The sequence below is a fragment of the Spea bombifrons genome, chromosome 1, assembly GCF_027358695.1.
Source record: "Spea bombifrons isolate aSpeBom1 chromosome 1, aSpeBom1.2.pri, whole genome shotgun sequence".
In the NCBI taxonomy this organism is placed as follows: Eukaryota; Metazoa; Chordata; class Amphibia; order Anura; family Pelobatidae; genus Spea; species Spea bombifrons.
In genome coordinates, this window is record NC_071087.1 from 140,434,031 (window position 1) to 140,506,119 (window position 72,089).

Sequence of the window (72,089 nt, forward strand, 5' to 3'; positions counted from 1 at the left end):
CACCACTGCCAGGGGAAGTGCCAGCACGGGAGGTTGTCTAAGCACATCACGCAGATGTTCACCGGCTGCGGCGATGCAAGCATTAACAACCTCAAACAAATCAAAACCAATGTGGCTTACCTGGAAAGTAAAACAGGAAATAAAGAATAAACAATTGGCATTTAAGCATTATAAAAGCGAGGGGTCGGTAGTATCATTTATGGCATACAAAGATGCCAACAAAGCCTGCAAAAAGGAGATTAAAATGGCTAAACTAGAAAATGAGAAATTTATTGCTAAGGAAATTAAAACCAATCCCAAGAAATGTTTCAAGTGAATGGAAAAAAGTAAAAGGTAGAGAATGTTGGTACGTTATTATATGAAACTGGAAATTTGGTTAGTGAGGACAGAGAGAAAGCCGACATCTTAAATGCTTTTTTTTTCCTTCTGTTTATACCAAGGAAGAACCAATGACGGAGCCCCTGCTGGCTAATTCTAAGGAACCGTTGCAACAAACATGGGATTGGCTGACACAAGAAAAAGTGCTCAAGCAATTAAATACTGTTAAGGTAGACAAGGCCCCTGGACCGGATGGTAGACACCCAATGGTACTGAAGGAACTAAGCGTAATTCTGGACCAGCCACTATTGCTAATCTTTAGGGATTCTTTCAGCTCGGGCATAGTTCCATTAGATTGGCGCAAGGCAGATGTTGTGCCCATATTTAAAAAGGGATCAAAATCTCAACCGGGTAATTACAGGCCAGTAAGCTTAACATCGGTAGTGGGGAAATTATTTGAAGGGTTGCTAAAGGTATACATTCAAGATCATATCTTGATCCATAATCCAATTAGTAGAAGTCAACATGGATTTGTGAAAGACCGGTCTTGTCAAACCAACCTAGTAGCATTCTATGAAGAAGTTAGTAAAAATATAGACCTGGGGTTGGCTGTAGATGTGATTTATCTGGACTTTGCCAAGGCGTTTGATACGGTTCCGCATAAAAGGCTTAAATTAACAGAAATAGGCTTAGGGGCAAATGTCTGTATGTGGATCAGAAATTGGCTAAAAGATAGAATGCAGAGGGTTGTTGTGAATGGATGTTTCTCAGCATGTACGCAGGTATTAAGTGGAGTGCCTCAGGGGTCTGTCCTCGGTCCTCTTCTTTTTAATTTATTTATAAATGATCTCCCAAGCTGCATTAAGAGCCATGTCACAGTTTTTGCTGATGACACAAAATTAGGCCGGGTAATTCAGACTAATCTTGATGTTTCTTTATTGCAGGAAGATTTAGACAGAGCTGGGGACTAGGCGTGCAAGTGGCAGATGAGGTTCAATATAGAGAAATGCAAAGTTATGCATTATGGTAAAAATAATAAAAATGCAACCTATTCTTTAAATGGAATATCCTTGGGGGAAACTACCAATGAGAAGGATTTAGGAATAACGGTTGACAACAGACTTGACCACAGTGTCCAATGCCAGCAAGCAGCTGCGAGGGCCAATGAGGTTTTGGCATGCAAAAAAAGAGGTATTGATTCAAGGGAGGGGGATATCATCTTGCCTCTTTACAGGTCATTGGTAAGACCTCACCTTGAAAATGCGGTACAATTCTGGGCACCGGTCCTTAAAAAGGACATTATGGAATTAGAAAAAGTGCAAAGGAGGGCTACGAAATGAATAAGGGGATTGGGAGATAATAGTTATGAAGAGAGACTAAAAAAGTTAAAATTACCGTATTTGCTAGATTATAAGACGAGGTTTTTTCCAGAGCAAATGCTCTGAAAAATCCCCCTCGTCTTATAATCGAGGTCGTCTTCTAATCAGACCTCATTCTGCTGGGGCCGTGCTGCTTACCGGGCTTTGGTCGCGTCCGGGAGAACAGGAAGCTAGCACAGTCCTCACATAACACTACCTCCCCCCCTCCTTTCTCTGGGGGCGGGGCCAGAGAAGTTGCTCGCACAGCCGGACCCCTGCAGAAGTCTGCGAGTGGGAGATCTGCAGTTCAGGTAAGGGGGTGGGGGAGGGTTTTTGCACAAGTATGGAATGAATGAGTATTTAAATGTTTGTGAATGAGCGTGTGTGTGATAGCATGGATGTGTAAGGGGGGTGGGGGTGGTAGCATGGCATAGGGAGGCTGTAATCACACTACTATCATCCACAGGTTCCAGCATGTACTGGCTGCCTTGGCTTGATAGGAGTGTGATTGCTGTTAGCAGATTATATATATATATATATATATATATATATATATATATATATATATATATATACACACACCTCCAGAAATGCATTTTAACCCCCTATATGCCACTCAGCCCCATGATAGTGGGGGTCCCCCGCAGTAGCACTGCGGGGGATCTGCATCCTAACCCTGCTGCCTGCCTGGAACTGCATGTCCCGGGCGTCGGGTGATACGTATTGCGCATTCCTGCACTAAACCCCGAATATAGGCCGCACCCCCACTTTAAAGACTTAAAGTGGGGGAAAAAAGTGCGGCCTATATAAGGGCAAATACGGTACATCTGCTATCATTAAAAAGCATTCTAAACTTAAGTGTAGCTGATGGCATAGAGACAAACGAGATATATGGTCACTCTCACAACGTGTTATACCACCCTATACCCCGATCCGCGCACCTAAATGACAACTTCCTTAATACGTTTAAACCATTACTTAATTGGAAACCTTTTTTTAAATTGGCACAAATTGACATACAAGGAAATACTTTACAAAATGGTTTTAATGCATGCACATCGGATACAACAATCAATAAATTTAATGAATTCAAATTATTTACTGATGTAAACATTTTACAAAAGCTTTTTCATTTTTTTCTTTGAATATATGGACTTGATGGAAAACTTCTACCATAATCAGTGGCACATAAAAAAAATGTTTTCCCCCCATGAACTCAAGATGATTCCAGAAAGACAGAACACACAATAAAAAGTAGCACTTGTTTCCTTGTCAGTTTCAAAATTAAACTATAAATCAGGTTGTGAACAGTCGTGAGCAATATTAACAGAAACCAGTCAGAAATAACAGTATAAAAATAGCCTGCAATCCAGTTATAAATGACTATCCAAAAGCAGAACATTTCTATCAGTTTAACAGGTTTTGGGTGTGTAGACTTTGGTACGATGCATGGAAATGTGCTATAGTTCATTTCACCACCTCTTCTAGTGAAGACGATCAGTAGACAAAGGCTCAGAGTTTTGTGGATGTCAGTTCAAAATGCGAAAAAAGTGCAATTAATATGCACGGATAGCTTTTAAAAAAAAAAAAACTAAATCTGCTCGTTTAAACTCGTATCGGCAGAACATCGTTGCTGCATAGTCCCACACATCTCAAGATGTGGCCAAGATGTGCTATTTTATTTTTGGAAAGAGCAAAAGTGATATTGTGAAATAATTTCCAAGTGTATGCATGCTAAATCCACGCAGGACAGGAGCAGGCTGCTACCTGGTGTTGTTCGTTACACAATACTGATTTTGCTTCTGTTGAAGGAGCTCTGTGATGGCCAGGAGTTTCTTCAGAACGTGCTGTTAAAAGAACAAAAAAAAACATGTTTTATATACACATGTAAACAAACTAAATCCCGTCAACACTGGACAACACTGGTACGCGTATACCCCACCAGACAAGAGAGAGACATCAGACGAAGAAAGAAAGCCAGCAGGATTTCAAACTGGGACACTTGAAAGGTAAGCTCTACTACTGGAGTTAATGACTCCGTTTACATTGCTCTTGATTCTTATTTTTCTTTATTTTAAATCAAAATTATGTCACCGAGAGGCTCAAACCTTATAAAAGAATTCTGAACAATATGTAACATACTTTGCAGAATTTCCTCACGTGCTTCAGAAATATCATATTTGCTCAATTATAAGACGACCCCTCAAACTTTGAATTCATTTTTAAAAAGCCTCCTACATACATGATTTTAAAAAAAAGCTCTTTGTCCCCTTCTAAAAAAAATAGCATGGGCACACTGACTGAGGAAGGGGCAAATAACAGTTGAAGAAACACAAAAATATGAAGACCACTGTAGTCTTATACCATAAGGAACTGGTCTAAGGGGTTAAATTTCAATTTCAACTGTAGCAGAGTAACTCCATTACATAAAGGATATAAATGCTGCCTGCATTGGATCGTTTTTATTGTAGAATCTAGGCACTAAGGGCTCAAAATATTTCCTAACACCCCAAATGTAGTTACTGTATAAGTTAGAATGTGTCCATATATCCAAGACATGAGATACAATATTTGGCATCAAACATATACCTGCTGTGCTCCCCGCTCATTGCTGATGGTGCGGAGTTCATCAGAATGCGCAACACACATCTCATGCAAAGCTGCCAAATTGCGGGACAGGTCCGTCCGACAGGGCTCAGTAGTATCTGGAAGTTCAGGTACGTTCTAAAAATCAGAAAAATGAGTTAAAAAAGGACAACCCCCAACAGTTTGCATCAAAAATGAAAGGACATTTATAATGAAAAGTTGATCCTTAGCGCTGAGAGAGATATCTGGATTATCTTACCCCAAGTTCATCCAAGAACATTATCATGCGATGCTTGTTACTTTTAATGAATGGATTTACACCCTCCATATAGGGTTCCTAAAACAAAGAAAAAAAATAAAGATTTGAAAGCATTTTATAATTGAAACATTGCTTTCCTGCTTCGCATGATGAGTTATGTTGGCATTGGGTACAATCACAGCATTGCTAATCTCACAACAGAATTGATTCCACATTAATGCTGTAGAACAATGGATTCGAGCATCTATTTATCTATAATCAAAATGTATAAAAAAAAAAAAAGGATGCAAACACTTTCTCGTTTCATCGACTGGTAAAAACACAGACAACAGATAGCTCAGCTATAGAAGACGCGGTAGTGAAGCGGAGAACGTGAAGTTGTACCAGACTGTCTGACCACTGAACGTACACTTTCCAAAAAAAAAGAAAATCAAACTACAATAAAACTCTACAGATACAGCAAAAGTCCATCAATGTTTCAAGCCACAGAGATGCTTTAAAGTTTGTACAATGCACCAAACAGACTTTGGCAGGTGAGCTATAAAGAACTAAAATCTAATTTTTATTTTTTTTGCATATTAACACATTAATTGCCACTATTCCACGACTCCACGGTGATAAACAGAGCTAGGACATCTATGGAGCAAGAACGTGTCCTTCCATAACTAAAATGCATTTCTGTAACGGATGATAAGATCCTGTGACTAGAGTCAACTAGAATATAAGTAAAAGCCAATTAGAGGCAAATAAAAACAATAGATATATATAAGTTGTGTTTGTAGTTATTGTGTATAGAAAGAAGGGCACGGTAAGAGCTGACATCTGATGTAAGGATATTTTTGGGGTAATGATGCTTTTTAGACATTACACATCCTGCTAACTGCATGCATGAACTTGGACATTAGTGAGGTGATCTGCAAAGTTAACACCGACTACTAAAGTGACAGATATAATTCATTAAATATATTAATACAGAATTTCCAGGTGGTGGGATACCCTCTCTCACAGTAGATTTCCGCAACGTCTGCTATGAATAACGTACAAATTACAGATTTTTAAAAGGTGCCGTTGTCTATTACTCAAGATATTTACCCAAATAGAATTTAATAGTGTTTGTTTCCCCCCCAAAGACTCCAGGGCTACAGTGAGAGTGGCAAAATAACATGAAAAATGGACTACACTTACAATGAAATGGATATCATGCAATGGCGAGTGCAGAAGCGGTTACCAATTAAAAGGTTAAGAGGAAAAAAAAGCTTTTTTTCTTACAGCTCCGGAGGAAAAAACGCAGCTTTGTGGCACAGCATCAGCATGACCCTCCCGTGCCAACCAGAATAAAAGGAATTGTTGTTAGAGCGTATTATGGACTTTAATGCATGTAAGAGTCTCACAGAATCCCAACTGTTCCTGGTACATCCGGGAAGCCAAATAAAGCCCCTCGTATGTTCGTTAATATACAGAGGACATACATTTCTACTATCTGGACAAAATCTGCTGTCCTGGCTGATCCAGCACAAAAAAACGAAATTATATTGTGATTGCTCAGTACATTCAGTTACAAGGCCTGCAGAAACAGAACAAATCTATATTTTCCTTTACATCATGATTACATAAACAATGCATTTAAATAAATATAACAAATTGATCTTAGCACATTTTGGATGATAATGTTCCCGAATACCACCTGGAATACATTAACCAAATGATCACAGGCAAGAGAAACAGAAAAAGGAATAAATACAAAATCTACTTTATTATGCATTTTTTTATGATTTTCTTCCCTCCAGTATGTAAAAAAGTCATATAAGTAGTAAGGTAATATTTACAGGCAATGGAGACCTAACGGATCACCGAGGTATACGTCACAGTAAATATCCTGCTATGACAGTTATATAAAGTGAGAGGTTAACACATTTGTGCATGGCTCACCTCTTTTTTACGTTGGTGCTAAGGTACCCGTTCTATTGGAAGTATATAATCTATATACTAGATTTAAATGTAACAATTCATTTTAAAACAAGGCTAGATGTCCTATTGTTATATTTCTTTCCCCTCCCAGTTTTAAAAACATTTTGGTTTAATATTTTGTGACTGTAATACACAGAAAACCAACACGTGCATTTATGTGTTTTTGTGCTGAGGATCTATGTAGTATAAACTAATGAACATAGATCAACCTTGGCTGATTGTTGAGCAATTTGAATATTACCTCAAACCCAACAGGTCAGTCTTTAGCTGTTGTCAAAAAAACGTGTCTCATGATGCTCAGCGCAGCAGCCTAAACGTAAAGCATGTCTACCTAAATGACTGTTACTGGGAACTTTAACACATCTGGACACGGCAGTAAATGCCTTAGAAACACCATTAATGCTACAAGACCCGTTACAGATTCCCTGCCTCTAACCAAGCAGCAGAATGGGACTAGCATTCAGACGAAACTTAAGTTTATAATCAACGCTGTGCCTTCCTCTGGCCCCCAGCGTTGACATAATATAAGAGATAAGCAGATGGGGTCTATGGTGCGACAGCGATATCAATGTTTTATTGCTAAACATTTTAAACTTAGTCATATGACTATTTTTAATCATCCTGAAATGGATATCTGGTTATTGGGACTCCCAATAGTAAGGCTTGTAAGGTCTTTGTTTTCAAAGGATCCCACAATAAGGTATTCTAGCCAAGATTAATTTTATTGGGTTTTTGTCTTCATCATTTTTGCTGTGACATGCAAATATTTCACATACGTGACCAATACCAAAGCCATTCAGATACTTTATTCTGTCGACTTACTTTGGCTCCAAATTCAACCAAATTTGCTAAGTTTTGCAGAGACTTGGCGACCAGCGTCAAAGTTCTTGCAGCAGTTGGAGATGGAGAATCTGGCAAAATATTAACTTAAGTAAGTTGACATAAGATCCACACACTACTATTTACAATGAAAGACTATTAGTCTCAAAACATATTCCCCAGTCTTCCCAACTACAATGTCAATCCACAAATAAAACAATAAGACAGACTTCAATAAGTTTACCTGAGATGATATTAAACATCCTTGGATTAAGAATTGCAGGACAGATTAATCGCAGAAAAACAAAGCCACTAGAAAAGGAAAAATATGAAAACAATAAATAATCCTTTTTCTCCATTAATTTTATATGAATCACACTTGAAGCAGACCAATTCATACAAATTAATCATTATTGCCACATCTTTTCCAGCCAACTTACCTAACAACTCTTGTCCTCATGGTGTTATTTGAAGGCCACTTTTGTTGAACAGATTTTTGTAAGCACCCATAAATATACCTCAAAGTCCTGTTCAAAGGAAAAGAAAGAATCAGTATAAAAAGCAAATTTCGTGAACACAGTCTATGTCTATCAGTGTGGTGCCTTACATTTTAATGCACTCAGAACTTGAAGGTATCGCACCGATACAAATTATAGTTAGGGGATGTTCAGTGCCTATACTTTGTATCAGATGCTGTGCAATTCCAAGAGAATGGGTTTAAATAAATGACTTGAGTTTTGTTGCTCCAATAAATTAGACAGACTTCGTCAATCTTAGAGCAAACGATAACAATACTAATTTGTAGTTTACATTTAACACCATGTTACTTACGGGGGAAGTATCTCTGCTGCCATAAAAATTTTCTCTACTAATTCCGACAGGATAGTTAGTAGATGTGCCAAGTTAGCATTTACATCTTCGTTCTTCTCCAGCTTTGATGGATTTAACTTTAAAGCAAAACAAAAACAGAATAAACAGCTTTTAGCGCTAATGGTAAACTGCAGTCTTGTCTTGTTTTTTTTATTATGTCTGACTTTGTGGCAGGCTATTGGGTATTTCTTATTAACAATGTTGAAATGTTGCTCGTTTTATACAGCACCATAACAAGAATGCATGAAGTAGAGTAGTAGCTAAAGGGCAATGCCTATTTACCGTCTGTTCCAAGTGTGAGCTCTTCGCTTAATTGCTTTGTGGTAGGGAATGTGAACAGGACACAACTGGCAGCCTAATTCATTTTGATACAGACCTATCTGTATTTGTGGACCACCTGTGAATGGCCATGAGAAGACACGACTTATTTACTTGGCCAACTAATGGCTCTTGGGACATAAAGTGCTGCCCTGCAGTATGTGGGATGTATAAACTTAACTCAGGGAATCATTCACTTTTACATGCAACACATTTGCAGGGAAGCACTTTACAAGGGCTAACAAGTTACCAGTTTAAATGTTTAAAAGGAGGCCAGCTGATTTAGGAAACTCCAGGTATGAATATTCGCTTACCCGCTCGGTGCCCCTCTCTCTCCTCTGCGAGCACTCTAGCTCGGTCTCGGTGCCGGCTTGTAATGCTGAGCACCGGAAGTGACGGAGACTTGCTGCAGGACTGTTTAAAGGTAAGTACTGGGGGGGGGCTTTGGGGTAGATAATGGCATCGCAAAGTTTAAAATGCTGCCCCCCCCAGCCGTCGGCAGGGGGGGGATGGGCGTCATTTTAAACTTCGCCCCAGGCGGCATTAAGTCTTGGGCCGGCCCTGTTTGTGGGGCAGAATCTACACAACTCACCTCACAAGACTGCTTGCTTTCCAATATTTTTAAAATGGTGTCTTTAAGAGCATGATGGACAAATGGAGTTGCGGTTGCTTTCATGTATTGCTCCATAAGCGTACTGGCCAGCGTGGTCGCACGAAATAGAGTTGTTGCTTCATCTAGATTTTGCAGAATTCAAAAATATACTTATTTGACAGTGAAACAACATTGCTAAGGAGCACTTGTTTGTTACATAAATGACAATAAGTGTATATATGCGTGTGTGTGGTGGGGCAATAAAGTCACTGACATTTCTTTTGGACCACAGCATCACTAAAGAAATCTGTTTCTATAGCACCAAGAGTTACTTGAAATACATTGGTTATTTAAATGGGTTACTACCAAGAAAAGGTTTGGCCTTGTATTTATTATGCAGAGGGGATGAGAGGTATATTCATTAACAAAGGGATTGGAAGGACAGGTTGACATGTCAACTCACTATTTTACTATGTATTTGAAAAAGGCAACCCCACAATGCTTGTGAACGCTGCAGGAATATGACTTCAAAGCAATCTCACTACTTCTTTGTAATGAGGAACATTAATATAGATATAAAGTTCAAGAGAAGATGGGGTCTTTAATCAGATTACTGGGCCAACAATCCCATCATCTTTCATGATCTAAGAGGTCTCAGTTTGTACCTTGCTTTGGAGAAGATACCCCTGAGGTCCTGAAAGCATATGAGCGTTTACACCCTTTTCAGCGTTACCCAAATTAACACTACCTTCAACTAATGACTCCATAATGCAAAGGGAGCTCGAGTTTATGCATTCAAAAAGGTGTTGACAGGAGAGTTTTCACGAGAATTGTGATTCCAACTCCCCGTATTCACTATAAATTATAAAAGCCATCCCCAACACACTTCTTTGCAAAAAGGTCTAAGTCAGCCCTATTCAATGCATAGTTCAATATAAATGCAGTAGGAGAAACGCCAGCTCTACTGCAAGCTTTTGTGAATAACCTCAATGCGTTAAAATGTCTGAATCTCCTACAAACTCCTAAATTTTATACCTCTATAAAGTCAAAATAAGCAACATAAATAAAAAAAAAACAGCTATATGCATACCTTCCACACTAATCTCTCTGTCATTTAGTGTTCTCAAAAGTAAGGATTCCATCTTTTCATGTAGAAAAATTCGTAATAGTATGCTAGCTAGTAGTGTTCGATCCTGTCCACACACGTGTGACAACGCATTGACCACATGCAGCTCCTTCTGTAGTATGAGCTGGTGGGGAAAACAAACAATGTAAGCAAAACACAGTTACACATTACAACACACAATAACAGTATTGGATAATCCGCGCAGCACCTCTTTGAATTCATTATATGCTTCCTCAGGCATTATCTTCTCCATGGAGTACCGTACCCGGACACGCAGGGACCCTGGCTCTATACCTTTCAACGGTACGTGGGAACTGAGCTGAAACCACTCATCTGTTGCGTGCCCTCTCTGTAGGCGATTTAACTGACACCGCATAAACACTAATTAAAGCAGAAGTAGAAAAACATTAGAAAATGTATAAGCTAGCAATCGCAAAAATACACAGTACGTAGTAATGCATTTTTTTGGGCTAACATGGAGAATCAACCTCCCTTTTTCAAGTAAAAAAGCAACTGGTTTTGAGTTGGAAAAACACTCAACACAAAATACAACTGGCCATTCACTCAATAAGGCGCACATCTTGCCCTGCTGCGTTGTACACGTGTAAGCAAAAGGGGGGGGAAAAGCCATTTAAATAAACTACACATTGATACTCACGTATGTCAGGGTCTTTGCTTTTCTTTGTTTTGTTACTTAGACTAATCTCAAATCTGTTGATATCAGGAGATAAGTCACTGGAGAAAAAAAAAATTGAATCAACACTTCAACAACATTCGTACTAAATTTATTAACAGATCATTAAAGAGAAAAGGTTTCTTTGGAGGAAATGTCACACGTGTGTATATACAGTCATGTGTAAATGAGGTGCTGAACTCTATGCCCAAGCTTGGTACAATAAGTGATCTCTGGCTTGCATGAGATGATCCAAACTGAGCTTCCATTAACTCCGGAAACATTAACGGTAATGCTAAAAATTCAAAGCCAGTTGAGCTCATATTTGGGGAAACTTACGGCATTCAAGTTGCTTTGAGATTCCTACACATTAAAAGTTGGAAATGCATTTGTATAGGGGCCCATCTGGCCCTCGTTTCCCGGTGATTGTCATTTCAATGTCTTAGAAATACCCCAAAATGAAAATGATAGTGACTGGACTTTTCTCGCACCCTCCCTAAACAAACCTCTGTTTTCTTGCTAATGGTCTTATTTTCTTGTTTTCTGCCTTTCCTTTAACATATTGAGATGAACTTCTAAACATCAGCTTTCATCTATGAAAGGATTATATCTACATCGCTGGTACTTACCTCCTTTTATCATTATTTAAAGCAATTTCCTGTTCAAGAAACACTTGAAAGCCTCATTACACACGCTAGAGATTTAACTAGACACAGATACATTTGTAGAAACTTACTCAAAGAAAAACTCTTCTGACCAAACTGGATTCTGACCTTCCCGAGCATGCGTCTTCGCTACCTGCACGCTATTCAGGTAGATATTACAATACGGACTAGTAAAGTGTTTCACTGGGAGCTTGTGGGCTTCTTCAACATGCAAGTTTAGACTACTGACCTACGGAAAAGAATACGTATGTTATTATTTTTATTATCATCTTTTATTTATATAGCGCCAACATTTTACGCAGCGCTAATACAATACATATATTCAAGGTGTATGACAAGACGAGAATTGACAGACTAAGACAAACCGATACATTAGGTGGAGAGAGCCCTGCAAGCTTACAATCTAGAGGGAAATGGGGTGACAAACATAAGGCACAGAGAAAGGGTGAGAGGTAGTGTGGTGGTTGTATCAGTGACAAGGAAGTTCTAGCAGCTAAGATGGAGCGGCTTCTCTGAAGAAGTGGGTTTTTAGATGTTAGGATTTGATTTCCCTTCCATCACACATAGAATATATACGGGTTTCGATGTTCTATAAACAGAATTCTACTGCTGTTGCTGGTTCTCGTTTTTTTTTTTTTTTGCGGCAATCAAATACCTTGTGGAGAAAAAGCAGCACCCAAAAAACGTTAAGAATAGTGAAGGAACTAATGATGACACATTCATTCTACTTTACAAATAAAAAGGCACAAGGAGGCTGTTTTGAAATGGCGTTTAAAGAAGAAGACTTTATAGTACGTATGAGATTTATAGAGTTGGCAAATATTTTTTGATAAGGCAGCTCGGCCAGTCAAGCGACGCAGTTGCAAAACACACTTTTAAAACCAACAAGGCAAATGCAACCAATCCTGACATGCGCAGCAGTACACGGGGCAAGAAAACAGATCGCACAGACCACAGCGACTGCAAATCCAGGCAATCAGTAACATCACGGGTCAGATGAGAAAGAGAAAAACAAAGAATGGTTTGACAGTACGACTGCCATCGATATTTTATGTAACTAATTGATTAATACATTTAGGTCAATTTTAATGTTGAATTCTATTTTTTATATTTTATGCAGACTGAAATTTTTTTTTTTTTAGCAAACCTAGCAGTCAGGGAGGAAAAAAACATTTCTTTGTATTTAGAGTGTATTGCTCTGTAAATTGCTTTCAACTCACAGACATACCGTATTTGCTCGATTATAAGACGACCCCCGAAAACTTGAATATTAATTTAGGAAAAAAAGAAAAAGCCTGAATATAAGACCACCCTATAAGAAAAAAGTTTTACTAGTAAATATTAATTACCATGTAAACTATTTTTTCATATTTAATCAAAACTGAGAATTTTATTTTTTTTATTTCCCTTTATCAACCTGCCCCCCAGATATGCTGTTTACGCCCTTATATGCCACTCTGACCCCCAGATATGCATTCTACACCCCTATATACAACTCAGCCTCCCTGATAAGCCTTTTAACACCTTATATGACACTCTGCCTCCAGAAAACCCTTATACCCCTCCCCCATATGCCACTCTATTACCCTCCCGACTTACATGCATCCCTAGACTTGTCCCCTGTGCTTTAGATTCCCTGCTGTCTAGTGGGGGCAGCCGGTGAAGGTCTACGCGATGCGCACAGACAACCGCCGCTGCCAGCACTTCCGCCGGGGCTTCTATGAATGAGCACCGGAAGGTCATGTGATGCCAGCGCTCCGCCTTAGAAGCCCTGGCAGAAGAGCCAACAGAAGCAGAGGTTGTCTGCACGGAGCGCTGCAGGGGATCTGGATGTTAGTCTTGTAGTGAGACCTCTACTTGAGGTCTGATTATAAGATGAGGGGTATTTTTCAGAGCATTTGCTTTCATGCTAGGACAAAACAACACCACACAAACTGTGCAGGAAATCAATAGAATGCCTGATTGGAAATGGATGTTCATGACCTTGTTTAGCAATAAGTTGACAAAATATAATCGTGTCCTATCCGTTTCGCTTTTCTGCTTAAACTTTAACGTGGGGTTTTTTTGTCATTACAAAAACAACAATTCTTTTTTATTTTTCTATCACACAACGCTTGTTAGTTTGCATCATGTAAAATCTGCTATGTATCAGTAATAAGTCTCGCTGTCAGGGACATAAAATCGTATTACCGAAGGGTTCTGAAGATAAGTGCTTAGCAAACACTTTACGGATCAACAATTACAATCTGCATTAATAATACAACAGTACTCGGCGCCACCATATATCCGCGGCAAGTGAACATCAGCAACACTAACCTGCCGGAGGCGCTTATTAGACGTAGATTGTGCGGTTTTTCGTAAACTGCAAAACGCTTGGAGACTTTTCATCCAGTCCTGAAACAAGTGAGATCATTTGATTACATTCCAAGGAACATAAAGCACATACATTAAATAAGCACGACATATGTGCAAATTATTGAATAACAGAAAAGAAAAATCCAGAAAACACAACAGTTTATAGGGTAATTTAAGCAGATTTAGTTTTTTAGGGAACCTTAAAAATACTTTAAAGAGGGACCATTGCCATCACTGGTTTTAGCGTACATAAATGCACGTAATGAACCTGTATATTCCTTTGCTAGGCTATGACATGCCAACTGAAATAAATTTAACATGGATATACATCTATATGGCTTCGTTCTAGAGCATTTGTGAAAAAGTAACCCACCGGCCGAGGTAGACAAGTGAAAAAATGCAAACATTTGAACGCATGTGAAGAAGTAAAGTTGGCAGGCATTTTAAGTTCCTATGGCTTCTTTCATAGTTTTATCCAGATAAGGAAGTGGAATCAATTCCTTCAAAAGCTTTTGCCATTTTACCATATGTTGATAAAACCACGACTCCCCTTTTCCATGAACAGTGTACCCACAAAGTATATATTGCTTTCATATTGCACCGACATTTTTTCTTTTCCCTGTTCATTCATTTTTCTATTGTTGATGCCATCTTGTGAATGTTGGCATCGTCATTTACATGATGGCGCTTCTGGTTGCTCTTCGGAGCAATCACAAGGCTATCGGGGTAGGGCGGTTGTGTTGCTACATGCCTTGATATCCAGGCATGTCAGCTACACCGTTTATGCTTAGGGAGAGATTCCGATCGCTTCCTAAGCTGTTTGTGGGGAGGGCTTTCCTCCCCAGATCCACGGTCAGCCTCACTTGCGAGGCTTCCATGGATGCTGCAAAGCCGCATTTACGGGCTTTGGCATTATCACATTGCACTTCAAACATGGGCGTAGGAACCCCTAAAAATCTGGGGGGGGACAGCATTTTCTCCCTATCTCTCACACTATCTACCCCCTCTCCCCCCTTTCTTACTATCTACCCCCTCCCTACCGTCCCTTCTCACACTGTCTACCCTCTTCCTAGCCCCCTTCTCACTAGCTACCCTACCCTCCCTTCTCACCAGCTACCCTCTCCCTATTGTCCCCTTCTCACTAGCTACCCTCTCCCTACCGCCCCTTCTCACCAGCTACCCCCCTTCTCACTAGCTACCCTCTCCCTATCGTCCCCTTCTCACTAACCACCCTCTCCGTACCGCCCCCTTCTCACTGTCTACCCCAGGGGTGACCAAGTTTTTTCTGCAGTGGGCCACTTCATCAGAATTGTATACGTGTGCGGGCCGCACTCATTTTTCACTGTGAGAAAATATGGCCTTTAATAAAATATGCAGATTAAAATAAAGTAAATGACACAAAACCTTTACTTTTCCTCTCACTGATTTCTGGGCCTACAAAGTTGTGTGACTACAAATTCAGGACTCAGGATAATTAAAAATGAAATAGTTCTATTTATTCTAGGGATGCACCAAAATGAAAATTCTGGACCAAAACATTCACGGTTCACTTAGCCAAAACCGAAAATGACCCCCCACCTTTAAAAATAATAAAAACTCACATTTTTTATAGAAGTAGGTAACACACCACAATTGGACAAAAAAAAATAGCAATATGACTTGGCATAATAGGAGTGTGATTGCTAACAGCAATCACACTCCTATCATACCCAGGCAACCAGTACAGGGTGGCTGTAAGTGATGTGCAGACCCCATATTGCTGGCAGCATCAACACACAAGGGGGGCAGCTAGCTAAGTTTCAGCATGTACTGGCTGACTTGGCATGATAGGAGTGTGATTGCTAACAGCAATCACAGTCCCATCATGCCTAGGTTCCAGCACTTACACATCCAACCAGTAAATGCTGGAACCTAGGCATGATGGGACTGTGATTGCTGTTAGCAATCACACTCCTATCATGCCAAGTCAGCCAGTACAGGGTGGCTGTAAGTGATGTGCAGACCCCATACTGCAATATGACAATCACAGTCCCATCATGCCTAGGTTCCAGCACTTACACATCCATGCTATCACACACACACTCATTCATATACTTATTCATTCAGATTCACTCCCTCAACCACGCATACTCATTCAAACACCCTCCCCACCCCCTTACCTGCACTGCAGCTCCTCGATGCCGCTCACAGACTTCAGCAGGGGGCGCGGCCTCCCTCTGCGTTCTCTGGTACTGCACAGAGGAAGCAGGATGTGATGTCACGTGAACTCTGTTGGGTTCAGCTTCCTCTGTGCAGTACAGAAGACCCTCCCACAGGTAAGTAGCAGGGCTCGAGGTGCGGTCCGCGTAAGATCGGTTGCCCTGGCTGCCGATCTTACACGGGCCGCACCTCGAGGTCTTGCGGGCCGCATTTGCGGCGTTTCTAATGGGGGGGTGTTCCTACGGTCCTGGGGGGGATTTCTTCATCACCGGTCCCCCCCGCATGAGTTAGTGTGGGGGGGATCTGCCCCCCCCCGGTTCCTACGCCCATGACTTCAAAGTTGTTAAGGGGTTAAACGAACGCATTGAAGCCTGCTGCAGCATTTTGTTCAGGACATAGCGCTTCGTCCTAAGAAGTGTGAACGGGTTATTTATTAATTCTGCCCTATTGCAACAAACTTAAAATGGCAAAGTCGTTCCCATGGAAATGTTTTCAAAATAAGGTTGCCTATACAAAAACAACAAAAACAAGATGCCCTTGAAATTGCTACGTACGTTTATGCACCCTGTTCATTTCTGTGCTGCTGGATGATTGATGAGGACAGGCTGTGCTTGTATGGCAGCAAAACATCCGTTTTCAGATAGCATACATGCGATTGAGTACTGCCATTGATTTCAAAGGGCGTTTAGTCCCCATTTGCTAGAATGGGAGTTCTATGGATCATTTTCCAACTACATTAACTAAAGAATACCTGTGCCGTTTTGCACCCATACAAAATAGACTCCAACACGCACTTGACACGAAAATAGGTCTGAAGTGCTCCTTTAACCCCTTAAGGACAATGGGTTATCCTTAAACCCACTGTGAGTCTGTACATTTACAGGCTTTGTCGTGAAGGGGTTAATTGAAGACAAAAAACGTGAATGCGGTACTATTTATTTACTTGCACTAGAATAGAAAGCGTTACATGCACTTACTTCAGCTTGTTCTGGGGTCTCTCCAGCAAAGTGAAATATGTAATGCTCTTCACTAAAGTGCTGAACTACAATCTGGAAACAGTTTGGCCTGAAAGGAAAATAGAAAATGTGTCCTATTACACAGATAATGTGTAAACACCGGAAACACATCATGCAGGAAATAATGGGGAAAACAAGTGTTTTGATTGAGATGAACCTTTAAGTGTATGTAATTCTTCTAAACACAAAAAAATATATACGTTATACATTTTTGATAAATCCTCCATAGGCTTGTTGTATACACGACAAATTGTATTTTTAATCATATTCTATTTCCAAAAACATTTTGTTTCTGTTTATTAACAGATATAAACATGTTGTAGCAGCATAAGCCCAGAGTTCTTTTGCTAGAAAACAGAGGGCCGAACTCCTGAAATCCCTAAAACGATTTATTTAAGCTGCAAGGTTTCTAAACATTTCAGACAGGCTATACAAATGAATAAAGCCATTAATAAATTAATAAAAACACTAACTATGAAACATCATTTGTATCAGCAACAATATATTTAGCCCAATCTTTAGGCCTCACATGTTCTTACATTATTTTGTGTTATTAGCATGTACTTTGGGATGGCGAAAAATGAAAAGTCGCTGACATCAGAACGAGGAGAAATATATTGTGTAAACATAAAATTACGTTTGGTATTTGCTAGTCCCCGGAAAATTACATAAACTAATGTGTATAAATACAAAAATTAAAAAACATGAAACAACAAACAGCTTTGATCCCCACCCCCATCCGGTTCATTGTTTTTGAGGTTATAATACTGCAAAATGTTCTCAATATGGTAACAGAGGATTTGGAACCTCTCACCTGCCAAACAGACTGTCATGGACTACATAGACAGAACACACACTCAAATCAATTAATCCTTTGGGCTTTGTGGCACGCTTTTCACTTTCAAAATAAATAAGTTGGGCATCATTACCCTCTAAGATAAAATACAAGTTCTTCCATCGTTTGCCTTTACCTGCAAATACAAAAACATAATAATGGTGTAACACTGCGTTATAACGTTCACCTCCGCATTATAATGCTAACCCCACTGGAAGGGGTATTTAAATGAGAAATCATATGCATATTATTTAATTAAATACTTTTCTTGAAGCCAGAAACAAATACATTGGGGCAAACATATAAAGAAACAACATATAACTTGCATGATTGAAAAGGAATAAATACATAAAGGACAATAGATTGCATTTTATTGGGCAACACGTTATCTTAGATGCTTTTGTCCGTTGACTCTTAATCTGTGGCACGCGGATTATGTTTTACCGAAGACTTTTTATACAATAACTGCTGAGCTTTTACTTGCTCTGATCTCCCCTGATATTTTTGCTAATGCTCTAACGTGCGCCTCAGTTTCATATAAAAAATTAATTATGATTAATTCACCATTGAAAAGAAAAGGTATAAAACATTCAAAAAAGGACTATAGTGTGTCACAAGCTGTCTGGGACGGACTTATCGAAATCAATAAAGACTAGGGGTACACACCATACTAATATGTATTTTAATAAGGGACGAATCAACAATCTTTAGGATGTATAAGGAGACAATGCGCAGTAAATAAAAGTTACTGCCATGTACAGCTGCCATAAAAGCGTCATAATGAAGACATGAAAATATATGGAAAATTAAAACGAATCTTACTCTTCTTCAGAAGATATCCTTTTTTGACAATGTTTTTGTAAAAAGCATCCTTTGTTTTACGCCTGATTGTATTGTAGATTTCTTTGCCATCCAAATCATTCAATACTTGTTCTTGATGCTGATAAGTAAATCACAAACAATATTACTGTCAGTATTTCAATACAGCTGCTTGCAAGTAAAGGATCTTTCATTTAATATTATATCCATACCATCTTTAATTAGGGTCATATATATATATATATATATGGATCTTACCTGAACAGGGACGGGATCCTTTAGATTATAGCCTTCCACAATTTGTTCTTTTCTATAATGCTCAATGATGTCATCAATTCTGTTGGAAAGCAGGACGTTTTCAGGGTCCAAAATACTTTTATATAATACAATATTTATAAAATAGATGCATATATTTATTTACACCCATATATAGTACAAAGCTGTTCCTGTTTTAGGATAAAACCCGCAAGCACACACATCGCATTATAAGAGAGCTTGGTCTTCAAAATGCATATGCAATTTTGGAACAGAATATAGGAAGATATTAAATGTTTTGTAATTCGATTTTGGTATAATAAACTATTGATTCACTCTCACATATCTACTTTACTGTTGAAACACTATTTGAAATCACGTTACATCCACAAAGATGATCCAGATATTCTACAATATCTGTAAGATATTATACCAACTACAAGGCAATGCTCATTAGGAGAGGAGACATGCAAGCTTGCACTGAAATGCCTCTTCACTTGTCTGGGTTCGGATTTCAGGCTATTCCCTATTGTATGGACTTTAACTACCCTCTTCCAGGACAGTAATGGCCGATTAAAGTGGTTTTTACAGATGTTGCCCTCGCTTAGTTCATATTATCGAGAAACCAAGTAACAATATACTGAGATGTTACCTGTTATAGTACCGACCTCCCATCACAAATTGATTGTTTGGCGTTGGACTGATCTTAAACCGCTGGATGTTTTCATTGGTACGAAAATAAAGCGAATAATCACCAGGAGTGTTGTCAGACGGTCTCACCAGAAAGCTGCTAATTTGTCCAACTACAAAAATATGCATTACATGAATTATATTTCAAACAATTGTAACAGGCAATTTGAGAGAGAGAGGAAAAAAAAAACAAAAAAAAAATATTTTCATTTGCCTCTTTTCTTAATGATTAACACAACATTACAGAATATAAATAAAAAATAAGAATTTAACATGTATTGCCCCCCTGCCAGCTTCTATTGAAATAGCCATGTGCTATTCCACGTTTAGCTATAGGAGGCACAATTATTTTGTGTTACATGTATGATGCAGTTTGGAGCACACAAGATTTAAAAAAAAAACCCACACAATTGTGTGATTAATGGGGAGGGACAACTGTATCGCTTAAATTGTATGTGCATGAATGAGAATTTGCAGAATTGATTAATCAACTAAACAGAAAATGTATTATTAGACACTGCTAAACAAAATAACAGGATTTCAGAATTCCCTTAATATAAACGTATCAATGTGTGATATACTGGCCACAAATAATAACATGCACATTAAACTATTGATTCCCCAGAAAATAACTTGCAGATTACTACTACTGAGCAGACGAGGATCCTAAAACACAATCAAAAGAATGCCATGGTTTTAATCTGCAACCTATTTTAATACAAGCATTTACAAGCAAGGAAATCCCATTTCCATAACATTTAAAGTCTTCATTACGTGTATTGAGATGTCACAGAATAATGTTTAGAACTGAACAATTTCTTGCACAACACAAACTAGAAACCCAGAAAGAAGATATCACGCTTTACCCGTCATCAGAAGATTATAGGCTTCCTGCTTAGAGATCTTCCCGTGGAACCATCTAGGCACAGATACAGAAAAAAAAAGAAAAAAAAGATTTAGAAAACCAGAAGCAGCAGAAACTTTAATTAAGTAACGCAATGATAATAAAATAAAACCCTGACTGTTCATCAGAAATTCTTGAATGGAGATATGTGGGTTACACGCCAGGGTGAACAGGGTCTCACAGATCCCATTGTGCATTTTATCTTGAAACGGGTGTTTATTCACTGTGAGTTGTGTCAATAAGACTCACTATGCAGTATAATGAGCCAGTCCTGGGAAGATGACCCCACACAATGCATTGTTAAAAACGTGAGATTGAACACAGGACACCTCACCAACTATGTTAAGACATCTACAATTTGAGGCGCGCTCCTCGATTTAACTGAAAAACCACACAATTGCACATTTTAGTCCCACAGGAGAAAAGGCTCTGTACAAATTTCTCATTTTTATTATTAATTGCTTAAGGAGCCAGGTCAGGTATTGAAAATAAGCCTGTGTATGTACAAGGAGGAAAACATTAAACAGTGGACGATTTCCTAGATCTCCTTTCACCTGACCCAGACTACCACGCGCATGTGGCCAAAGCCAATTTGAATTGTTGGAGCATTCATTATCTGATCGATTACATTTATATGAGACAAACCCTGGCATGATTATGATCCTTGAAAGCACTCTTGTATGAGGACAGATACAGAGCTGTATACTAATAAAAAGTCTTTCTGCGCAACTCACATTTTGCCTTCATGTGGATCTTCTTCTCTACCCTATTAATACAAAAAAGACATGTGAGATTAAAAACATTTTTACAGATTGGAAAGGATATTAAGCCTCCTTTCAAACAAATCCAAATATTTTTTAAATAAAAACCGCAGAACACATGTAATCAACAAGTAACTCTCAACGACATCTACAGATCTACATGTAGCTTATTCTTAATGTAGAAGACATAATTTAATCCATAGATCTTTAATGCTGATATCTGTTTAGTCAAGCCAAATATGTCTCTACATTTCAAAAAAGGACAACTTTATTGTTAAGAACTCTCATTAACATTTACTAGATGAAGACTGGCAACTTAGAAATAAAACTGTTAAATAAGGCGTTCCTAGCCAATACTACGTATCCCTAAACAACACAGAAAAATGGCTGATACAGTCCTTAGAACATACTACAAAATGTTTGAGGAAGCTTGCTGTTGGAAAACAAATGTGAGATGCTTCAATGCTTCGTTATGTATAAATCATCACGTTTCACCAATCACCAACATTTCAGGTAACATTTCTCGGCTATTTTTCTTCTTCTTCAACATCTACGGAGCAGTTTTGTTTCAGAGTGAGATGCCAAAATGTTTACTAACCACTTCCTTCACCAAGTCTTCAACTATAAGTCCCTGTTCATTGGTACGGAGATTAGTGACCCACATCCAGCCATCCTCTAACTCGTTATGGACGATAAACATGTCTCCCTTCAGGAAACTGCAAGAAAAAAAATTGAACATTTTATACAAAGTGCATTTTAAGAAAATATAAGGCGCCTTTTAAAGTTATACTTATTTTTTGCTTCCAGTTACGAAAACATAATAGTTTCTAGTAATAAGGAAGAGGTGGCAGGCTAGGAAGGTAATATTTAACAAATTAATCTAAAGTAATTATACGATCCTGTAGACTGTAAACTCAACATGCTCGCTGCATCACCCTCCACACTTTTTGTCACATGATAAAACGTATGAAGAATGAAGCATGTTAGAGGTAACAATATAAAATGACAACTACCTTATTTCATCTGTATCTGGCACTTTAGTATACGGAAGAATGGCCCGTACTCTTCGTCTGTCTTCCACAGGCTGAAACGTAACGGTCATGATAAATATCGGTTATATGTGCAGCTTATACAGGATGCCTGCAATTATATTGTAATCACGTAAAACAAAGTTCCCTTAATTCCTACAGTCTATTTCAAGTTCCAGGCGTTAGGATTTCATTACCAATATTACAATGTCAATAGCTGAAAACCGAACAAGGCGGCTTGGTTACCTCAGAGTTTCTGAAGTAAAACAAATCCTTAATGAACAAATGCCAGTGGCATTTTGTTGCCACCTAACTTTGGGAGTTACCTTTTATTGATCAATATGGCTGCATCTCTGTCCTAAAACAGCCAAGATGGTTGCTATTTTTTTTTTACTCCAATATGCATTCAAGACTTGGTTAAAAAAAAGAGGCAACTTTTGAAGCCGCTGTAGCACCAGAGCTTCATTTTGTGCCAATAGGAGGGCTTTCTGTAGATGCACCTTAGGGGGTTCCATTAGGGTTCCATTAGTTCCCACAGACATTTTCTTACAGGTCAGCGCTGGAGCTGAAGGCAGGAGATACGTTTTGGCCAAATGCTTCTCTACTATGTTCAGCATACAATCAGAATGACATTTTCTCAAATCCCAAGAAATATCTGGCATAGAACTACTAGTGAGGGCTATCACAACACTCATACTGTCACTAAACAATTCAGTGGAAGTTCCGGATGACTTCCATCACTGCCTATAGTACCAGAGGGTTACCAAAATATATATCCCCATTTAAAGTAACAATCCAAACATCTCCTCAATTACTTGGCACCGAAACACTAAATTTCTAAAATAATACTGGTGTGAAAATGTGTACGTTTACAATTATATATGCACAGACATACATTCATTTAAAAACGTACCTCTGGAGGTGCAACAGGAAAAAGAAGCCTTTCCTCTTTAAGCAAACAAGACACATGACTATAGTATCCTATGAGATCTGACAGGGATGAAAACCTTCGCCCTCCGATATAGAAGTCCCCACACATTGCTATTATCCTACAAGGGGAAAAAAACGATCAGTTACTTCAGGGACAAAAGAACAATGTGATTGAAATAAGATTCTTAAAAAGGAAACCATCTTGTAAAACAGGCTGAGCTTATTTAAGCCGCTCTCACTACCATCTAGCCATTTTGGCAACGATAGATTACTCGTACAGGACAGCAAAATCAGCTCCCATCTCTTGATCAGTGAAATATGCAGCAGTTCAATCCCTTGATATCTGCATGAAGCCCAATGTAATCCACAGGAGTATATGTGTGAGATATACATAGGATATATATATACACAAAAAAACAACAGTACATGGGAATTAAAGAAAAAAATACTATGTATAAATAACCCAAAACAAATTTAAAACATGTAATTGTGCACTCACAAAAGGAACAGGATTATATAACTTCAGTAACTGGATACCATGGCTCTTCTTTAATAAATGAAAACTTTTATGGAGACGGCAAGCAATGGCGCAATATACTGAAAATTAATACAATTCTGCACAGTGCTTAAAGGTCACTCGCAAGATATGGTGGCACATTGATAGAAAACATGCAAACACGCCCAGTTCACGTTTCCAGGAATATGTGCATATATTATCCGGCTCCTTTGTGAGTGCACAATTACACGTTTTAAGTTTGCTTTGTGTTATTTACACGGCCTTTGGTTGGTCGTTTTGTTGATTGTTGAACGTATTGGAGGAATACAGAGGAGTTAAGCAGCCATATATTAGGGAAGTGTATATATATATTAATTTTTTATTCAATATAATATTTTATCACATGGGGAGACTTCACACATAAATGCAATATTTAGTATTGAGAGAGTGTATGAAGGAGGACTTAGAAAGTGAGAGACTGGGACAGAACAAAGTAAAACAGAGACAAGGCCTTGGGGGGAAATACAAAGGAGGCTCAGAGAGCCAGGTCTAGGAGAGACAGGAGAATACAGACTGCAATAAACAGAGATCACGGTGAATCAGGAGGATAGAGAAGAGGACTGGATGAAAAAGAACATGTTTGACGTTTTCAAAAGAAAAGGGGATAACGGAGGTAGACAGAGGAAGATAATAGTTAGATATAAGGTTCATAAATATTAGAGCGTGTTATAAGGAAGAAAAACACACACAGCGACATTTCATTTTCCCCTGATTTACTTACCTGAAATGGGTGACAACATTTGTTTTGCTAAGGAAGGAAAGAACAAATGACCCAGGTCTACGGTCGCTCTCTCTAATAAGATAGCTTCCAGTCCTGCCAGCTTGATAAAGGCGTTCTTCAGCAATATTTCTATCCAGCTTGCCATGATACCACCTAGGAAAATAAAACAACGTGATTAAAAGATGCAGCTGAGCGTCACAATGTAAAAAAGTAATTGCTTTCTTTAAACCGGCATCCAAAATAATTTTTAGTGCTTACCTAGCTTTAGAAAACGGATGCGGATAAAAAATTTATATTGACGAGCTATAGCTTTACAAGATTGATTCTTAATATTAATTATGATAAATAATTTAATGGCACATGGTACACAGTAACTACACTAACCTGGATTAAAAATCTTTTTTTTGAGTTTTTATTTGCATGTCATTTATTCTGTAAGAGGTCTTGTGTATCCTTGCTTATTTTTGAAAAATAAGAATTGAGATGTGTCATCAACACCTTTTGCTTATAGCGTTTAGGACTAATAATAAATAAGTGCTCAAAAAGAAAAAAAAAAAAACAAGCGACTACACAAGTACCTGATTTGCTTGAATATAAGATGCCCCCCCCCATTTGAATAGTTATGGAAAAAAAAGAAAAAGCCTCAATATAAGACGACCCTATAGAAAAAAAGTTTTACATGTAAACATTAATTCACATGTAAACTGTTTTTTCATATTTAATAAACTATGATTGAGAAAAATGCATTTCTTGTTTTTATTTCCTTTTATTTGCCAACCTGCCCCCCAGTTATGCACTCTGCCCCCTCCCACTTATCAATGCATCCCCAAACTTGCCCGCTGTGCTCCAGACTCCCTGATGTCTAGTGAGGCAGCCAAGTAACATCGGCGCAATGTGAAGGACAGTAGCGGAGGTTGTCTACACGCATGTCTTTCACCGGCTGCCGGAGAGAAGGATCCAGGTCTCCTGTAGTGCTGTGAGGGATCTGGACCTTAGTCTTATAGTCAGATCTATTTGAGGTGGGATTAAAAAACGCCCTCGACTATAAAACGAGGGATATTCGTCAGAGAATTTGCTCTAAAAAAAACCTTGTCTTACATTCGAGCAAATATGATACTATGTTTAGTGCTGCTAGGGACCACAAAATTCAGGATTTTTAACATTTCAATTCACCGACTTCACTATGCAGTGAGCCCTTCGGTGAAACAGACTAATCGATTAGTTTTAATTTGTTTGCAAACTCCCAATTAATGAATAAACTCTGGTGACTTCTGCTCCATTGGTGTATAGCAGGCAGGGCTAGATACACCAAGGCAAGTCTATCTATAGTAATCAAAGCGAACCACATCAGAACTTTAGTAGCCATGGCTACTTGCTTCCTGTGATTTGTGTAGCCCTAATTACAAGGCTTTGAATGTAATGTGTTGTGGGTTGAGTGGAAATTCCTTCTTGTTTTTTCTGCTACTACAATATCCTGTAACACACACACACACACACACAAACACTAATATGTTTAACACCTCTGGCTTCTGATTTCTGTTCGGACATAAATATTGCATATTTAAAAAGAATCTCCTTGTATTGGAAATTATTCTTTACATGCGGTTATTCAAATCTGGAAACTCTGTCTTTACTTACAACATTTCAACCTCTACGTATATCCTGTTTTTTTAGAAAATGTGTATGGTGAGGGGTTTCCTGAGGATATCGAGTTCATGCTTTTCTTTCACTTAATTGCTGAATACTGCCCGAATAAACCATTATCACTACAGCGAGTTTGGCTGAATCCCACCGTCGTCCTTTCGAGCGGATCCATTACTCACTGCCATTAGAAACGTTAGCAGCGATTGTGATTAGGAAGTGCTTTGATGCATTTTTATTCTTCATCAACGTGTGTTTTTACTGCAATCTGCTACAACCTTGTTTTAGTTGTACTTTAAATACCGAAAAGATTTTAGGTGTTTTTTCTTATAAAGTCAGCAAGTAACAATAAAATGTAGCCACTGAAATCAATGGCAGCCCTTCCGACACGTGCGTACGGGGGTCAGAGGCCTGCCCCAGCTTTCCCCAATCCGCTCATGTATTTGCAAAACACGGCTATCATTCGCATTAAAGCGCAATGTCTGTATGGTGCCATCATGCAGAAGACCCATGCATTTTCTTTCCTTGAGCATAACTGTGCCCTATACAGTATTGTAGATTAGTATTGGCATCAATCTTATTTTATCAAATTTGATTACAATAAATGTCATTTATCTGCGGTCCTGGAGGCCGTTATTGTGGTCAGTCATGATATTTTGGTGTCACTTTAAGGACATCAACAAATGCCATGAATGGATGTCAAAAGTCTTACTTATTTTATAGCATTTAAAGAAGGTAAGATAATTGCACGACTGGACTAGGAAAGAGATAGAGGACCTCCCGCAAAGCAAGTTAGAACATCACAATGTATTCTCTTGGTCTACATGTACTACATTCCCACGGATGTTGCATAAAATAATCACCAATATATCTAATCAATGCATCAGAGATGGTTATTTGGTGGTAATTATCAAAAGTTTAAGAAAACTTGTAATACACTATGTACATTTCATAACCAATATAGGAGCATAACAGTAGTAGAATACCAGATGTTGCTATAGCGACAGGATGTCACATTTCAACTAATCACTGTTTTTATATTACCCCTTAAATACGTTAAATGGGCATGTTTCATTTGCAACCAGTTTCCAAAATAACACAATGCTATGAATCATCCTGAAGGAGCGCCCCAGCCCTATTTCGAACGCAAAACACATGTGATGCTCCATTTTTTGGGGACTCCGGTACACTTCACTGCATGCAAATTGGTGTAGACATCCTCTAGTTATCAGAGTTGTGAAAGTAGACTTCTTTTCCATTTAAGAACTCCCCTGGCTGTCTCCACTCAAGCTGAGTGCATTAGTCAGTACACTTTTCAGACATGATCTTTGGTATTCCCACTGTGACTCCCCATTAAAAATCAATAGGAGTAGCCGTGGCCAGCCATATGCATATTATCTGCTATCATACATGCCACAACATGCTGTAAGCTCAGCCCCCATTGACTGGAACGGCACTGCTAATGAACATGTGCAAGCAGCATGCGATGAAGGCACTCTAATTAAAATCAAAGGGGGCACTTAATTCACATGCATTCAGGAAACTATGCTGGAACTTTAGCACAAGCCAGTGCTGGAGCTTGTGGCGGGGAGTACACGCATTAATACTACTACATCGGGGTACACATTACCTGCAATGCAGAGAGTTGGGGGCAGGAAAAGAGGGGGGAATGCAAGTCTTAGTATAAGCCAGGGCTCAACAAACCCCAGGCACCTAGGATTTTGCACAGTTGCCATTATGAATCTGGCACGCTATGCTTTCCTGCAGGGGTATGGTGCAGCGGGTGTCGTGAGGCTCCCAGCGGGGTCACTTAATCCACGGCACTAGCCTCACTGCGCCCCTGCAGGAAAGCATAGGGTGCTGGATTCATGACAGCAGAAGATAATGCTGGAGTCAGACTGTGTATTTGTATACTGTAGTGTCAGAGTGTGTTTGTATGTATGGTGCTGGAGTCTGTGTATGTGTAAATGTATAGTAAGTCAGTACTGTACTGTATTATAGTGGCAGATTGACTGTGTATGTGCCCATAATGTTAGAGTGTTTAATTTTATATATGTATAGTGTTAGCCGGTGAGTGTGTATGTGTGCATGTGTATAAGTGTACTGCTAGAATGTATGTAGTTTATGTTACAGTATGGCATTAGCATGCACGTGTATGTCAGAGTATGGTGTTAGAGTGTGTGGTGTTAGCATGCGTGTACATGAGCAGAGAATGTTAGCGTATGTGTATAACTGTAAGGTGTTTGTGAGGATAAGATGTTAGCATATGCTTGTAACTGTGTGTGTGTGCGTGTGTGTGTGTGTGTGTGTGTAAATGTATGTTAGTGTATGGCTCGGAAAAAAAAACCCGGGGTGCCAGGAAATTAAAAACATGATTGGGGGGGGGCAGACTCATAACTTTTTTGGCTGGCTCCTACATTTAAACTAAATTTCTCGAACCCTGGATGTAGTGTCCCTTTAATAAACAGATAAATCTCAAAGAAATTGCTTTTGCCATCTCTCTCTACCATCTTATTGGATTTGCATCCTAGTATGTCTCATGAAAGAGGCAGGAAGGCTAAAAGGATAAAGACGGGAAAAGAGTTAGGAACCATCCCTTATATTCTTATTAAAATAGCACAGATACATACCTAGGAACCTTAGGAAGTGAATATTTAGCTGTTCTAAGATGAGCCCATCCTGTGTTGTTGGCAGCTGAGAATATTAAAATCACTAATGAGAAATAAAACCCTAGGAGGGGGGCATAGTGGGATACCTTTCCTGACAACCCACCAGAACAAAACATGAATCTATTAAATGATAAATTAATAAATTACTGGTGCCGGTTAGAATTCTTAAACATGTACAATTTTTTTAATAATGTTCCACGATGAACATCTCGATCCATGGATATCTCCATGAACAGAGCACATAGAGAGGCTAAATCTAACCGGCACTTAATATTTTGGCAGGTCCTAATATGCTTATGTTCTTTAGGTTCACAGACAGATAGTGTATAATTTAGCAGAATACAATAATGGGGAATTCTCAGACAATCAGCTTCTCTTAACCAGTATTCCACCATATTTATTCACAGATCACATTCCAAAAGCCATGCAGTTGACTGAGTATATCTTATTCATGGAAGGTACTGCAGCCCATTGTGGTTGTGGCTAGTAACGAAAGAGGTTTACACACAAAAACACTTCTATTGGCTTGTGGTGAAAGCCACATCCCGTCAACATTAATTTTAAAAGCCTCAATTCCGGCAAAAGCATTCAAATATCTGTAAAACATATATAAAAGCCCTTGCTGCTCAGGGTAAAGTGACAGTCCAGCAAATAATTATTCATATAACACATGGAAACTGTACACAAAACTGTATTTTATTGTATTAAAACACTTTACCAACAGTAACTTCCAAAAACGGAAGTTACACTTTCTGTGACGCCCTCTCTGATTATTTTGGAGAGATATAGATACATAGATATACATATACATTTCTTCCATTTGTGAAATTTGACAGATTCACAAGTCAGAGATATTCATACACACATGCAATGCAAACAAGATCTAACAAGACTGAAAACAGGCTGTCGTACGGGTGGAACTGGCTTCTAGTACTCCACCCTCTGTAATGCTAGAAGTTTAGGCATCAAGTAACAAGCATGAGCAAACTGAGCACCCATGTAACAATGGGTTAGAAACTCAACCTCCAGTGTCCCACACAGTCCCACCAAAGAAGAATCTACATTAAGCGCTTCATGACCAGGGGTTTTACTCCCCTAAGTGATCAGAGGTTATTTGTCATTTCTAGAATATCTTTGCTGAACCATAGTTAACGTAATGACACAAATTACAGGACAAATAGGGCTCTCTCTTTTCTGCATAGTCCGTTGTTTATTATGAATATGTCAAAGAACGGTAATTTTTTTTTACCTTTTGTATTAAAAAAGTATAGCGTTGTTCTGTATTAGCCATAGAAAGGGAAAGCAATTTTGGAAGAGATTATACCTTTATTGGCTGATGTTTAATGGATTGCAAGCTTTCAAGACCTGAAGACCTAGATTGTGTTGAAATGATCTTCCTTCTAACAGAAGGATGCCCAAACCAATTGACAACAAGTAGTAACTTAACAAGGGGGAAAAAGTCACTCAGATCCTGACTAAGAAGTTATCCTATAGACCAACTGTCATCATAAAAGGTTGTCATGATGACCCTCTGGACCTAATAGTTCCCCCATACTTTTGGCACCAGTGAGGTGATCTCTCTGCAGATGCAGAGAGAACAGGAAAGGAGGTCAGCATGCATGAAGACAGTTTGGAAACTCCCATCAACAATGGCTTATGTTTAACAGGCGCCTGAGTTTGTATGCCTGATCGTACGGTAGGGCATTCCACCACTGACACTGTCCGAAAAAACCGCGTGGAGGAGTAGATACTCAAGAGGGCCAGTTGAGACCTACGATCATCCCTATGCTGGTAATTTCAATCAGGACCACAGGGCTACAGAGCAGGGCTCGACAAATCCCAGGCGCAAGGTCGCCATGGCGACTGAGAATTTTGTCCTGGCGCCTAGGTTTTGTCAGCCTCTTACATCCAGAGGAAATTGTGGATGTAAGAGGCTGAGTCACCACACGGGGGCGCTGCTGCTGCTGTCTGCCCAGGAGTCTGGGCAGACAGCACAGCCACTCCGAGCCCGCCCCCGAGCCTGAGATCACTCCCACGGAGTGAGCATGTAGGCTGAAAACGCGGTTGCTGCAAAACCAGCAATCGCGTTTTCAGCTGCCACAGGCAGCTTCAGGGAAGGGGGTTGTGTGTTGATTGGGTCCCCACACAACACCCCCCAGCTGCCTGATCGCTCCATGAGAGCGACAGTGCAGCGTTAACCCCTTCAATGCCGCGGCATTTAGGGGTTAATTCCCGTTTTATATGGGGCTCTGCTGCTGGTGGTCTGCCTGGAAGCCCAGGCAGACCAGCAACAGCAAAAACGAGCCCCCACAAGCCCTTTGATGATTCCTGTAGGCATGGAAGCCTACAGCAGTCATCAGAGAGACTCCCCCCTGCAATGGCTGGTCTATAGACCAGCAATTTAAGTCCCAGCTGCCAGAGGCAGCGTCAGGGACAGGGGAGAGGGTTCTTTGGTCTCCCCATGAGTGTGGAGAGCAGCCCCAACACCCCCCTGCTGCCTGATCGCTCCCTGAGAGCGACAGTGCAGCGTTAACCCCTTCAATGCCACAATTGTGTATGACATTCATGGCATTGCAGGGGTTAACATTTGTCCCCACAACCTTGTGGGGACTAAATATCAGTCAATGCTGTGCTCCAATGGAACATCAGCATTGAAAGGGTTAAAAAAAACAGCACTGACCTGAAAGTCCAGGGTGCTTCCAGGTCAAATGCTGTGAGTTTAGTAAGTGGGCTAAAAAAATCCTGGCTCCTAACTTTTTTACCTGGCGCCTAGATTCACAACAAATTTGTCAAGCCCTTCTATAGAGCATAGGGTGGTTAGAGTGAGAAACAACATTTCTTTCTCTTGCTAAAAAATTAAGAAAAAAAAAACAAAACAAAAGTTGAAAATTTAGGAGGGAAAAACTACAGGGCACCAAAATCATGAAAACCCCTATAACATTTCAACATTAAAGTAAATACTAGAAGTGATATGGCCTTCAAAATGTGCTATGTATGTGACATTGTAATGTAATCAGAGGATGTTGTCAAATATAAAATGGGTCATTTTTCAGCAGTGGAAGCTCGCCTATAGAAAAGAAACCCTAAGGCTTGGTTTCCATTGGGTTTTTTTTTGCTAAAAACGCCTATAAAAACGCCAATAGCGCCACCTGGCGTTATTTTGTGAAAAACGCCTGCAGCCAGATGTTAGCTGTAATTCAATAGGAAATCGCAAAATGCCATTTCCACTTGGCGTTTTTCTGTCTGGCGTTTTTTCAGTCCTCTTTGGCGTTTTTCTGCTTTTTTGGGCTCTGTGGCAGTTTTTCAAAATCGCAGCATGTTGACACTCTGGCGTTTTTTGCAAGAAATCTTGGCTTTTTTCTCCAATAGAAGTCTATGGGAGAGAAAAAACGCCATGAAAAAGCCATGTGGGTTTATTGCCTTGGCGTTTTTTATGGCGTTTTTTCCACAGTTACAATGCAGAGGATGGACCCAGTATCTGTGTGTCCTACGAGAAATAGGCTGAAAACAAACAGTTTCACACAAAACAAAGTCCTGGACTGGTTCATATTGAATTTTACACCATTTGGAACAAACATGCCATTACAAACAAACATACGCGACCGGATCCTGCGTGCCAAAAGCAACAGCAAACAATTTGCACCATCATTTGGGGCCAATCTTCCCAGAGGAGCAGACATTCGGAATAAAGCATGCCTTACAAACCACAGAAAAGAGACAAAAGGGTCTACCAAGTAAATGACATCAGGAGAGGGCAGATACTTGCCATTTATCCTAATCCCTTTTAGCTGGGTGAAACTTCTAACTTGTAAAGGCTGGAAAAACTGCCTAAGGTCAAAAAAAGCAATTTCCACAGAAAGGCTAAAACGCCAGAAAAAACTGCAGAAAAAACGCCAAAACGCAGGTAAATGCAGTGGCAGTTTTCTTGCCAGTTTTCCTGGCGTTTTTCATCAAGAAAAAAACGCCGGACAAAAACCCAAGTGGAAACCTAGCCTAACCAAGTTGCAAACATTTTTTTCTTCAATTTTAGCCTAGTCTTTCCTTGTTGGTACTAATCTAGCATTGAGATGTTTTTAAAAGAAGGTCCTACTTGAAATAATAAAAAAAAAAAAACGTGTAATTTGTGAGGGTACACAAAACTTGGAAAATGGGAATTATTGTTTAACAGATGGTGACAACGGTAGGGCTGCACCAACTAATCGATAATGAAAATCGTTGCCAACGAATTTCATTATCGATTAGTTGAATCGATGTTTATCGATTATAAAATGAGCAAATGCTCTGAAAAATACCCCTCATTTTATAATCTGTTTCATTCAGTGAAACTCACAGCAGTAACTACTTACAGTCCCTCCCTAAAGTCCCTCTGATGCTTGGCCCCGCCCCTTTTTTCTCCCAGTCCCTCCCTGCAGTCACACTGTTGATTGGCCCCGCCCATTTCCTTATAGCATCCACACAGCTCTGAGTATAAAATTCATATTTGGGCTGCTGAAGGTTAGGGGAAGTGGGGGTTAACTTACAGTTAATGGAGTCTTAAGGGTTAATTTAGGGGCAGTTATGGTTATTGGGGTCTTTAGGGTTAATTTAATGGTGAGGGTTAATTTAATTAATTTAATAAGGTTAACTTAAGGTGCAGTTAGAGGTAAAGGGGGGGGGGCAAACTCAGGGGAATCTAAATCCTGGGGGCAGTGAAGATTAATCCTGTATTTATTTATAAAAGTATTGTGTCAGTGTGCTGTGAACGAGTCTATGAGGACACTATGGCATATGTGGGGAGGACAGAGTGACATATCTGGGGATATAAGGCATACCAGGGGGTATAAGGCATATGTGGGGAGGGCAGAGTGGCATATCTGGGGGTATGTGGCATATCTGGGAGGCAGTGTGGCAAGCCTGGGCTCAAATGTGCACAACTGGAAATAAAAACAAGAAATGCATTTTTATCAAAGTTTTATTATTCCGCCGTTTGTTTTTAACATCCTGTTTATTAAAATATTTTAAATAAATGAAAAATTAAATTTTTTTATCTGATTAATCGAAAAAATAACCGGCCAACTAATAATAGTTAGCTGCAGACCTAGGCAATGGTAAAAAAAAACTCCAGCCGTGAGTATGAAAAGCCTTTGATCGTGAAGAATACTCGTAGTGGAATATATACCAGTGGTTCCCAAGCCATAAGGTCAAGGAACATCACAAACAGTTAATGGTTTTCTTTCGGTTTTTTTAAATCTCCCTCTTGGACAAGAAGGTGGTAGTTACTAAATCCTGCTCTATTAGTGCGCCTTGAGAACACCGCTATATGGTGGGTTCCTAAAAAATATGTATTACCTTTTAATAATTAAATATCATTACAAATGTTTATTTAGAATACTCAACTAAAATGTTGGATTTAAGTGGTAAAGTGACATCCGCTTTAAACATTGCAAACTCTGCAGGTTTTAGATACTGTACATTTATATTGTCTACTTCCTTAACCTATTACTCCAAAGCAACAAAAGCCATAAGAAGAATACATTTGCTGCAGGGCCAAAGGAACTAATGTATAGTGTTTGTTCATCAGTTTAAGTGGAAAGTGCTAGAGAGGAAGTGACAATGTCAGATCAATAACATTTTGTGTCAGACATGGAAACTATAGTATGACTAATACAGAGACACCATAGTGCTAAAGTATCTGGAGTAACTAGAGCTTAATACAAAGCAAAGTATTGTATTAGACTTTTTTTCAAAGAACATACCTTTCTTAAACAAGTTTACATTTTTTCAAAGTATGACAAGATGAGTTTTTTTTTATTATTATTATTTTTCTTTTTCTTTACATGGAACAAACTTAAAACCACTTAAACTTGCTTCACACCAAGCACTGTGAAACTTATTCCGCGGATTTGTGGAAAAAGAGAAGCACCACTCTTTCTCTGCAAATCCGCCTGCAATATTCTGGCCTCTTGGAGCGCTTCCGTAAAAGAGCAGACCCACGGCACGGACTGCTTCTCCATTCTGTTCCTCTAATCTGGAGACATGGTGTGCCTGAAGGATCTGTCCTTTTGCGGAATAAACCTGGATAACAGAGCTTATACTCGGTAGACGCAAATTAATAAAGAAAGAACAAGAAGCGGAGCTGTGGAAAAGAATACAGGGGCAGTCCAAGTAGGGAGAAATTGAGAGCTTGAAAGAGAGTGAGAATGAATGAGCATGAGAATGAATGAGCATGAGAATGTGAGAGAGCAGGAGTGAATGGCAAGGCTCTAAGCTTAATCAGCTGTGCGGCAGATCCAAGGTCTGAATTCTAAAAAAAAACATTTTTATGGGGGGGAGAAAAATCCATGTTATAAATTGAGCCAATCACTGCATGGGCAAAGTGACCTGAAGAAGCTGAGTGGAGATGCCAGCAAAACGCGTTGTCTGAAGATGATCCACTGGGATTCCACAAAGGCACCCAATTTCATTCTATTTGTGAGAAGTCCTGAATTAATTCTACGCCCATTTCTGCACCTTAGGAGATCATGCTGCATACTGCTGTAGCCGAGCGGTCCGATTTATATACAGATAAGCCTTTTTATTTTATCTCGTGAGTGCCTGTCACTTTTTCTACTGCTGTGCCTGCGTATGTTTCTCTACTAAGAACACCCATACACTTCATATTCAAGGCTCGATTACAGACAAGTTGTAAATGTATATTTTACTATTATGTGTCCTAAACACTATAATTTATTTATTTTTTACTTCCATGTTGTATTTGTAAGTTACTTGCACCCTGGGGTTGAATATCTACATGCTTTAACATCCTTGAAGGAGGGTGAATGAGGAACAGGGAGTATATAATTTGTGATTTTTCACTTATTGGTTGTACATCTCCGTGTGCATATTTTTTCCACTGGCCACATTTACTCCCTTTGTATTAAGTGTGTCGTGTTTTTTGCTCTTATATAATTATTGGCCTGGGAAGTACTAAAAACCGTGGTGTACATGGCTAATACATTAAATACGGATTAAACCGAAGAAAAAAGCATGTCAGAAATCACTGCTGGGGCTTTAAACTTTCATTGTTTAAACTTTAAAAGCCATGGATTGGGAAAGATTTCCCCTGTAAGAGGTCTGGCCAATTTTCAGAGATTGCCGGACACACTGCTCACGCTTTAACAAGGGGATCTACAAATGTTTTTCAAGACAGTCAAGCAATTGATGAATGGCTAGTTTAAGGCAATTCACACAGTGCATGACATATTACTACAATAAAATATGGTACTTGTGTTTTGTCCAGGCACCACCTATATTTATATATAGGTGGTACCCGAATAATACACAAGTACCGAAGTAATAATACACTAGGTGGCGCCCGGATAATACACCAGTACCAGAGATAGATGTATACATGTTGCTAGCAGGCACAAAAAGTGAGGGTTACATGGTATTATGCTACCATTGCGAAAGGTATTATGAAGACTACAAAGGCACATGGGTGAATTGGTTATTTTCTGTCATCTTTATCTACGTGAGGCACGCGATGTCCCTTCATCATACGAAGGTGACTAGAGAAACGTCTGGTTTAACTCGGAACTGTACAGAATCTGCTGGCGATATATAAATAAATGGAGTATAATGTAATAGTTGGCCAAATGGAGACCCAAGGCATTCTACGCGAAGTGATTCTGTGCGCTCTTATCCGTACTCCTCTTTAGCTTATTCATCATTTATCAATAAAAATGACAAAAATAATAAAAAAAAGATTAAAAAAAATTTAAACAATAAAATAATTTCTTGTGCAAGTTCTAAAACGCTTTCTCCGGTGTGAAACGCTAGGATAGACAATACCCTCGACACAGTGTTTCCTTGTCTGTCATGTTGTTGGGCGACAATGAGCTGCAGCTGGGAAAAAGATCCGATCATGTGCATTGTATTTCCAAGAAACGAGGCAAAAGCTTAAAACGTCTGCATTAAGGCTTAGCTTGGAATTAGTGCCACAAATCACAATGAAAGGAATAGGGCACAAATACAAAGCAAGTGGGGAGAAAAAAAAGGGTTGATTGACGAACGGTAAGACGAGCGCGACGGGGGGGGGGTTAGTTTGGATACTTGGCCGGAGGAAGGATTATAACATCTACCAGATACCTGTGCGAGTGAAGATGGATATCATGCAAGAGGCGGCACCAAGGTGGCAGGCATGGGCAGCAGCCATGGCAAAGCCCAAGTGGGGGATTTTGGAGGCGCTCAGCAGGGGCAGGGATTAAGGCGGAGAAAAGGCAAAGGCGGCAACTAAGGCGGGGCACCCAACAGGTGCCATGCTGGACTGAAATAATACAAATAGGCAACATCACCAATAACACAGCCTACTGTATAGCCCACAGCATAGTTTATTTACTACCTCCTTCATCCAAACTATAGCACACACTGCTAAAACACGAAGTAGTCAGGCTGGGGTATCAGGGCAACCAAGAGGGGCACTTACTGGTTGGTAGGGGGCGCACTGAGAGGAATTTCCACCTCCTCCTCTTCATACTCCGGTCCGTCCAGTGAATCAACCTCATCTACTGGGCCCAGCACTCCAGCCACGAGGGAAAGGGGCGGCGGCGGAGGGAGAGGCAGGGCAGGAAAGGCCTCAGGAGCCCTGGACAGCACCGCCTCCCCGGCCGCTGTCACCGGCCCAAAAGAACTGGAAGCCGTAGACATCCCGCCACACACAAACACTCCACCGGTAGCGGAAGGAAAAGGTGCGTGTCACCGTCAGCTTATATCAGGACACAAACAACACAGCAGGGGCCACCTCAGCCGGTCCGCTCACACACCCCTGCCCGGTCACCGGTAGTCCGGCCGCCTCCCCACGGCTCTCTGACTGAAGGCAGCTGGAGACACCAAGCTGGGTATGGAGAGGGTGAGGAGGCGGGGGGCGCACGCGCCTGGCTCCAGCCCCTCACGCGACGTATCCGAGAAAATCCTCCGAGTCAGCTGGTTGGCTGTACGTGAACGAGCGCGCGTCCCCGAACTTTGCGTGGGTGAATCTGTGTACATAGAACACACTGTACTTTTTAAAAGTACTTTATTTAAACACGAGATTACGAACAAGGGCTACATTCTTTGCTGTGACATTACGTAGTGCTTGTCGGCTAGTCCGTCAGCCCACTGATGTGGGTACAGAGAACTCCCGTGTCAGGCTCTGCCCACCGATTAAAAACGGCTGGTACCAGCTTATCCTTTAACTATGACACGCAATAAAGAAGTTGGTTGATGGACATTTTCAATAATGACATTCAGTGGGGTGGACATATTAACGGGGGTAAATAGAGCCCACCGTTACAAGGGACTACTCAGCTATCAACTGCATTTTAGTGCTAATAATGGCAGTTTATATGTGAAAATACACATTTCCAAATCACGTTCAATAGAAATATGTCTTCATATGTGGAACTTTATTTAATAGATTTCATGAGAATCAATAAAATATTTCACTGTATACACACTATTACGGTTCCTAAAATGTTTGATCTAGTTCCTAAACTGTGGCGTGTCCGCCGCTCTCAATAAACATGTGTCACTCACAGCCATATTGTTTGGTTTTTGTGATGTCCATTATTAATGTTTCATGATACATTTCTACCTAATGCAGTTATTCCCGAAATACAGTTACATTAAGCATGACTAAACGTTGACCCAGGAAACAAAAATATTACATCTTATTTTGTTCTGTAAGGAAATCTGTTTTTATTCCTTAAAGACAAATTGTAGATCGTTTCAGAGACTGTTAGCCCCCCTGATGAAGTCTTATAATACGAAACGTTGGTGGTGTTTGAGGATCGTGAGCTACCATGGAGTTTGCAGTTGTCATCGGGAGGTGTGAGTTTCAGGAGTTGCGCATGTCAACGGTCCTGGACTTACCTGCCTACCAGGCATAGGCTCCAACATTGCTCATGGTGGACAATTTAATGATGTTCTATGGACCTTCACAAACCTTGCCATGGACACTTTGACTATGCCAGCTGCCTACAGAGAGCTATTTATCCATTCCCTACATGTATATCAAGGTCTTTGAAGCCTTCAACTGTATTGTGGCTGTAATAACGAATTTTATACAGGGGAACAGAAGTTCAGTGCTCTCTGTTTGTCCTCCTGTAATCTGCACACGTAGCTCCATGTTTATTTTGCAGCGTCTTTTGTGCCACTGCGCTCATACCTGGGGATTTGTGGGCTCCAGCTACCTGGAGCCTACTCATGCGAGACACCGCCATGACACGTGTGGCCCTGTTGACATTGCTGGAAACAGGGCCACAACATTGCTGGAAACAACCCCATTTAAAGGGGAAATGGGCAGGATTGGGGAGTGTAAGGACCCCCGTTCCCGCGACCCGGAGGATTTGAGAGTTGACCTGGAAAACCAGAGAAGCGACTCTTCTCCTAGAGTTCTCCTAGAGTTCTCTGGGCAAAACCCGGAGAGTTCCCAGGTATGGTGGTTCTTGATATGTTCTTTCAACACAATATACATATAAGAAAAAAAATTGCGAGTGCCATGTAAGAATAAAGGTATTATTATAAATTCCTGAATATAAGCAATACCTCTCTCATCCAGATTTATGATGATCGAGCGGCAACCAAACTATGAACACAAAGCAGCGCATTGAGAATTTTATTCTTAATTACATGCAAAATAAATTATTTCGTTTTGAAACTCTTTTACATAATCTGTTTGTGCAACCGTGAAATATAAATTATGATGGGCAGATGCATAATTATCATAGATTTAATGAATGAACTTACTATTTTTAGATATCTTTCAACTGTGAAGTGCAATTATTTTTATGTAAATTATATTTTACTGACCTGCCTTATTGATAGCCCTGTCAAAAACCCTTTTTTATATAACCATAATTGAGACTTTTTATGTTATACGTTATATTAAGAACTTGACTATTAGAGGATCTGTTGTTTTTTTTTACAAATACTACATCTTAGTTTTTTGACGCTAAATAGATCTAAATATTAAAATATGCAGTATACATGTTTTAAAGCCCACCTTATGCATATACCACATGGGCAGTGATGTGAACTGTCTGTTCTGAGGATCTGCATGATTATTCATCCACATTAAAGGTACACTCCAGGTACACTAATGTATATGATAGCTGAGTGTTACCTTATATTTGACATTTTTGTATGGAAATGCATAGAGGCATTCCACATGATTCTCTCTATGCCAGTGGTTCTCAACCTGTGGGTCGCGACCCCTTTGGGTGTCGAACGACCCTTTCACAGGGGTCACCTAAGACCATCGGAAAACACATATTTCACAATATATAATTACATAATTTTATGGTTGGGGGTCACCACAACATGAGGAACTGTATTAAAGGGTCGCGACATTAGGAAGGTTGAGAAACACTGCTCTATGCATTTAGCATGTTGTCTTCTGTCACCCGGAGATGTCTCCTGCTCACGTGCACCTCTACTCTCGCATTTGTTCACATTAGATTTCTAGGGAGTCTAATGTGCCCCCCCCCACATTGAGCTCTGCAGCTGCACCTGTTGAGAAAGGTAAGTTTTTTTCAGCACAACGTAAAAAAATGAAAATTAAAGTACTTTAAAATATTCATGTTGGGGCTGTATAATGTTACCTCTGCCTTGTGTTGAGTTGGAGTTTTTAGTTGAAGTTGATAACTTTTTCAATATCGGCCTTATAATAAGTACGTTTAGGCAGCCTTTGTAACGATAAGTTGAGGACACAGGTAATACATTCAAGACAGAAAATTAATTATATAATACTGGCTGTACCAGATACTGCAACATACAGCGGATGTAAAAAGTCTACACACCCATGTTAAAATACAAGGTGATGGTGATGTTAAAGAATGAGACGAAGATAAATCATATCAGAACTTTTTCCAATTGCAATTGAATTGTTCATGTTATAGGTCACATTAAAGGTGGAAAAAGTTCTGATATGATTTATGTTTGTCTCATTCTTTAACATCACAAGAACCTGGCATTTTAACAGGGGTGAGTAGACTTTTTATATCCACTGTAGCTCAGCTTCCATGAGGCGAAACAAGAATTTAGGCTAAATGTCTCCAAAACCATTGTGCCGATTAACAAACAAAAAAGGAAAAAATACAAATAGTGTCAATAAATGAATATAGTTATATGTTCCATGATGTTGAGGACAGGGTTCTGTGCAGGCCAGCCAAGATTATTGTCACCAATTTCAACAAATCATTTCTCTATGGACCACCCTTTGTCCAGATTGTTGTGCTGAAACAGTTAAAAGCTGCATTACCACAATTTCATGAAGCTACTAGCAAACAATTCTTGTGCTGAAATTCCTTCTAAAGGCAGTTTGGAACTTGGTAGCAAGGGATCCAAATGTTCATACCTGGGAACTCTCCGGGTTTGACCCAGAGATTGCCGGGTGAGCGTCGCTCCTCCGTTTCTCTGGGTCAAGTCCCAAATCCTCCAGGTTGCAAGAGTGGGGTCTTGACACACCCCGCTCCCCGCCCATTTTTCCTTTAAATGGGGGTGTTTCCCGCTGACAGCAGAAACTCCCCCGACATCAGCAGGACCGCCCACCAACGTCAGCGGGACCGCTCCCCAGTCAGTGTGCAGTCCTGGCCGCATCCCGCAAGGATTTCCCAGGTATGCAAATGTTGTATTTACATAAATATATATGTGTATTTTGTTTTATATTGAAATGTATATTTTTTATTTTAAATGTACATATTTAAATGTATTTTGGAGGATGGGGGCTTTAACAGGTTGGGGTACTTCTGTAATTCACAATATCTGATCCATCCATATCTAACAACAGCTGCCAGCTTGCTAGGTTTTTCACTTGTTTTTTCATAATACTTACTCTAGTAATATTTAGCATGGTTTTTTTTCATATTTTTGAAGGGGTGAAGAAGGGGACCTATGTAGCAGAGGTTTGGTTTGATGGAATTGTCAGATTAACCCAATGTCGTCAGAGAGAACCTATGAGTTTCTACTACATGTTAGAGTTTAGAATTATGCCATTTGGAATCTAGAATTTTATGTACAACAAGGATGCTGAAAATTCACAAGAGACAGAGGCTTGATAACCTGAAAGCCAATGTACTAAGCACAAATTTAGCTTGTTATCTAGAAACCGGCCAAAAAGATCAGTGTAGGCCGAGTACAAATGAGGCCAATAGGGTAGCTAAAGTCAAAACTGAGGACAATTCAGAATAATAAGCACAACCAAAAGATCCCCGAAGTTGGCTTACTACACACCCGAGGAAGAGAAGTCCATGTCTTCTGTTGTGATATCCCATCTGGATAATTGCAACTTCCTACGGACTGATGCCCCTCTCTCCCACCTTTCACTGCTCCTATCCATCCTGAATACTGCTGCTAGACTAACTGTCCCACCGTACTTCAAACTCCTGACCTATAGAGCCCTCTACAACTCTGCACCCCCTTTATCTTTAGTCGTGTGAAAATGTACCCCGAACCACCTTCTTCGTTCCTCCGGTTTACTTGCATCTTTTACCATTATCACCTTCCATATTCAAGTTTTCACACATGCTATACCACTTCTCCACTCCATCAGACTTCCTATCTCTTAATCTAATTTCAAATCTTAAGTAAAAAACTACCTGTTCTGAGGAGCATACATTTTTCTCCTAATACCCTCATAACCAGCATACCAAAGAAAATATCTGCCATATCCATCAAGAAGATCAACACAGTTCGCCATAGCTCCCTTGCTACAGTCAACTGATCCTCACCCACGCAGTCCTCTCTTACTGCCTCTCTTCCACCACAACAATCAAATAGATTGGAAGCTCACAAGATCAGGGCCATCTTCTCCTACTGTACCAGGATGTTTAACACCTGATATTTGATAAATATAGTATATTTTAATGTCTTATTGCAATTGGTTATTACTATTAAAAAGAACTAGCTCAACTCGCCTTTTGTAAACTTTGATCAATTGCCCTACATGTTGAAAATAATTATGCCAGCTATCAGGGAATTTCTTTCTTTCTTTCTTTCTTTCTTTCTTTCTTTCTTTCTTTCTTTCACTTGAATGAACTTGCTTTAAAATTTAAAAGGCAACCGTTACCTATGCCCATTTACTTTTCCTAAGGGAGACCCTGTAGTTTGTGTGATCATGTGTCTTGTGATACATTATGTAAGCTAAGTGACATTTCAACCCCAGTTGTTTGCAAGTATAATGAGACTTTAATTCTTCATGAGCAGAACTGCTTGTGAATAAACCACTGATCTCTGCAGCTGTTTTAAACGCAACGGATACAGAGATTTTAAGTGCATTTTGATCAAGACCATTGTATGCAAATTGCTGTAAACCGTGTACCCGGATTATTTATTATGCATTATATGATTCAGATGGAATGCTTCATAGCAACTCATCTATTCACAGAAATTTTACTTGAATGAAGTTGGCAGTCAATCTAAAGAAAGATACAACTCAAATAAAATCAATGTGGCTCTTCAGGAGAAGGCAACATGACCCAGATATCTTATGCTTGAGTAAATACTTAAGGACATGCGTTATATATTGAAACTTTAATGAGCGCATCTTTACTTCATAAAACTGGGAATATAAAACAGTGTAACAAATTGCAATTTGTATCAGTGAAGTTAAATCTTAGATTGGGCATGTTATCCGCAGAAACATACTATCTCAAAGCAACAGATTGTTCAGTCAAATGCTATATGTCTCTGAAGTTCAAATAAATAAATAAAAAAAGAAAATGTATAATATTGTACTGCCTAGCAGAAAACTGGATACCGCCGGATATGATCTTGTAGGCCTTTGGTAACTTGGTTGAGACCAGTCCCAGTAGAGCATTTTATACATATAAAAATAGTGATGGACTCATCTTCCTTTTAGTTTTGAGTTAAAAAAAAATAAGTCACAACTTTTTATCCACTCACATAACTAGAAGTTAAGGAATCCTTTACTTTTTGGGAGAAAGCAGGGAGTGTGTCCCCAGAGAGATGTATGTGCAAAGGGCTCTGTAGTATTCCAGAAGCACTACTACACTGCTTGTCTCCATCCACAAGACATGGCCACTGGATAATGGCAAATTCCCTAGTATTTCTTCTTCCACCTCCTCTGCTTCTCTTTATACAGCCCACGTTCATTATGGATTAAGGGGGCTGGAGCTAAATATGTCCCTCTGTGATAGTGTCTCTTTACCTGTATATGCCAGTAGTCTGCCTCCACTTTCAAGGAAAAACATAATCATTAGAGGAAGTATGGCTTCTTTATTTTGCTTGCTACTTTACCATGTGGGGTTGTAACACGTGTCCCCTGTTGGGTCTTAATAGATCTTATATTTGTTAGATCATTGCAAACACAAGATAGCAGCTGAACTCCGTAAACTAGGCCATGTTTATTGCTAATTGTGCCCTAGGCAAACCATGACCCAAAGCTCCACCCTTGCCGTCTCTTTTTTGTCACTTGAAGTTTATTAGGTTTTACAATAATAACAATAGTAAAAAGCCGGTGTTAACATGTAGTAAATATAGGAATTTACCAATAACATAGTGTCACAGCCAGGATAGACAATGTAGAGGGAATGGTTCATGTTAAATATAGTTACAGCTTATCTGGGCTACATAGCAGTACATTTACTAGCGGTAACAACAGCTTGGTACTAGAGCTGTTAACAATATGTGTTAATAATGGTTTCAAAGGAGAACAAAGAAGTAGAAAGAGAGCGAGAGTGGGGGAAAAGTGATGAGGAAAGCAAAGAGAAGGAAGAAGAGAGAGGAGAGGAAACTGAGTCTAATCCATACTTAACACCCTTAATGTACCAGGGTGTTCGATGGGTACCAAGAATGAACCCTCTTGGAGTAAGATGAAATGTAGAGGCATAAAATGAGTCCCAGCGTTCCCAGGTTTGTTGAAGGATATGAGAGGTATTCAGCGTTTTATGGGTCATCTCTTCATAAAAAATAGAAATTGTTGTGAGCAAATATAAAACCTCCTGAATTGATGGAGGGGAGCTAGACTTTCACTTTCTGGCAATATAGGTCTTCGCTGCAATGAGAATGTGGGCATGCTTTTCTCTTTTATCTTGTTATTCACTGTCTACTATTTCTACTCTTCTGCTGCTTTCATCTCAGCTGATAGCTGTGGGACCCCTTAGAAAACATGTAGGATGTGGGGCAGCTACCCATGTTGCTCTGCCTTAAAGACAGCCATGCACTCATTCTTTCTTTTCTATAACTAATACATGTATCGTTCACAAAATACTGAACGTCTATTTAAATAATTTAGATTCAAATTAAAATGTCACAAAAGCATGAAAGTAATATGTAAAGGAAATTTAAGGAGATGGTGCCTTTTGTATAATAAGCTGAAATGCATTTCCCAGCTGAAGAACAGTTTTTATTAACTGAACTGATCACTGGATGATCACTGGATGATTTCATTACATTAGGAATGAGTAAGATGCAAAGTATAGATACTGATGTCATTCCCATTACAAAAACAGACAAGTATAATAAATATGTCTCCGTGCTTTCCAGAGTTGCTTTTCTATTGTGATATTATGGTATTTAGCATTTCACAAAGATAATGTAAAAACTTAAATTTTTATGTCCATATGATTATTATTATTACCTGCGATTTATTAAGAGCCGATAAATTACGCAGCGCTGTACACCTTAAATGTGCCAGTTAACACATATTACAAACATACGTTAACATACAGACACATCAGGAGACGCGAATCCTGCCTGTGGGCGGCCATCTGGCCTTATGGTACTTTTATACAAAGTTCCAGTCAGGAATGGTGGGCTTTTGAGGGCCCCGCTAAAGAGCTTACAATGTAAAGGAAAAGTATGGGTAATTGAGACAAAAGGAGAAGTCAAAAGAGGGAGTAGTAGCTCTCTTGTAGCGGTAATTATGGGTAAGTGGGTTCAGCATGGAAAAGAGGATGTATAAATAAAATGAACAGAGCGGTGGGAGGGTTAGCGCTTGGCTTGAGATGGTAGTAAGCAGGGTGTTTGTTATGATGCAGAAGGCTACAAGAGGGGGGAAAAAAGAGATCAATATGAAAAAGGGGAGGCGTTATGGCTGTTGGAAGCCAGAGGCGGGACCAAGACAATGGAATGTGCAGTTGAAAATGTGAATACCAATATTTGGCCAAAAAACAATGTCCCCAAAATAGAAAAGGACCTTCCCCAACCTGTTGCCACAAACTTGGAAGCATAGCATTGTCCAAAATGTCTTGGTATGCTGAAGCATTAAAATTTCCCTTCACTGGAAGTAAGGGGCCCAACCCCTAAAAAACAGCCCCATACCATTGTCCACCTGCACCAAACTTTACAGTTGTCAAGTAGTCAATGCAGTCAGGCAGGTAACATTCTCTTGGCATCCACCAAACTCAGACTCGCCCATCAATATGCCAAACAGAGAAGCGTGATTTGTCACTCCACAGAACACATTAGCATGAGTCCAGTGGCGGAAGCTTGGCATTGTACTTGGTCACGTGAGGCGTGGATGCAGCTGCTCGGCCATGGAAGCCCATTCCATGATATTAATGCCAGTGGAAGTTTGGAATTCATCAGATATGGAATCAGCAGAGCGAGTTTTCTGCACTATGCGCCTCAGCACTTAGTGACTTAGTGACTTAGCTGTTCCTTAGCGCTTCCACTTTCCAATAATACCACATACAGTTGACCGTGGAATATCTAGCAGAGATAAAATTTCACAAAATGACTTATTGCAAAGGTGGCATCCTATCACAGTACCATGCTTGAATTTATTGAGCTTTTCACAACGACCCTTTTTTTTAACAAATGTTTGCAAATTCAGACTGCATGGCTAGCTGCTTGACTTTATACACCTGAATTCAATAATTAAGAGGTATGTCTCAAAAGTTTTGTCCATGTAGTGTATATGTAGATTGCACATTACATCTATCTAGATAATACAGTCATTGAGAAGCTGTCATTCGGTCACAGATTAATCAGCAAGCTTCTTTCTTACCCAGATGGAGCCTTAGCATTAACACGTAAGCGCGTAGCATCCATCTATAATGGAAAATCACACATACAATTAAACATGCAAAACTTCTTCCAGGGAGGTAAGGACATGCTCCACAGTATTTCTATGCATCTGACGCTCTAGGCGTAAAAGACTGTAAAGAAATCATTACAAAAAAGATACCTCTAGGTCAGGGGCGTCCAAGTTTTTTCTGCAGTGGGCCACTTCATCAGAATTGTATACGTGCGAGGGCCGCACTCATTTTTCACTGTGAGAAAATATGGCCTTTAATGAAATATGCAGATTAAAATAAAGTAAATGACACAAAACCTTTACTTTTTCTCACTGATTTCTGGGCCTAGAAAGTTTTGTGACTACAAATTCAGGATTCTGGATAAGTAAAAATAAAATAGTTCTATTTATTTTAGCGATGCACTAAAATGAAAATCTGGACCAAAACCGAAAATTCAGGGTTCACTTAGCCGAAACTGAAAATGACCCCCCACACACTTTTAATAAAAGTAAGTTACACACCAAAATTGTACAAAAAATTATATATTATGATTGTTAACAGCAATCTCAGGCATACCCAGATTCCAGCATGTACTGGTTGGCTGGGCATTGTATTTTTTGTCCAATTTTAGTGTGTAACCACGCTTTTATTAAAAGTAACACACCACAACTGGACAAAAAAAATCAACAATATGACTTGGCATGATAGGAGTGTTATTGCTAACAGCAAACACACTCTTTTTATACCCAGGCAACCAGTAAATGCTGGAACCTAGGGATGATGGGACTGTGATTGCTGTTAGCAGATTGCTGTTAGCAATCACACTCCTATCATCCCAAGTCAGCCAGTACATGCTGGTACAGGGTGGCTGTAAGTGCAGACCCCATACTGCTGGCAGCATCAATACACAAGGGAGGCAGCTAGCCAGGTTTCAGCATGTACTGGCTGACTTGGCATGATAGTAGTGTGATTGCTAACAGCAAACACACTCTTTTTATACCCAGGCAACCAGTAAATGCTGGAACCTAGGCATGATGGGACTGTGATTGCTGTAAGAAGATTGCTGTTAGCTGTTAGCAATCACACTCCTATCACTATCATCCCAAGTCAGCCAGTACATGCTGGTACAGGGTGGCTGTAAGTGCAGACCCCATACTGCTGGCAGCATCAATACACAAGGGGGCAGCTAGCCAGGTTTCAGCATGTACTGGCTGACTTGGCATGATGGGAGTGGGATTGTTAACAGCAATCACAGTCCCATCATGCCTAGGTTCCAGCACTTACACATCCATGCTATCACACACACACAAATTCATTCATTCACAGATTCATTCCCTCAATCAGGCAAACACATTCAAATATACTCCCCCACCCCCTTACCTGCACTACAGCTCTCTCAATGCCGATCACAGACTTCAGCAGGGGGCGCGGCCTCCCTTGTTCTCCCCACAGAGGAGGCAGGACTGGAGCAGAGAATAGACCCTCCCACAAGTAAGCAGCAGGGCTCTCGTAATCCTGGCTGCCGATCAATCGTGGGCCGCACCCCGAGGTCCCACGGGCCGCATTTGGCCCGCGGCCCGCATGTTGGACGCCTCTGCTCTAGGTTTAAAGGCGAAGCTTAAGAATTCAAAACTCAGACGTGAAAGTTATTTGTTATGATATAATGTGTGATCACTGCATGATTGCACGGATCAGATAACATTTTTTGCATGCCACCCATATGTTCTAACTATACATCAGCTAGTAACATGCAGGCACTTATTGTTGTTGTTTTTTTTAACTACCGGTGGCGTGGTAACAAGCAGCTACTGTATATTATGCTGCCAAATCTAGGAGGAGATCAGATTTTTTAATCAATTTTTGTATACTTTACACAGAATGATCAGCAGCGATCATTGCCCTGCAAACAGAGCCTTGCTTTTAGCATACATTTAGAGGAACTCTTATGTAAATGGGAACTATTGCATTTTCAAGGTTTTTTCTAAATATGTAATTTTTTTTCGTGTGACTTGCTGTCACTATAGGCTTAAAAGCCCATGACAGTATGGAACATATGGGCAGATCTAGGGTTGGGGGCACTAGCCCCTTGAGAAAGATGGTGGCATGCTGCGGGAGTAGGGATAATGAGGTCCTGGACCTCTTTTTGTCCCTAATCTCTTGGTGTGTTTGAGTGTGTGCATGCAGGTATGTTTGTGTGTCTGGTTGTGTCAGGATTTGTGTGTATCTCCTTGTGGGCATGTTAGTGTTGAATTACTAGTTGTGGTAATGTGTGTGTGTGTGTGAGGACGTTAGTGAGTGTCTGGGTATTAGTGCATGTGCATAGTGTCTAGGTGTGTGTGTTAGTGTGACTGTCTGGATGTGTATGTTAGTGTGAGTGCACCTCCCAAGGTGAGGCTCTTGAATCCATCCCTAATAGCACATAATGGATGTCCGAAGCTGTTTTCTTATTAAATCAAGGTAGAACCTGCATGTGTGGTCATGAGAATTTGCCAGTTTACTTTGAGATTGGAATACAAATCCTTGAGAATAAGGAACAAACCCTGAGTTTCCTGATATAAATACAATTAATAAATAAAATTCAAATAGTTTTCCTATCCAACACCTACGATAAAAAAGTGACTCGGAAATAGAAGCAAGATCAGTAAAGAAAAGGTAATTTTTCAAGAAAGAGGGATTAAAAGGTGAGGCTTAAGGATTGTTAGAGATGATGAGAGGTTATGGCAGAAATAGCTTTTCTTTTATTTATGACTTTTCTGCTTCTGTCATCTTTTGTTTTATCACCAAATGCTTCATCAATTATATATAAATATATGTTTAGTAAATTGGCACACAAGTCTTGTGAAGGTTTCTTCAATTTTACTAGGATCAGTAAGTTTTGTAAAAACAACAGAAAAGAAAATAAAACTACAGAATCCAAAAGCGTCGATCCAATGTTTGTAAGCGTTTAATTCATATCCACATGGAGCAAATATGCACTGCAGCAAAACACGATCAGTCGCTTGGCGTGTTTCGCACCTCTGTACTTGGCCGTAAACTGATGACGAAGCACAGAGATGCGAAACGCATCAAGCATTTTTATTGTTTGTGATGTTATCGATTTTATTTGCAGGTGTGAGAGGGGGTGGCTGGCTGTTCCATAATGTTTTTTGTGTTTTCTTTCTTGCTCCAGGTAGCCCAATGTGAAGCATTAATACCAAAATGTGAATGAAAGGTGAAAAGGTAGAGCAAAATCTTTTCTCCTCCTGTGTTCCTATTAGATTTGCAGTTGCAATAGGCCACCTAGAAAGGTAAGTAGGGTGTCTGAAATCTTTAAGGGGTGTGCTTTTTTTAACGTTTTAAGGGATTTACTTGAAATAAGCTGTACTCCAGGGGTGTTTTCTGAATGCAAATGAAGAACTGTTCTGTTCTTTCACATATCAACATGGTGAAACCTGAAATGCATTTGTATATAATGTTTTTGTTACAACTAGAAAAAAACTACATTTTACAGCAATATTAGGCCCTTTACAGAGGGTACTTTGTAGCCAAAAACAGTGATTTTTGTCACTTTTTTACAATGTTTGTTCAACTATAATTCCCATTTTTCATGTACCCACAAAAAAATTATATGTCTGTCACCCTCTACCCAGGCTGCGGAGCTGCATCTCTTTTGTTTCCCTGTCTTGCTGTGGTTCATTTCTGGATTTCTGTATGTTCTGTCCTGAACCTCTGTTTCCTTGATTCCAGTCTTGCTCTTTGCTTCAGCTCTGCGCCCCACCCATGTGTTATGTTTGTCTCAGTCAGCAGTCTAAAGGTATGTCCTTCTTGGGTTTGTCTATAGCTTCAATGTTCAGTTTATTAGTACTTTCGTATGCAGGGTTTAGCGTTAGGACCCACCGTCATTGGAGTACTATGGCGTAGTGGTGGGCTAAGCATACTATGGCCATAAGATGTGACAGAATCTCCAATTGTTATCTTGTAGTCCTAGGCTAGTCCTGTTTGGTCCTGTGGTTTCTGTGTATTCTTGTCATGTGTTGCCTGGTCAGTCTTGTCAGCTCTGTGCCTTGTTGTCCTGTCCTGAATCCCCAGTAGAGGGGTGTCCTGTCTTGAATCCCCGGTAGAGGGGTGTCCTGTCTTGAATCCCCGGTAGAGGGGTGTCCTGTCTTGAATCCCTGGTACAGGGGTGTCCTGTCCTGTTCATGTTGGATCTTGATTATTCCTTGTTTTGTTCTCTGTTGTGCCCTGTATTATATATATCTTGTCTGGTTATGGTTCTTGCTTGGTCATATAGCTTATGTTTCTGCTATATACTCTGCTTAGCTTCCCTACTTCCAGCCTGCAGCATCCTGCACATGATTCCAGTGCTATGTCTCATGCCTGCTCCAGGGTGCCTGCAGGATATCTCCAAGTTCTGTTCTGTCATCATCCGCTGCTATGTCAGGGCGCTGGTATGGCACAACCCTAGATGCCCACCGGGAGAGTGCTGTCGCCCAGCACCAGGCCCTGTCCAACTCCGCTACTGCACCGTAACTCCTGCACACAATCTTCGGGCGTTCCTGGCAATGTCAATGACAAATAGGGGTTTCTTTATCATGCTTAGATGTTTAGACCAACATGTATGAATAATATATAAAACATGTAAAAATAATGGAAAAAAAAACACATTTGTGTATGATTTGCAATGATAATTGTTGCTGAAGTAGTTGGGTTGACCAACATACCCCAAAATATATTAATCTTATATGTATAAAATTCCCATATCTTTGTAGCAATTCTGTGTGAAAATATTAGAAGATATACATTGCCATTTGAAATGGGTTAAAATACCCCTTGTAAAATACTTTTCGTTCGTCAGTTTTGCCACTCTTGGGGCCCAACTTCCAGCATATTATATATATATTTTAAATCTAATGGAAACACTGATGCATATTTTTCATATTTTGACCTGTAAACACCAAAATAAATGGAAATACCAGGCATATGATGTGTTTTAAAAATCAGGACAAATCCCTCAATACATTTGTGGGTTTTTTCTTTCATTTGCACTGGCTACACATGGTTTTTTTAGATGGAACTGTGAAAAATTTTTTTTTTAGATATTTTTCATACTAAATGAAATATTTAATATTTATATATTATGAAAATAATATTTTATATATAATTATCAAAAGAAAGCCATGCTTGAAAAAACAATATATCATTTGTGGGGGGTTACACTAAATCAGTTAGTGGTAAATCACAGTTGAATAAAAGATAGCAAAAACACAAAAATTGCTCTGGTCTGGAGAATAACCCTGGTTCTGAAGGGGTTAAAGACAAGAAAACCTTGACAACTGTTTAGTATGTTGGTGGATGTATTATGCTCTGGGGCTGTGTGGTAATCAGCGGAAGAGAAAATATTGTGTGGGTAGAAGGAACAATAGATTCAATAGCATCAAAATCCTGGAAGCCAATTTCCCAAAGTCAGTGAAAAAAATCAAAGGTGAAAATAGAAAAGATATTAAAAGAAAGAAACATTCTATACCTAAAAATCAACCGTAAACTAGTTCAATGAATGGACGAATACGGCTTTGGAATATCCCTCATAGTCCCTAGACTTGAATATTATTGAACATAGGTGAGTAGGTTTCAAACTTTCAACTTAAGAATATTTCTTACTTACAAGAATTCCGCAAGGAAAGGAATGGACAAAACACAATAAAAGAGACAAGAATCTTTGTGAGTCTGTGATTTAATGAGGTGCCCAAGGATGTGTGTATGCCAAATTTTCTGTTTTATTTTTTAAATTCAGTAGATAACTAGCGACTGAGCATTAAAATTTGCAGAAATATGTCAAGTTTAAATTTGTTTGCTGTAGAGCTTGATGAAGAGTTTGTGATTTATGCATACAGATGCAATACTGCAATGTACAATGTGGCAAATGTGAAAATTCAGACAAATATTTGTACATAATATGTGTAACATTTTATAGGATTTTGGTCCTGTTTCATTTACCAAATACCAACTTTTTTATAAGTCTGTCATTGTGACCTTTATTCACAACCTTGGTATTGCACTTTCTTTAACTTTAATGGTTATTCTATTTCATCAGATTACAAAAAAACTTTTATATAAAATAACTAAAAAAAGAGGAGAAGGAAAAGAAAGCTAAATCTGAAATTATCCTACTATCAGGATAAGATTGTTAACATTACAAGACACTGCTATTGGGGCAAACAATTATAATCTGTGGTATTTATCGTCTCATATTTTTCCATACGTCATCTCCACCATGTAATGTCTAATTTAAAACTGCAGCAATTACAAACCTTTTGTAATGTTTTAAATATATAATTGAGAAACTGAACAGTCTCATTGCATGCTAGCATTCAGATTAAATAAGATCTTCAGTTTGGGCTGGTAGCCAGGATTCCTATCAGAGCCGAATCTAAGGATTTAGATGCCTTTGGTAAGGTCAAAGGTCATATTTCTTAAATGTGGCGATTTTATATATTATGGAAACTGAAGGTACCTAAAATAAAAATACTGTATTTCCTATTAATCTATGATGTCTAGAGGGCATATATATATATATATATATATATATATATATATATATATATATATAGTTGTGTCTAGAGGGCATATATAATGTTTTCCCCTGTTGGTATTGCATATGCAGTAGAAATTAGCCCTACCAGTACTTCTCCTCAATATTGTGCAAAACAAACACAATGCCACCAAAAAAGAATGTTATCTTTATTTTTATCAATTTTGACACGTGTGGATCACCTCGATACTCTAGCCAAGCAGTCATTGACTTTAACTCTGACCAATGCAGGAAACAAAGTTTCCAGTTTTTCCTGGGTTCTGATGTGTGCTGTATATATATATATATATATATATATATATATATATATATATATATATATATATATACAGAGCCGGCCTTAAGTGTTCTGGCGGCCTGCGCGGACTACTCCTCTGGCACCCCCCTTCTCACTACCCCCGCCGCCCCTTCTAACTATCTACTCCCTCTCCCTACTTCTCGTTATCCTCACTTACCTTGTTGCCGGAGTCCTGCGGTGGGAGTGGGAGGCATCCGTCGCGGTGCCGATATTTCATGTTGAGCGCCGGAATAAGGGGAGGGCTGGCAGCCTAAGGCCTGGGGGGCAACTCTAGTCAAGTGGCCCGTTGCACCACAGAATCAGCACACCATCCATGCCCATCTTTTCCTGATTTTGTAACGCATATTGATGTAATGTGATGGGACTGGGAGTAAAAAAATTATGTTTAATTCATTAAAAAACAGCTAATCTTTGTAACAAAATAAAATTTAAATATAGAAAAATTGGACCCTAGGCATTTCCTTGGGCCCCTGCCTGTAATCATCCCCAGAGTCCCTTTGTCCCTCATTCACTAAGCCACACCTCTGTTTTACTTACTCCCTGTAGTTCAGGTATAGATCAAATAAACAACACATATAAACAGCATGTGCATGTATAGATCAACAGAATAAACACACAAACCCAGCTTTGCAGGTACAGATCAACTGGAAATCACATAACAACTAAGCATTAAAGGTATAGATAAAACCCCCTAAATTACAGGCATAGATCACAGGATGCACACCCCCAAAGCCAGCCCTGGTGTCCACACTGCCCACATAGAACCCGACCAGCACCAAGATAACATTAACAAATTACAGTCCAGAGTGTCCCCAAACAGCCCGCCCTGACACCAGTACAAGATCTGCAACACCGACACCCAAACACACACACCAGGACAGGCTCTGCCACACAGACACCCAAACAGACACGCCAGGACAGGCTCTGCCACACAGATACCAGGAAAGGCTCTGCCACACTGACACCCAAACACACACACCAGGACAGGCTCTGACACCCAGACACACACACTAGAACAGGCTCTGCCACACCGACACCCAAACACACACACACCAGAACAGGCCCTGCCACACAGACAGCCAAACACACAGACACCAGGACAGGCTTTGCCACACAGACAGCCAAACACACACACACACACCAGGACAGGCTCTGCCACACAGACAGCCAAACAGACACACACACCAGGACAGGCTCTGCCACACAGACAGCCAAACACACACACACACATACCAGGACAGGCTCTGCCACACAGACAGCCAAACACACACACACACCAGGACAGACTCTGCCACACCGATATCCAAACACACAGACAAAACAGGATAGGCTCTGCCACACCTACACACAAACACACACACACCAGGACAGGCTCTGCGACACTGACACCCACATCCAAAATGCTTTCCACAATGGTTTGATGTTTGTTTGTTTTTCCCCCTTGTGTACTGATGCCCCAGCGAGCCTCCCCCTTTGGTTTTAATGTATTTCCACCCACACCCTTGTGTATTGTCCCATGTGGATTTGTGCCCCCAGCCAGCCCCCTTTGTACATTATGCTCCAACACCCTTGTGTATTGATTTATGTGATGTCCCCAGCCAGCCCCCTCCCTTGTGTATTGATGCCCCCCTTTGCATTGTTAATGGCCCATGTATATTGAACCCAGCCAACCACCCCCACCTTTGTGTAGTGATTTATATGGTGCCCCAACCACCCTGTTGTGTACTTATACCCCTAGCCACCCCCATTTTGCATTTAATTGTTGTCCCAATGCAGCCCCCACCTTTGAATATGGCTCCCCTTCCGCCTATTACCCCAACTATTTTTTTTAATACTTATGTTTTTGCTGCCATCCTTCACTGCTGCTGTCATCCAACGTGCTCTTCTAGCTGTCACGAGGAACTGTTCCGTGTGACTCCGCCCCCTTGAGTGGCCCACCACATTGATTGATGTGACGTGCCGCTCAAGGGGGCGGAGTCACACGGAACAGGACACTGGGCGGCACTGTGCAGGCACGCTGGCCGCTTAATGATTTTAAAGCGGCTAGCGTGTCTTTCCGCCGCTTTAAGAGTCACAGCCATATCGGCTGCAATGGCTGGCCAACCACGGATGCTGCGGGCATTAAAGACGGCCCTGGCGTGGCCGAATCGGCCACTTAAATGGGCGGCCGTGCGGCCATTTAATGTAGATTCAGGGCGGCCTGGGGGGCAATTGCCCCCCTGCCCCCAGCCCGCCCCTGGATGCAATATTCCGGCGCTCAACATGAAAAGCCGGCACCGCAACGGAGTCACGGAGAGTGAGGGGCGCCGAGCGGTTGCTGAAAACTTCAACGATCACTTTCTTCGCTTAAACGGCGTTACTGTAATGCCTCGATGTCAAGGCATTCAGCAAGGCCGAGATCGGCATCGGGGGCCATGTCTGGCCCCTCCCCGGGGCGTCAACGCCCGTTTGAAAAGCGTTTAGGAGGCGATCAACGATCGCCTCCTAAACTTAAATGGTGTCGCTGGAATGCCATGATCAGGAGGCATCCAGCGACACCAAACACTTACCTCTGGGTGGGCTGTGACCGCTCCGGAGAGCAGTCACAGCCGCAGCTGCCGGTGTTCTTCGCCATCAGCAAGATGGCGGCCGCCCTGTAAAAGAAACAAACAAGTTTTTAAAGTTCGCTAGATGGTCTAGAGAAATATAAAAAAAAAAAGAAAAAAATAAAAGTGCTAACATTTAAAAATAATTATGCAGTGATGTCACTAGATGAACCATCCAGTACCAGCAAAATGTGTAAAAAAAATATAAAAAAATAAAATAAAAAAATAAAGTTTATTATTTTGAGCAAGTGCTAAAATTTCTCAAAAATCTCAACAAAGAGTTAAAATAAAAGCACTTTGAATACCCAAGGGGTGTCTAATATAAAAAAAATGGCTGATGGGGTAAATTGGAGTGGCTGAGCTCAAAGATAGGGCATAGGTACAGACTTTCCAAAATGGACAAAAAAAGCGCACTTCCCAAATGTGGCATTTTAAATCTCAAACAACATGACAAATCCATGCATGTCGGGTATCACTGCACTCAGGAGATGTTCCTGAACACATATTGGGGGGTTGTTTGACAGTGACATATACCAGGACCTGTATATCTATAACAAAAGTACAATTTGTGTGGAAAAAAAAATACTATTACAAAGTTTGGCAAAGTGTAGTTGTATAATTGGTGCATGGAAAGGGTTAAAATAACAGCATTTGGAATACCCTGGGGTGTCTAGTTTTCAAAAATATATGGTTTGAATGGGTTAAATTGAGTTAACCGGCTTCAAAGATGTTCCAAAGAGGAGATGGAGGCAGACTGACCAGATTTGTTAAAAAAGATTTGGAAATCATAAAGCGCTGCTTGTACTTATTGCCCTATAACTTACAAAAAACAGCAAAAAAACATAAAAACATTGGGTATTTCTAAACTCAGGACAAGTAGTAGAATCTATTTAGCTAGTTGTTTTACTTGCTTTTTTAGGTGAGTAAAAGATTTTTCAAATAAAAGTCATAAAATGTGTTTTTGTTTTCAATTTTTCACCATGTTTTTTTTATTTTTTTATAGTAAATAAGATGATACGATCAAAATAATGGTATCTGAAGAAAGCCCATCTTGTCCTGAAAAAAACAATATATAACTTATGTGGGTACACTAAATGGGTGAGGAGAAAATTACAGCTGAACACAAGCACCACAAAAGTGTCAAAACAGCCTCGGTCCCACAGGGTACAAAACGAAAAATGAGCCCGGTCCTTAAGGGGTTAACATGAAGGAAAACCCAAAAAACGATGTTTTAATTTAAGTCCCGGGCAGGCACCCCTGCTGCCATGGCGCCCTGGTTGCACACCCCTAAGACCGGCTATATATATATATATATATATATATATATATATATATATATATATATATATGTATATGAAACTGACCCTATGCATGGACCATAGGACCATCTATCTTAACTTCTGTCATAATAGAAGATAATTTATCCACCCTCACTGAAATGTGGACAATAGGATATTATTCTAGCTGTTATTGATCCGTAAAACTTTGTAGAACGCTAGGTGGAGCTATCGCACCATCAATCCTCATCCTCTAGCGATCTTACAAATTACTTCAACAATTTATATAGGTTATATTAAAATTCCAAAGCCTCCTGAATGACAGACACTAAAGCAGTGAGCGTTGTATGGCGTAGCAGTACCAGTGTTACAGAAGATGTTGATGAACACGCACATTTTTTCAGACATCCCCATTTAACATCTAATACTGAATATAAGAGGTGACCGCATACCGACTGGAATTTTAATTGCATGACTTGCAGGTTCTATGGTTTTCAAATTTGTTATGCTAACTATTTCAAAAGTAGAGGTTGGTTAATGCACTGCAGTAGACAAGTCCCCTCTGTGGCATTCAGGGGGATTAAAAACCTTAAGTCTGTGAAGCAGATTTTCAGGTTAAAGTTTGGTAAAGTGAAAGGCTCATTTGTCTTGGAGCGGTGCCTATTGCTAGGCATGAGAGAAAGGGATACAGTGGTGTATGAATTTTAACGTGTAGGTTGAGCATAGTGTGACAGCTAATATTTTCCTGGCACTCATGCAGGTCAACTTGGCAGGACACTAACCTGATGAAATATCTTTCCACCACAACCAAAATCCTAAGAAAATATACATGTAAATCTTGTGCCAGGGAATAGTGGAAAGTAAAGGGTGGAGATGTGTTTGAATTAAACTTTTCTTTTCCATGATTGCTAGCTATGCTTTAAATAACAATTCTAAGCCACAAATGCCACAGTTTAAAATACAGTACAGGAATTGTGTTTTAAAAAGTTCATATCAGGAAAATAGTTCCACGAGGCTATTCATTTATAATAGGCATTTATTGATATTGGTTTGAACTATTTTAAAGAACTAAAGAGCTCTTTTATTAGAATATTTTAATAATGTCTAAAAACAAATATTTTTTGTTAGCTAGTTGAAGTGAAAGTTGGAAAAATAAAATGCAGCATAATTTGAGATTTATGAGGTATGCAAGATGTGGCTTGTGGTTCTTGTTCTGTTATGCTGAATTGGCTATAAGGTGTCATGTATGTCTGATGGGCAATTACTGTATATCCAAAAGGCTGGCATGATCTTTCTCATGTGGCATGAATGCTCAGGAAAAACACGCTTGCATGGCCTCTGAATGCCAGACAGCTTTCTGGGAACCCACATACCCTGACAACTTCTGGAGGTTCATGTAGCAACTTGGGTCTCAGGGTGCCCTTTAACTTGTACTTCATTTATTCTTAGCCTCTGTCTGTTGAAACCTGAGAGGGGTGCTGCAATCCCCAATTAACAGTGACCAATTCATGTGCAAAATGTATCAATGAGACAGAATAGAGTCCCAGTCCTCATCATTCTATTCAATAGTCTGTCTTCAGTGACAACCTGCCTTGATGGCTCGCTGTGCTACCAAATTCTAGAAGGCCTGTTGGGAGGTTGGGATCTTCCCTGGGCATTGCAGAATACTGCATTTCAATCCTGGGGCTTTACTAGTTTTGTTTTCCAGGAAGAAGCCTTGTGACTCAGACCCAATGTGGGAAGCTTCTTTTGCCTACAAATACCAAAACGTTTCAGGGGAAAGTCACAGTGGACAACTGAGATGAGAGTGCTCATCTTCTGGGGTCCCATACTTTCCTCCCCTCCCTAGCCAAACAGCCAGCAAGAGGAAGAAAGAATGGCAGCCACAAAAAAGTATTTGTGGACCAGGCTCCACATTTTTGGCATGTCCATAGCAATGGTAATCACTGTGCATTCATGATATAATTTTCTCCATATAGAATAAAAACATCCACAAATTATTGTCATCCCACTGCATTATGTAAGGGTAGCCTTTAGGCTGACATTATAGAAATTACCATCTGCCTGCTAGCCAAAAGGCAGGGACCAGTGAAAAGTTACATTCAAAGATCCAGGTGCATCTGTGCTCTTACTGGCAACTACCATGGTGCACATGGTTGGATCTGCCTGGGGGCTCACAAACAGCCATCTTGACCTTAAGGCCAGATGACCAAGTGTTTCCCTACTCACAGGTACTATTCTTGATCTTAGCAGAAAGGTGGTGCTTAAAAACTATTGACTACCAAACTGCTTTCATCCAGAACTCATCCTCAGGTTTCAGTATTGCATGTTCTTCAATATCATAATCCTTCCCTATTCACTGTGTTATAGCTGATGTATTTTGCAAATTAATTAATAGATGATGTTCCAGGTACTGGAATTAATTTACAGTTAGAAATGTACTCCTCCCAGAATTAATTATGGCAATTTTTATCTAACTCATTGGCAATTTATTGGTATTGTTTACTTGTCCTATGAAAACACTGATAGGTTGTTATCATTAAAACTGAAGGGTTGTGTTGTTCTTTGTGATTAAACCTTAATAACTGACCCTATAAAATAATAAATTTGCTGCACATATAACAATTTATATTTTAGCTTGGAATTAGTACAGGAACTGTTGTATATTTTTTGGAAACACTTTTTCTTTACGCTAAACACAGTAAATTAATCCCCAGCCTCCTCTTCCTGCAGTGCAGAGCAGCTTGGCTCCAGCTACTCTTCACTTGATGCGCATCAGCCTGTTAAACAGCGTTGTGGAGGGCGTCCTTTGGATAGACGCAGCTCCCAACAGAGCCTGTAAATGCCTCAGATGATCGCATTCTCCTTCCCACGTGGGAGGTGGGCGGTTTTGGGGTGGTCTCCTCCGCTCTTTGACAAGGCAGTGCTTGAGTTTTTCTCCTTGAGGAGCTGCTCGGAACGTGATTTATTGAAGCTGCATGTCGCTCCGCCACTTCAATACACGGGACTGCGTCATACGCAGAGAAGGGGGCATATGACGCAAGAGGAGGAAGTGCCTGGTCAATAAGAACCGGCAGCATCCGGAACAGAAATACATATTTTTTTTTTACTCCTACTCATGTAACAATTGCAGCAAAGCACAGATCTGAGAAGGAAATGCTGCACAATTTAATGTGTGCATCATATGTGCGCTGGCATAACTACAGGGGTCGCTTTGGTCGCAGCAACTAGGCCTGTGCCATTATGGGGCCGAGTGCGACCACTGCGATCCCTTCTTCCTGTCATCTTGTACCAGTTGAAAATTGTTTAGAAAGGGCCTTTGTGACCTGGACCACACTGATCCAGGTCAGAAGGGCCCTTTCTAAACTATTTTGAAACTGCACGGGGAGACAGGAACGTATCGGGTAATGCGAGCAGCCAGAGGGAAAGCTGCAGGGCGGTGAAATGTAAGCGGGGGCGGGAGGTGAGATATAACTATATGTGTTTGCATATTTATATATATATATATATATATATATATGCGTGTTTGAGCATGCATGTGTACGTGCGTGTTTGAGCATGCATGTGTACGTGTGTGTGAGCATGCATGAGTACTTGTGTATCTGTGTGAGCATCCATGAGTACTTCTATGTGTGTGTGTGTGAGCATGCATGTGTACTTCTGTGTGTGTTTGAGCATGGATGTGTACTTCTGTGTGTGTTTGAGCATGGATGTGTACTTCTGTGTGTGCATGGATGTATAACTGTAAGGATTGAGATGGAGTGTGTTAGTATGAGTAAGTGTGTGTAATTTGTGCAAGTGTGTTTACATATGTTGTATGTTGGAAGGGGGACAAGGGGCAAAGAAGGCACAGACCAACTTGCTTAGGTCAACTGCTACAAGAGGTCACAGAGGGAAAAAGGTTTGCTGAAAAATATGTCACATATATATAAGCAGTTTGTTGAGCATAACGTTATATACATGTTATATTTGTTTTGTATAGCTAATTATTGTGGCACTGATATTCACACTTTTCCAGTTTGCACCCAATTCCATCCAGGCAGTACTGGATGCCAAGATACAAAAGTACATTTTAGCTCCATTTGTCTGCACACAAAATTTAAGGTGCTTTCCTTTCACACATCAATAGCAAGTACCAGGATCTTGCAGCCCCTATCAGAGAGAAGGACTCTACTGAAGGAAATTATAGTACGGTTCCTGTCGACATTCAAAACAAAAACTCTTACCTTCTAGTACCTTTTTGTTGTCACTCACGCTTCATGTTTGTATCTGGTTTAAGCTAAAACAATTGTAGCAGTGTTGCTTTTAATATAAAATGTCGGAGAATTATTGTAAACTGTCAACTACACCGATAACATATTTTGAAAACTCAAAAGAAAGCATTTAAACAGTAGAAATATGCCAAGATGATGCTGTTGCCAGACTACCTCCAACATGGATGGAACTAATATGCATCACGGTCCGTTGTTAACTTGCCATCAATTTTCTTTTCTTATCTTGCCATAAATATTATTAAATGTGGCCAGTCCTCGTCGTATAGTTAATGGAACATACAGAGCATCCAAACAGCGTATCTTCAAAAGATATCCTGTCCTGGGCGCCATAAAATCCTACGGAGACTAGGCACTGGGCGCCTACGGAGACTAGGCACTGGGATCACACTGGGTATGCAGCATGTAGCATCTTCAGAGTTGTGATGTTATAATTGTTAGGTTTTAATAATGGACTCACGTAGATATAATGGGTGTTGACCGTGTGCCCTCCAGAATGATATGAAACATGTCAGGAGGGTGTTAACTAAGGTCTGAGTGATAAAAATGGGTCACCTAGCTGACAGGTGAAAAGGGGATGTTTGGTACCTTTAGATTTGTAATAACTTGGAGGGGGAGGGGGGGTTATCAACCCAGAGTCATTAATGTGCAAGTTAACATAACAATAATAACCAAATGTGACATTTTAAAATATTAAACCATAATTTGCTGTTAGGTTTAATGATGAACTCATTAAGAGTGTCTTGGCTACACACTCCCCTCCAACATGACACTAAATGTGCAGCCTCTTAGAGACAAAGAATGATTCCTATAACAATGGGAATCAGAGGAGAATACTTTTAATTTCCTAGAATTTCTTTTGGCAGGGGACTTTAACTGATGATTCCCACAGATCATTTTACTTAATAGTGTAAATTGTATGTGCTCAATTGTAATACTGTTTAGTGTTCACTTTTTGTATGTCTTTTTTTGTCATTATGTTTGTATGTTTTATGTTGAAAAGTCCAAGGACGTCCCATGCTCAGCTTTCTTGTGGAGGAATGCAAATTGTCTGCCAGTATTTTCTGATAACATGTTGCATGCCATGCCATCAATTTTCACAAGATTGCCTGTGCCTTTAGAGCTCACACCCCCAAAACATCAGTGAGCCACCACCACGCTTCACAGTGGGGATCATATTCTTTTCGCTACATGCCTTGTTGACCCCTCTTTAAACATAGCTCTTATGGCTGTGATCATAAAGCTCTATTTTGGTCTCGTCAGTCCAAATTACAGTGTGCCAGATGCATATTGTAACCGGGATTTTTTGTTACATTGGCGCAGTAAAGGCTTCTCTCTGGCAACTTGACCATGCAGCTCATTTTTGTTCAAGTATCGTCGTATTGTGCTCTTTGAAACTGTCTTTTTCCAGAACAGCCTGTATTTCTCCTGAGGGTACTTGTGGGTTTTTCTTTGTATCTCGAACAATTCTTCTTCCAGTTTTGGCTGAAATCTTTCTTGGTCTGCCTGACCTTGGCTTGGTATCAAGGGATCCCCAAATTGTCCACTTCTTAATAAGGGATTGAACAGTACCGACTGGCATTTTCAAAGCTTTGGTTATCTTTTTATATCCTTTTCTATCTTTATAAAGTCCCATTACCTCATTACGCAGGTCTTTTGACAGTTCTTTTCTGCTCCCCATAGCTCAGTATGTAGCCTGCTCAGTGCATCCACATGAGAGCTAACAAACTCGTTGACTATTTATACACAGACACGAATTGCAATTTAAAAAGCCACATGTACGGGAAATGAACCTTTAAGTGCCATTTTAACTTGTGTGTGTCACCTTGCGTGTCTGTAACAAGGCCAAACATTCAAGGGTGTGTAGACTTTTGATCAGGGCCATTTGGGTGATATCTGTTATTATGATTTAAAAAAGAGCCAAACAACTATGTGATAATAAATGGAATCATATGATCACTAAGATCATGCAAAAAAAGACAGTTTTTTTGCATGATCTGTCATATTTTCAAAATCAATGCCAACATTTCACAATTTCTGCCAGGGAATGCAAACTTTTGAGCACAGCTTTATTATCTGTATCCACGAGGAAGTATTTGAAAGAATAATTAGTATATAATCCTGTTGAGCAAAAAGCATTATAACTCCACAATATTAATTAAAACGGAATTCATTTTGTTAAATCAAAAGTTTGTTCCAGTCATCCAACAAATATTACACTTAAATTACCTAATTATGGGAAATAAATGTTCTAAGCCTTAGGTACTTAGAAACCAATAAACATTAGGCATCGGTTATCAAATTATTTCTTCATTTCCATTGCAAAATACAAGGTAATTGTCATAGTTTAATTAGCTCACATGCTGATTAATTGTCTATTCAAATTATACACAATCAAACAGAGTATGTTCGGTTTAAGTTTCATTAGTAGCAGACATTCACAATTTCATTTGACATGTTAATGAATGGCAAGCTTAAAACTACAAAATAAAGAGGAAAATATCATTATACTACCATTCATCACACCTAAACAAAAAATGGGATTTCATTTATTTAGCAGCGTTCTATAGTGCTATGGGCTGTCATTATGGTTTCCAAAATTGTTTTACTTTTCCTGCTAAAGGGTTTTTATGTCAACGTATTTATTTTCCAAGTATTCGCTAGAAACCATAAAGCACCTAATAGTGCATCATTGTTATTAAATATATTTTGGTAAGTTTATTGGTTCCCAGTACTTTAGGCTTTTTTAATGAATATATTTGTGAGTGTTTGTTTTTCTCAATAAACTTGCATGGATATGTAACATTACATTCAAGGCATTTAGGCTGGGCAAGCCATATTATTTCTAGTGCACTAGGCAAACTATGGTTCCAGGGCCCCCATGTGTTTGTGCTTGCTTACTAGCATTGGAAAAACCTCATGGAGGTGTCTCTACTGACTTTTGTTTACTTATATGGTAGGGCCAACTCAGTGTTCAGGATGGATTTGCGCTCCAGGTGTCCCTAGCCAGTAGCGAAAACCACTGTCACCCACATACATTTCATGATACGTCTTCTTTACCTGAACAATACTTAAGTAGGGCCTTAACTTCCATGAACCCTAGCTACTGCTCCAACGGAAAGCATGACATCATAACTCCATTACATGTGGTCAAAGTAATTTGCTGGCAATGCATGAGTACAACATTGGCGAATACGTCTCAAATGTCCTATTTGACCAGTGACATGAGTGGAAAATGAATACTACATGAGTACAATACATTTTCCAGAAGTTACCTTGTATTCTGTAAGGTTCTAAAGGTTATTTAAGTTACCTAATAAAGTAGGATTAAGTTTCACAGAATTGTAATAACTCCATCCTTAGAACACAGCCAGAATGACATTTTACTAACAGGCCAACACAATTATTCGACTGTTTTCTTCCCCCGCTGTTACGATGATGTCCTCATAGTACATCTATAAAGGAGAATAGGGAACCATCACTTAGCTCCTGCCCTGTGAAACCATATAATAGATGTCTTAGCTCGACCTTTAATAGCACGATTTTTAAGGCTGAGTGGTTCTTCTGAACAGGCAGGAAATAAAAATCAAAAAGTTGTTCACCCTTTCAAACAGTTTGCAAATTGGAAATCATTTACAAAATTTACTGGAAACGCTTCTCCTCAACTCCTTTTTTCTGCATTGTTAAGCAGAAGCATATATTTCATCCTGGGTGACAAAAAAAAGATTCTGGCAAACAAAACACCTGCGACCCTTTCATCCACATAAGGCACCACAATTTTGTATGTCAGCAATACCTTTAAGTATATCAGAAACTATTTTGAAACTGAACAGCTGCTCTCCGTTTAATTTGACAGCTTTTTCTTTTATTTTCAATTACATCTTTAAAAAAATACAACACTGGTTTTAGTCAGCATTTTATATTTGTGGAGCTTTTGTTTTGTTTTTTCACTGAAAGACTTGATTTTGTGTTATACTAAGAAGTCCAGCATTGTTCATGTGCATACTATATATCAAAAGCCCCGAAAGGTTAAAAAATACATATTCATTTATCACGTAAATTTTCACAATAAAATAAACCATATATATTTTTTAAGAAACATAGTTAATGTTCCTTTTTTATTTATTCAAAGTTATATTTTCTTGCTCAGATAGGACTTCTACCTCCACCAGAACCAGGGCCGGCCTTTGGGGTGTGCGACCTGTGCGACCGCACAGGGCGCCACACTCCAGGGGGCGCCGCCGCGGGGTCCGTCGCCGCCGCAGCGCGGTCCGACGCCACTGCCGCCGCGGGGTCCGCTGCCGCCAGTATGGGGGCACCCGGCACCCCTCCAGAGACGGACAGTAATGTCCGCCGCTGGAGGAGCAGGCTCGCAAGGGAGCAGTATCGGAGGTCTTTAACAGACCTCCGATACCGCTCCCTTGTGATCCCCGCGGCAAAAGCTGCTGTGCGCCGGGGTTTGCTGTGAGATCCCGGCGCACAGCACTGAAGCCGCGCCCACCGGTCTCCGTGCCCTCTGACCCGGAAGAAGAGAAGACAGAAGAACTAAGAAGAAGAGCGAAGAGGAGGCAAAGAAACTGAAAGAGGAAAGGTAGGAAAGCATAGAGTGACAGTGAGAGTGGATTGGTGTATATGTGTGGTTTGGTGTATATGTGTGGTTTGGTATATATGTGTGGTTTGGTATATATGTGTGGTTTGGTATATGTGTGGATTAGTATATATGTGTGGTTTGGTGTATATGTGTGGTTTGGTATATGTGTGGATTAGTATATATGTGTGGTTTGGTGTATATGTGTGGATTGGTGTATATGTGTGGATTGGTATATATGTGTGGTTTGGTGTATATGTGTGGATTGGTGTATATGTGTGGATTGGTGTATATGTGTGGATTGGTGTATATGTGTGGATTGGTATATATGTGTGGATTGGTATATATGTGTGGATTGGTGTATATGTGTGGATTGGTATATATGTGTGGATTGGTATATATGTGTGGATTGGTGTATATGTGTGGATTGGTGTATATGTGTGGATTGGTGTATACGTGTGTGGATTGGTGTATACGTGTGGAGTGGATTGGTGTATATGTGTGGATTGGTGTATATGTGTGGATTGGTATATATGTGTGGATTGGTGTATATGTGTGGATTGGTATGCGTGTGGATTGGTATATATGTGTGGATTGGTGTATACGTGTGGATTGGTGTATACGTGTGGATTGGTGTATACGTGTGGATTGGTGTATACGTGTGTGGATTGGTATGCGTGTGGATTGGTATGCGTGTGGATTGGTGTATATATGTGTGGATTGGTGTATATGTGTGGATTGGTGTATATGTGTGGAGTGGATTGGTGTATATGTGTGGATTGGTGTATATGTGTGTGTGGATTGGTGTATATATGTGTATTGGTGTATATGTGTGGAGTGGATTGGTGTATATGTGTGGATTGGTGTATATGTGTGGAGTGGATTGGTGTATATGTGTGGATTGGTGTATATGTGTGGAGTGGATTGGTGTATGTGTGTGGATTGGTGTATATGTGTGGAGTGGATTGGTGTATGTGTGTGGATTGGTGTATATGTGTGGTGTGGATTGGTGTATGTGTGGATTGGTGTATGTGTGTGGATTGGTGTATGTGTGTGGATTGGTGTATGTGTGTGGATTGGTGTATGTGTGTGGATTGGTGTATATGTGTGGATTGGTGTATGTGTGTGGATTGGTAAGTGTGTGAGAGTGATGGGTGTTATGCTGTACCATTTCCAATGTATTTTTCATTATATAATTATGCTCTAAAGTACATCATAACTCCCATCACTCTATACTGTTCCGTACAGTGGCAGAGCTGGGAGGCAGAGGCCTTGCACCCCCACCGCAGGACTTCTGAAAGGTAAGTGAACTTCAAAGAGGGAAAGGGTAGATAGTTAGGAGGGGGTAGATAGGGAGAATGGAGTGAGACGGGGTACATAGGGCAATCATACTCCTATCATGCCAAGTAGTCTACGAGTACATCCTGGAATCTGCGGGCATGATAAGAATGTGATTGCTGTTAATCATATATATATATATATATATATATATATATATATATATATATATATATATATATATATATATATATATATATATATATTGTTATTTAATTGTTTTGTTATGTCTTATGGTGTGGGGGGGGGTCATATTCGGTTTTGGCCAGGTAAATGCTGCACTTTCGGTTTCAGTCCATAATTTGTTTCGGTGCATCCCTACTACTAAGCCAGACAATGAAGTGGTAGGCCTACACCACATCAATGTTTGGCGTAGTATATAGTGATTGGGGTTTTGTTACAAGTTTTGATTCCTTTCTTTTTTTGGGATGGGGGGGGCGCCAGACGAGTAGTCCGCACAGGGCGCCAGAACACCTAAGGCCGGCTCTGACCAGAACCATAAACAGAGCTCCCATCTACTGTGAGCACGGTGCTGTATAAGCAACAGTTCCCTTCTGTAATAGACAGCTCATCGTAGTGGTCCCTCCATTTGCCCTCCTTGGGACACATGTGGGAGATAATCAAGGATGGAGATCTTCTCCCCCCTCGACACTTTGATTTCGGACATAACCCCAGATTTAGGTTCCTGCAGCTCTGTCACTATGTTCACCTCTATCCCTCAGAGATGCAATTTAATGAGAAACCTTATCCCCCTTTGAAAACCTTTGCAGATCGGCCTTGATCCCAGTAACAAGTATCTCCATGATATATGGCATGTTGTTGGTACCGGCACATGCCACCCCCACATGCCACCCCACTGAAGTTTGTCATTAGATGGGAGGAAGCTTTAGGGATCCAATTGACCAAGCAAAAATGAGATAAAATACTTTTACTCAGTCAGAATTACTCCACATTCACGCCAATACAATAGAATGCTTATAAGATTCTTACTTGCTGGAATACAACCCCTGTGGTCCTAAATATAATTAATCTGGTGCTTTCTGACCTCTGCTGGCAAAGCAGAGTTGAACAGGGACCCCTGTTGCATATCTGGTGGAAGTGTGGGCTGATTAGACCATATTCGGAAGGGATGCCATGACGGTGGTGACCGACAACCCTCCGCAGTTCATAGAATAGATAGATAGATAGCTAGATAGATAGATAGATAGATAGATAGATTTGCTCAGTTGCTCAGGAGCTCTCACAAAGCTCTAAATAGCAGATAGAGCAGCACATAGCCACATAGTTTTACTGGCTACAGTTCCTGTAGAGAAAGAGAGAGAATGCGTCACCAAATATCCATAGGAGAAAGGTTACATTTATTTATATAGCACTAGCAGATTCCATAGCATTGCTACATTAAAAGGCAGTATTAATATAATTTTAAATAACACACATTAACACAAAATGGTACAAAAGGAAAAAAGCTTAAAATCTTGTTGGAGGTTAAAGGGGAAGTGAAACAGTAGGAGAGGACTGTCAGGGCGCTGGGTGCCTGATCAGGTAGGAGTCTCAATGCAGGGGCAGGTTCAGAACATGGCTGTAGGCAGGCTGATGTGTCCAGTTCAGGGCTGTTCTCTACTTTAGCTTTAGATTTTCTCTTGGGCTCCATCTATAGGTGTTCAGAGAATGAGCAGGATAAAAACAGGCAAAAGGCAGGAAGCCCTCAGGCAGGGTACACGGCTTGGAAGCCCTCAGGCAGGGCACACAGCTTGAAAGCCCTCAGGTAGGGCACACGGCTTGGAAGCAGCCGGATAGGTAGGTACGTCTGGGACACACCGGGGTCTGGTACACAAATCGGGATCGTTCAAGTAGCCAAAAGTCATACACGGTAAACAGATCAGATGCAGAAAAGCAGTAGGTCAGTATACAGGGCCAGGAACACAATGCTCTAGCAATGAGGCTAGGATGATGCCTGGTTTATATTGAGCCTTAATTGACCAAACGAGGGTAGGTGTTTCAAGAGCATGAGGGAACAACATGGTCCAAGGAGAGGCAGAAGGAAAATGCAACCCAAGATCCACCTGGTGCAGTAGTGGATAAGCGATTTACCTAGAAGCCACAAGGTTGCAGGTTTGAATCCCTGTGGTTCCTGACAAGGACTGCCTGAAGAGAGATAAGCTCATTGAATCAAGGATGATCTCTAGGGGTTGTTGATCATTCAGATGGCTTGGTTAGGATGATGACTCAGTGTTAGCAGGAAGATTATATGCTTCTTTAAAAAGGTGGGTTTTTAAAATTCACATACAAGGGAAAAGGTCTGAAGAAATGGGGTAGGGAATTCCAGACAAGGGGTGCAGCACATGTGAAACCCTGAATACGGGAGTGGCTTTGTTCTCCAAAGTTTTCTTGGGGGTTCCTCCTCGTTTTCTGAGATTTGTATGGCAAAATTGGCAAATTGAATACACAAATCTAATGTGGACCATGGAGGGGTTGTTAAAAAGAAACTGAAACAAAATGTTTTTAAGGAGATGAGGAGAAGAAAAGAAAATATATAGGGAGTCATAGTGAGGATTAGGGTGATTGGAACAAAATCTTAAGTGGGTCACCGGATGACTGCAAAGGGAGATTTTGTGGCATTCCCCTGCAGTTCCCTCCAGTTTAACTCCAGTGCAGGTCTTATCTATCCACTTATGATGAGCCCACTGGAGCTACCTTTTCAGACAGGTGAGACCATGCAAGTTTTAATTTAGGTCTCATACCCTTGTCTGAAAGTCCCAGGACGCCGTCACTTTAGTCATGTTTGGTCATTTGAGTTATTCTGTAACTCTACTGACTACTCGACTTTTAAATGAAAAGACAAGTAGTATCCTTCATTCCTAACTCTGGAACGTGGTGTAAGTATTAGGCATTTATTGTTATTATATTTGTATACGATAAATAGCCTTTCATGATTATGTTATGTTTTCATTATTTTCATTAATAGGGGACTGTTGCTGAGTGGGGCCCCCATGCTTCTACATACTCTGGCCCCTGCTCTTTTATTGGGTATAATCGATACCTCCTCATCTGTAGGGTGTTAATGAAATTTTTGCCTCTTTGGCAGACATCCCCGTTCCCTGCACCTCCACTTCAGAGTCAATGTTCTACTTTTGCCAACTCTGGCAGCTTTTTGATGCACCCGTTCAAACAAGAGAGATCTTTCTGGTAAACTGAGTAAAGAATAATATAAATCTAATGTCAGCATGTTGTTGTGAAAAATCTATTAAACCATAAAATGTTAAGCAAACTTTTTTGTAGACCGGTGAGAAAACTTCATATGAAAAACTGAAATCGCAATTTGGAACAGTGTATAATTTGCTTTGAAACTATATCTACGCAAAAACAATAGCACAGCTGGGTGCTGTAAACCGTCACATTTCTTCCTCACTGGGATCTATGCTGAGCCATGCCCTGAAGGCAAAAAGTAAAAAATTAGGACCCTAGTGTATTATTTAGGACACATGCATTATGACAAGCTGAAAATACATAGGAAGGTCTATTAACTGCAAGCCTATCACATGAAATGACCACACTTACATTTAACAGCATTCAGAACTTCTTACAGCTGAGGAAAAAAGGTAATGATAATAACCTTCAGTAAATTAAGCTTTCAGTGTTATCATCTTGTGTGCAGCAACAGCATTGCATTCTGTAGACACTCATTTTGCGTTGCATTCCATTTATCTGGTAAGGATTCAGTAGAGAACCATCTAAAGTACAATAAGAGCCATAAATATTGACACGGTCATAAATACAAAGTGACTTTGTTGAGGATTAATACGCATCTAAACTTTAGAAGTCTAGAAGCAAAATAATTTTACACTGTGGAAACTGTGAAAATAGTACATTAAATACATCTCACTTATCCTGATCAAGTTGTAAAAATATATAACTTATTTGTCTGCAACGTTACTGAAAAAACTCCTACTTTCTCATTTATCAAGAAAAACATTTACAAATATTTGGAGGTATAATAACTAGAGTATGATAACGAGTTCTTTTTCTCCATATAGTTGTGAAAAATCTTGTCTTCCTTCTTATTAACTTGGCGATAATGTAAGAAGCAAATGCTTGGTCAGCTCCTCCTTCAGAATACCAACTTAATCAGCAACATTGAATAATTTGACATTCTGTGTGAACAATTAGAACCGTAATCAGCTGGCATTGTGAAAACTGATAACAGGTCATGTTTGAGCATGAACATAACCACCATAGAGTTGACTCTTGAGTTGACAGT

The 72,089-nt window shown here is 40.0% G+C and overlaps 1 protein-coding gene across 1 annotated transcript; it reads right to left on the bottom strand.

The window, feature by feature from the left end:
• Positions 1 to 2,876: 2,876 nt before the first annotated feature.
• RASA1 (RAS p21 protein activator 1) lies at positions 2,877 to 37,866 on the bottom strand. The gene is made up of 25 exons (XM_053475121.1): positions 37,375 to 37,866; positions 24,622 to 24,774; positions 23,328 to 23,463; positions 22,400 to 22,470; positions 21,985 to 22,102; positions 21,360 to 21,391; positions 20,588 to 20,640; positions 19,684 to 19,834; positions 19,035 to 19,113; positions 18,780 to 18,897; positions 17,937 to 18,093; positions 17,084 to 17,171; positions 13,869 to 13,946; positions 11,624 to 11,781; positions 10,873 to 10,949; positions 10,423 to 10,595; positions 10,179 to 10,338; positions 9,089 to 9,231; positions 8,140 to 8,255; positions 7,749 to 7,835; positions 7,553 to 7,620; positions 7,312 to 7,400; positions 4,522 to 4,599; positions 4,266 to 4,400; positions 2,877 to 3,523 (listed from the first exon to the last, which is right to left on the bottom strand). Exons 1-25 carry the CDS (start codon positions 37,593 to 37,595, stop codon positions 3,440 to 3,442), a joined length of 2,823 nt encoding a protein of 940 aa, XP_053331096.1. The 5' UTR covers positions 37,596 to 37,866; the 3' UTR covers positions 2,877 to 3,439.
• Positions 37,867 to 72,089: the final 34,223 nt, after the last annotated feature.

Bases quoted from the DNA above. Each gene is read 5' to 3' on its own strand.
- RASA1 (XM_053475121.1), bottom strand. From the start codon at position 37,595: ATGTCTACGGCTTCCAGTTCTTTTGGGCCGGTGACAGCGGCCGGGGAG. The intron at 10,950-11,623 runs GTAAGTTTCTAC...TTTTTTCTCCAG, and splicing joins TCAGAAGAGTTTTTCTTTGA to TGACTTATCTCCTGATATCA. The intron at 10,339-10,422 runs GTGCTGCGCGGA...TTTCCCCACCAG, and splicing joins CATATAATGAATTCAAAGAG to CTCATACTACAGAAGGAGCT.